Below are 66,791 nucleotides of genomic sequence, written 5' to 3'. Positions count from 1 at the left end.
TTTCTGCCAAAATAGTTCCTGCATGTATTGTGGTGCATGCTCTGCGGGCGAGGCAGCGCGTGCTCAGGGTTGTGTCCCCCGCCGGGCCTCTTGTGGTCTGTGCCGTTGCGTTTTCCGGGAGCTGCGCGGTCGCCCTCCCTTTCCTTTGCAGTCCTGAGCTTGCAGTTCCAGGTTTTGGTTGCTGCGTCCTTGGCTGGCGTGTGAGTACCGCGGGCCCCGCCTCAAGGAGCGCACGTGCGGCGGAGGCTGGAGTGCTCCGGCCCCGGGCCGTTCGGGTTGGCTCCAATGGATCAGTGAGGGCTACGGGCGGGTGTCTGGTCCTGTGTGGGGCCGGGCCGGTGGCCACATGGTTGCCAGCTTCCTGAGCGCTGCTTCAGGCTGGCCGCGCGGCGGCCTGCCACGGCCATGACTGACACCCTTACCGGGCCCGCGTTCGTCTGCCCCAGCTGTTGTCTCCTAGGACCTTGCGGTTAAGCACCGAGGGCATACCGAGCTCTAAGGCGTAGAGGGAACTTGATTCGGGTGCTGCCTTGTGAAACTTAGGAGGCACACGAACACAGGGGTAGAGAAAAGGCATGTGATGCCGGTCGGCTCAAACGTAACGGGGCCACTTACTGATTTGAACAAGATGACCTGGGCAGTTTTCTCGGGAAAGGGTCGTTGAAGGGCACCGGCTGTTCTTTTTCTAATACATGAGCGCTCTCTCTCTCCCAGCATCATGGTTTTCTAGAGTGAAAGGCTACCTCGCAGCAAAAGAACTTGATGAAACTAATGTTGAGATGCCCCCCCCCCCGGGGGGGATGCTTCTGAATTGGCCCTATCACTCAGGGATGATAACTCGGTCTCACCTCAGGCGGATCCTCATGGATGAAGCAAAAGATGGATGCAACAGGACCACCCGGTGCCCCTTGAGCCAATCCCATGGGGCAGCAGAGTCAAGAGGAAGAAGTCCTCAAAGGGATGAGGAGTCCCCTCCCAGGCTCTGGTGCTAGTTCAGCATGAGCCTCCACTTTGACTGCAGAACTCCATAAACATCGGCAGCGTTGGCAGAGGGAGCCGCTTAGACTTACTTAACCTGAGATGCGCGCTGCATGGTTTTCTGTCCTTTCAGGGGGAAGCTGGTACAGGGCTAGTTCTCCAGGCTCAGCTTTTGGATAGCTGAGGCTCCAGGGCTTACTGCAAACGAGGCAGAGGTGCATGAGAGGGTTTGACGGTCAGAAAGAGTGGCCCTTGGGGGGCTGTAGGCAGAAGATACTGGTGTGTACTTGTTGCAGATTGGAGACATTTCCAGGTACTGGGACATGCCTTGGTCTCCAGCTCCACATATCACTTAACTCAGCACATTGGGGTGGTTACACCAGTCAGAGTCTTCATTTTCCTTTCTGGGTCTAAGATGTCACACGATCATTCCCTAAGTATGAGATTTGGCACAGGTGTTATCAAGTGTAAAGGAAGAGCTAAGAGAGCAAGAGCTGTCTGACAAGCCCCAGGACCTGTGTGTCAGGTCAGGGTACCTCAGGTTGGAACAGAAATAGAACCAACAAAACATGGCATTTGAGGCTGCCTGGGTTTAGGCTGGGCACTAGCCTTTGGGGCTCAAGATAGGCAAACAGCACAGGCCAGTGTTTCTGGAAAGGATTGGGACATCCCAGAGCAGAGAAGCAGGGTGGGAACTTGGGAATGTAGAATTCTCATGGGAGAAAAGACCCAGGGCATTATCACCCCTGTGCCTAGATAAACGGCAGTGTGGCTCCCCCACTGCGTGTCTGGTTGTGACTAAAGAGAGAGCCTTTGCTTCGAGTCCTCCACATTCCGAGTGCTACCGGCTGCCCCTTGCGACAACAGCCTCAAGCAGTTCCGATAGGCAGCCCTGGTTCACAGACTCAGGCTAGCTAAGCAAGGGAGTGTTGCTACTGGGGTGCAGGGGTGTGAGTTGGACCTGCTGGCAGACTTTCCCTACCCACCGTGCTCACGAGGACAGTGAGTATTGGAAGCCCATCAGTGATCTGACTGATGGGGTGACATGCCGTTTCAGAACGTCCAGAGGACAGAAAGTGTGGGGCTTAGGGCTCAGAAAGCCAGCCCGGAGGGAAATTTTCTCTGTTCTTACCAGCACGTGGAACCCTTCAGATGTTTGCTGTAGGGCACAGCTGTGACATACCTGTTCTCATCTTCCTCGGGGTCCAGTCCCCTAGCCAGAAGTGTCCCTGGCAGGAGCCCTGATTAGTCCAAATTAGTAGAAGCTATGAGAGTCCTAAACACTTGTGTCCTTCTTTGGAGAGTAGATGTAGGCTGGCCCTCGGAGGCTACAGCTGGCCAGTTAGCTCTTTTGGCAAGTTCCTTGTGAGTGGGGCTAGGTCTGAGTCCTGGTACTTAGGACCTATAAGGTCTTGTCTTACCACATGAGGTGCCTGTATCCAGGACCCTCCAGAGCTCAGAGATTCTCTCTCGTCTCCCACACACAAAGGGTCTTAACTTACCTCTGGTGACCAGTCTTGCTTTCTGGACTCCAGCTTATATCCAGGAGCCAGGGCAAGGGTGTTTGTCTAGGTCCTTTGGCGTGTCTGAGCCTGCTTCTCCGGAAGTTGGCTTTCTGGCATTACTGTCTCTTTAGCATGTTTCTGCTATTGCCTAGATAAAACCTCAGGAGAAAGAAAGGCCGACCCTGTTGTAGGGACACGGATATTGACAGACTTGAACCTGTGGGGGTTTGAGAAATTCACGGCTGCATGTTCCCAGGCTGTTTTTCCTGGACAGCTGCGGGTTTGCATGTGTGTGTCCTCCAGGGAAGCAGTGGAGTTCAGGTATGCCCAGTGTGGGTGCAGACTGACTAAAGTCCTCGAGCCTGTTGTGTGCCTGTGGGTAAAGTAGGATGGGGAAGACCGTGTCCTTTGGGAGCCTTTGCTACTTGTGCTGTCTTGGGTTGGCATCCCTACCTGTTTGGTCTCTATCCCCCCAACCCAGAGATAAGAGACCCAGTATCAGCATGGTCACTGGGGCCTTGGTGGCAGCTGAGCCCACAGTTTAGTGCTGTCTGGACCACTTGGTCCCTTGGAGATAGGGCAGTGGGGGAGTGTCCTTGCTGGTGAAGGGGAGCCTTCTTCCCCAGCAAAGGGAGCCTCTGTAGGTCCTAGCTTGCCTTATTGCAGGCTGTAGACACAGGAAAGGACAGGGTGGGAGCAGGTAGCTTCCATGGTGGTTTTTTGCTTGTCTCCTAGTTATTAGGAACCCAAGAGCTACATATCAGGGGCTAAGGGGAAAGTGCTACCTCTCAATTATGAGGACCAGGTAGCCACCTGGGATTAGATGGTGTGTCTCATTTTATCCTCTGTTGCCATGCCACCTCGACAAGCAGCTTCTAAAAGGCCACCCAGGCTGCCCAAGCTGCTGACTGGCATGGGTGGCCTTTCCCACTGCTCTAACCTTGCTGCTTTTCCTTCATGCTGTCCTAGGAGGCCAAAGCAAAAGTAAGTACACCTGCGAAGTGCCCTGTGTCTCCTCCCTTCACCTGAGCCAAGGAACCCCCAGCCATTACCTTGCCCGAGGGAGGCACACCTAGGCAGAGTTGAGCTTTCTAGGACAGGGCAGTGGTGTGATTACCTGTTCTAGTAGCAAGTAGGTACCCATGTGGCCCTGGCACCAAGCAAGTCAGCATACAGCCCTCTGCCCTATGGAGAAGTGGTGCCCTAAGGAAGTATCCAGTCGTAGTGGCCCTGTCCCTTGGAAGTAGCTACATCTGTTGCCTTCAGGAGGGTTCCAACCAAGTCTAAGTTTGGTAGAGAGCCGGTTTAGTGGGCGTTGCTGAAGGGAATGGAGGATCCACCTAGACCTGTAACGTTCCATGAGAGCAGAGCAGCGCAGCCTGGGGGACTGGAAACCAGGAGTCAGTCAGGTCCTGCTGTGATGGCATGCACTGCCCCTGTAGTGACAGTGGGTGATGTCACAATGCTGTGCCTCCTGGGATCCTGCTCAGTCCCTGTCCCTGTCCCCTGCCCCTGCCCCTGCCACTTGGCCTTGGTAAGTGAGGGGGTGGTCTGGAGACCTCTCTACACTGGGTCTCTGTGGCTCCTGGTCCTGGCTCCTCACAGTGGAGAGAGCTTGGGTGGACTGTATTAAAGAACGATAGCTCTGACTTAGAGGTAGGCTCCAGAACGTGACAATTTGATTCTTCTGAGGTTCTGAGCATGGGTGAGATTTGGATAGCTTAACACTCTTCCAGTCAAGTGTTTTGTCGGGTGTATTAGGAAAAGGACCTAGCCGATGATAGGAAGGTTTGCTGTCCAGCCGAAGGGTTCCCTTCCACTGCTCGAGAGCCTGCCAGATGATCAGGGTGTCATACAGACCCACAGCAGCATGTTAGCGGCATCTGTACCCCAGTCCGCGAATTTTGTTAGTTGAGTCCAGACTACAAAGTCTTAGAATGGCTGCCTTTCTAGGGCAAAGCAGCACTAGGAGTATTTATTTACCTGTGGCCTTCTGGGCTGGCTGGTAGAGCCTGGAGCCTGTCTTTTCCATAGTGCCACATTCAGCTTCAGGAGTAATGGAGGCAAGTCCTCCCTATGGCTGTTGCTGTGTGCTTCGTGCGCTTCAGAACCAAACCCTGCTGAGGCCCCTGAGACAAGAGTCCTGTCTACTGATTACAGTAGCCAGTGGGATATGGTATCCTGAGACTCTGAAGGCCCCATGATGACCCTTCAGTTCAGATGATTAAGGATCCCTGTTGGTGGCAGTCAATCCCTGACCCATCCCTGTGAGGTCAGTCAGGCTCACAGAGACACTCTCACTTTCCCAAGACTCTTGCCCCTGCTCCGGAAAGGCCCATGAGTCTGGACAGGGTTATTGTGTGGCCAGGGTAGGTTTAGGTGTCTTTCAGTGATGGGCTACTTGCTGGGCTCCATCCACCTTGACAAGTCCCTGTCAGTGAACTGGAAACATCAGCCACCACTAGGTGTCAGGCTCAGCATATACAAAAGCACAGCCAGTCTTAAGCTTGATTTCTGCAAGCCATGAGTAATTTACTATACATCTCATGGGATGTGTTTACACTTAAAAAAAGAGAGAGCCTACTGGTTGTTTTTATTAAAGCCTACTGTAAATGAGTACAGCTGTTTGTTTTGTTTGGCACCCTATCTGGGGACCACTTGAGAAAAGGTTCTGCCGAGTTTGGAGGTGTTGTTTAGATCCTTTTCTCAAGCTGTGGGCTTATGGGTTAGCAAAGGCAACAAATGCAATAAGACGTGGGTGTATGCCTATATATGTATGCTATATTGTATTTACCAATGCTCCTGGTATGGATTTGACGTTTGTGCCCTTGCATGTCATCTGGTCAAGCCCCTTTCAGTGGCTTGCCCTCTCATTGGCCCAGGCCTCCCTGCCCACCCTTACCTACCAGACTGTGGAGGGTGAGGGAGGCAGGTGCCTCTGCCGTGTTGCAACTGCCCTTCTTGTGCTTGCTTTTTAACGCTGCGCCCGAAGATGAGGAGTGGGAAGGCCTCTTGTGCGCTGGAGACCGTCTGGGAGGACAAGCACAAGTACGAGGATGCAGAACGGCGCTTCCATGAGCATGAGGCCACGCGAGCCGCCGCCTCAGTCCAGCAGCTCCTGGCCAAGGTGCCAGCTGTGAACGGGCCCAGCCAGGAGGACACAGAGGACCCCGACGAGGCAGAGGCCCCCCCCATCGACAGCAGGAATGATCCTAGGAAGAGCCACGAGTGCAAGAAGCCCCTACAGAAAAAGAGGAAGCGCTCCCCCAAGAGTTGGCTTGGCCAGTCAGACCTGGCCCTCGTGGGCCTCTCAGCTGACCACGTATGGCTGGACAAGCCCCTCTTCGACCAGGCAGAAAGCTCCTACCGCCAGAGGCTGGCAGATGTGGCCGCCCAGGCAGCACAGCCGCCTGCTCTGGTCCCTAGAGCCCCCTGTACGCATGGAAGCCATGTGGCCTGCCACCACGTGACCTGGGGGATCTGGGTCAACAAGTCTTGCTTTGATCAGGCTGAGCGGGCTTTTGTGGAGTGGTCTCAGGCCTTGCTGCTGGCGGTAGAGGGGAGCCGCAGGCAGGGGACTCCTGACACAGGCCAGCAGGCTGCTTCTCCTGACCTGGCTCTGGCCTGCCAGCCTTGCCCACCAGCTAATGGCCAGCCTCCTCTGGGCAGCCTGCAAGCACTGGTGCGGGAGGTGTGGCTGGAGAAGCCCCGGTATGATGCAGCTGAAAGGGGCTTCTATGAGGCCCTATTTGATGGCCACCCCCCAGGGAAAGTACGCCTGCAAGAGCGAGCCAGTCAGGCAGAGGGTGCCCGGAGGGGCCGCAGAGACCGTCGGAGTCGCAATGCAGTAGGAAACAAGCGAGCTGGGTCGAAACGGGCTGATGGGGAGGCCCCCTCCACTCTGCCCTACTGGTACTTCCTCCACAAGGACGCAGAGGCCCCCTGGCTCAGCAAGCCTACCTACGACAGTGCTGAGTGCCGCCACCATGCTGCTGAGGCCTTGCGCATAGCCTGGCGCCTAGAAGCTGCCTCCCTGGCTCACCGACCCACGCCCCGTTCTGGCCCATCCATGTCCAGCCTGAAACCCAAGTAGGAGAAATATGGCTGCAGGTGTCGGGACTGACCTGGGCTATGAGCATACTAGGGACAGCTGTCTCTAGGCTGGTGTCCCTTGTGCCCCCTGTGGACCTGACCAGCTTGAATGTAGGGTGGGGTGGGCACCTATAGTGCTCTGCCCTTGAGGGTTACAGAGTTCTGACTTGCTGGTGTTGGTTGGGGAAGGGGTCTACCTGAGGCAAAGCCCCTTATCACGGAGCCCAGAAGACAGATTGTTGGCAGGGTGGGTGGGAAACCTTGTAGCTGGGTATCTGGCACCTGACAGGTGTTGACACCCACAGCCCAGGCTATAGTGTGTGCTCTTGGAGGCCAGGTGGGCCTTAAACCTGAGAGTTGCACGTGATTGACAGACTCTGAAGGGTGCTTGTCTTTTACCTCCAGTGAGGAAGGAAACCTGCCTTTAGCCCAGAGCCCCCAAGGGGTCTTTCTCCAGTACAAGTGGATGGAGTCCTAACAGTGGAATCTGAAGGCCAGGAAAGGCTTTGGGGTCGTAATGTGTGACCATTGGAGGTGGCCACTAGGCAGATAGGTCTGATGGATAGACATGGAAGAGACACAAGCAAGGGGAGAATGGGAATGGAGCCCAGTTGTCTGCCACCTACCTGCCCCTGTGTCAGGGCTCTATTCTTGTTAGAAGGCACTTGTTTGATGATGGCATGAGGCTTGCTACACAGAAAATTGGCAGGGAGATTGGTTGGTCTGTCATACCTGGTAGGAAGGATGGGCTAGTGAACGGTGGGCTCTGTGGAAACTTTGCAGCCCCTAGCTCCCATACTGCTCCAGGTTTAGGACCTCCATGGTGGGACATGACTTGCATAGGCTTAGTGAGCCAGACCCTGGTCAAGAACAGGGCTTTCATTGTACTCTTGACGGTTTTTTCCATCTTAATCAAAACTTATGTACTAAGAGTACTTACATATTGAAAAAGACAAACATGTTGGATGCTTTAGGTGACAGTGAACTTGTCTCATTGTTACAAACCCATTTGGCTGAACGGTGGGTAGGCGGCTGGCTGCTGATCTTACGGTTGCTTTTGTGGTCTTGCTGCTGGTTTGGGCTATGGTTGGATTGTGTGGTTAGAAGTCAGGGCCTGCGTGCCTGGTGGTCTGGAGGACTGACCTAGGGATACTCCTCACCCAGGTCCTGGTAGGGGAAACCCACTTGGAGGATGGGAGGACTGTTGACCGTCTGTGGACAGGGCTTGGTGTTGAACACTGGTCTTAGCCACAGAGAGGTATTTCGTGAGCCAAGCAGGACTGTGAGCTAGCCCAGCATGCCAAAGCCTTCACGGCACTCCTGTTTGTTAACTCCGCCTGGTCCAAGGTACTCAGGCAGGATAGACCTGGTGCCTGTGGGGAAGGGGAAGCCGGAGGTTGACTGTAACTTTTTCTAGCCACTTACCTGGCCACTTTTTCCCATCTCAGCAGAAAAATGGCTACAAACTTTCTAGTGCACGAGAAGATCTGGTTTGACAAGTTCAAATATGACGATGCGGAGAGGAAATTCTATGAGCAGATGAATGGGCCTGTGGCTGCTGGCTCCCGCCAGGTGAGCACTGTGCTTAGGGCTGGCAGAACCGGGTGGGCCAGAGACATCTTGTTAGGACCAAGGGGCCCTGTTGAAGGGATCTTCAGAAGGGCCTGGCTGAACCCTGGGGTGCTTCTGCCCTTGGCCTCTGATCCTAACATGGGACTCACTCTTGCTGTTCCCAGGCAGCTGGGGCCAGCAAACAGACAGGTGTCTGGGGTGGTGTGTGGCCAGGCCTAAGCTTGTACGGCTGCCTGCAGACTTTGTGGTCCTGGCCTCGATCACTTTCTGCTTTACACTGTCCTGGGAGCTTTCATTCTATGTAATGCATTCATCTCCTTGTAATGCATTCTTGCTTTTTGAGTGAGGGTTCTTAGGGATTTTGTTTTTGTGTGTGGGGTTTGTGTGTGTGTGTTAAAAAAAAAAATTTTTTTTTTAAACCAAAGCAAAAAAGACTAGTTCTTTCTGCACTGTCTGCAGGAGAATGGTGCCAGCGTGATCCTCCGTGACATTGCAAGAGCCAGAGAGAACATCCAGAAATCCCTGGCCGGAGTGAGTACCCGCGACCCATGTACCCATGGGCTCGTGCTCGGCCAAACAGCATGTCTGAGATGTGGTTTTTTTCAGCCCTTCGGCACTGCTGACTATTTTGGCCTTGGAGCAAGTTAGGGCACAGGGTGAAGTGCTGTGCTCTTGTAGTGTGTGAGTGCTGAGGCCTCCGTAACCACACTGCCATGGAAAATGGTCTTGCTCTCTAGACTTTTCCATGTCTCTCATGCATACTGGAGTTACTGTAGCTATTCCTGTGGTGCCTGCCATGGGCTGCCTGGGCTTAAGGGGTGTCATTTTTGTAGGGTGTGAATTGTAGGTACATGCCTTGCAAGACTCTTCCTTCCTGCTTGCTCCCTTGCTGAAGAAGCGCACATCCTGATCCATTAGACTACTCTTGTTCCTCCTGATTTGGTGGGGCCCTTCCTGGAAAGGGGATAATTATTTAGTGAGGTATGCTAGTCAGCATCATCTTGAACTAACGCCTGGAAGGGGGCACTCTGCATGGCTCCTGGGGTCTCAGACCAAGGCTGGGTGTACCCCATCTAGCTCTAGCATACTGGACCAGCTGAGAAAGATGTACCCTTTTGATGGCAGGCAGACTTGCCCTGTTTTCTCACTCCAGAGAAGTCAGGCCCTCAGGCTGTCTGTAATGGGCTTATGTCCTGGAACAGGTTTTCTGATGGCTCTTTAGTGGGTTACCACAGCCATACTTCTTAAGACAATGTGAATTTGTCATCAGATGGCTCTGAAATAGGGCCAGAGGCAATGGAGTTGGGTTCCTTTTGATGTTCTGAGCGTCCTTTCCTACCTGCCCCCTCCTTGGGGCAATGTTTGCTCTTTGGTTTCTTGTCCTGTCAGCCTCCACTCTCTCTGTGGCCCTCCTGCACCCCATCGTCACAGGAGACTTGTGAACCTACACAGGTAGCTCAGATTCTTGTTTTGTCTTTAAGCCCTGAATCTTGTTTGCCATTTTTGAAAGCATGCTGTGTAAAGCAACAGATTTGTAGTCAACAGGCATTCCCATTCGAAACAGGGAAATGTAGAAAGGGTCACTGGTCCCAAACAATCTCAGACTCCTGCCAGGCTTCCTGAGTTGTCCTTTGTGGCTCATGTGGCCCTGGGATACAGTGCTCACAACAGCATTGTTGAAGCTGAAATTTAAACAGCCTTTCTACCTGTGGAAGGTAGAGATCTTCAGCCTTTAAAAAATGTTTTTGTTTTAATATTTCGCCCTGATCCCCTATTTGGTCTAAATTAGTGGTGGTATTGCTAGTAAATTTTCAAGAACTTTGCAGGTGTTCCTCTTGGTTTTTTTTTTTTTTTATTATTATGTATACTGTGTTCTGCCTGCATGTACATCTGCAGGCCAGAAGAGGGTACCAGATCTCATTACAAATGGTTGTGAGCCACCATGTGGTTGCTGGGAATTGAACTCAGGACCTCTGGAAGAGCAGCCAGTGCTCTTAACCACTGAGCCATCTCTCCAGCCCTCCTCTTGGCAGTTTTGATCCCATCACATATCTTAGCATATGGCTGTGGGAATTCACAAGTCACGTGCTGGCCTCTGACCTTTCAGGTCCTTACACTTCCACTCTTCCCAAGGCAGCCACTGCTGCCCTCAGCATTTTGCTCTCTTGACAGTATATTTGTTTTCCTTTGCTCTCTAGAGGTGCAAAAAATTTCCCCAGCCATCTGGCCCTAGCTTTTTTTCTGCTCTGCTTTCCTTTTACTACTTATGGGAGAAAAGAAACTGAGGCCAGCCTGGTTTACAGAGTGAGTTCCAGGACAGGTTCCAGAGAAACCCTGTCTCCCCCCCTCCTCTCCCCACAAAAAAAACCCAAATCTTGTCTGGAATGGGTCTTCCTGGCTAGATGTACAGTGACAGCACTTGGGAAAGCTGAGGCAGGAGGATCACCACAACTTTGAGATCTACACTGTAGAACGAGGTCTTTGAAAAACAAAACAAAAATAACCTCAAGCCTCCAGCTGCAGATGAAGTTTTCTCACTTAAAAGTCCTGGATACAGAGGGCCTAACCTCCCTACTGTGCCTTCAGGCCTGTGCCCACTGCCATCTCTACAGCAGCTTTAGAGGCATCTTGTGGAGCAGAACCAAGGTGTCCATGGGGTCCTTCAGAAGTCTGGAGAAAATCCCCTCTTGTCTGGTCATCCCTGCCTCTATTTCTCTCGTCCCTGCTGCCATGCATAGAGCAATGGTTCTCAGTCCTCCTAATGCTGCAGCCCTTTACCACAGCTCCTTGTGCTGTGGAGCCTTTGGCTGTAAAATTGTCTAATTGCTACTTCATAACTTAAATATCTGTTTTCTGACGGTCTTAGGTGACGCCTATGAAAGGGTCACGACCCAGAGGTTGAGAACCACTGATCCAGGCCCATAGTTCCATCTGTTAAATCTGCTTTGCTGTGTAAACTAATGTGGAGATTCAAGTACAGCCATTCCTAGGGCACTAGTCTACCAGATGGTCAGCAATGCACAGCCTTTCAGAAGGTTGCACACCCCTGAGCCCTTCCTGGTCCTGCCTGACTCCTGTTAAGTTCACATCCTGTCATCCTCAACCAAACTCATGATCCCATGCACACCCAGTGAAGCTCAGTCTCGGTGAACATGGAGTTAGGGAGGGGGATTTTGTGCTTGGTCCGGCACATTGAGCTTCAGCCCAGAAAACTGAGTCGTTCTCAGCAGCCATTTACTGCCCTGGCTCTGGGCTGCCCCTTGCCAGGTCCTTTCCTTGGTACCAGGCCTGCTGTCTAGTGTGGGAGAGCCCTCAGGTGTTGTGGAAACAGTCCCAACATCCCAGCCTAGCATACAGTCACATGTTCTAGTCTTCGGAACTGCCTGGCCTTGCTTACAGGTAGACTGAAGGAATCTTCCCTCCCATGCTAGCTGTGCCAAGAATCCCACCATAGGGCTCTGCTGCCACATGCAAGTTTTTAAAAAGAAAGAAAGTCACATTTGTTAGCCCAACTGCTGCTATGCCATGTGTTTGGCAAGACCTGTGTGTCTGTTGCTCTCGTGTGGAGCAGATTCTGCCTAGCAGATACTGAGAGTGCTCGCCACCCTCCCTCAGAGGACGTCCTACCAGGGCCTGCTCAGATCCGTTTGGGCTAGGACTTGCATGCAACTATTTCTTGGCAGCCAGTAACTCCCACGGTGAATGGAACTAACATGAGAGCATGAAGTTTCCTGCATGGAGAGCCTGCCCTGTGCCCTGCTGGGGCCACCTCAGGAGCATGATCACAGGTGCCGGCACCACCTCCATGCTCCTTCCGTCTGGCCTCTCAATTGCTTTCCCCTCCTATTTCTAGCTCAAGGTGATGCTGCCCAAACCCCCTGAGGCCCTGGGCCAAGCCACCCCTGGGACTGTAAGTCCTGCTACTTTCTCTGTTTGGCTCCCTTGTCCTATCCTCTGCTTGGCTGAGAGTCACAGTGGGCTGTACAGCCATTCCCTGAAGACCACAGTTCTTCCCTGCTCTCCCTAAGCAGAAAGTCTGTTTTGTGGTCCCTTATCTCCCTAGACCTTCCTGTGTCGCTTCTCCAGCAGTTCCTTGACCAAGTACTGTAGGGGATCCTGTAAAACAGCCTTTGCCAGACCTTCAGCTTGGTCTGGGCTCTGCTTCTGAGTGGCTGTAAGGGAATCCAGAAGCAGGCTAAAATACTAAGACCAGTGTTCCCCTCCCTTGCAGAGCTCGGGCCCTGGGGCCTCCAGTGGACCTGCTGGAGATCATAGTGAGCTCATTGTACGGATTGCCAGTCTGGAAGTGGAGAACCAGAACCTTCGAGGCGGTGAGGGCTTGGGCCTGACAGGTGGGGCTCCAGTTTCAGCCTCTGCTATCTGACTGGTGTCTCCCTTGTGCCCACAGTGGTGCAAGATCTGCAGCAGGCTGTTTCCAAGTTGGAGGCCCGGCTGAGCACTCTGGAGAAGAGTTCACCTACTCACAGAGCCACAGCCCCCCAGACCCAGGTGAGTACCCTTCCCGACTTGGGAAGGAGCCTTGGAGTTGTGCTCCTGGCTTCTGCCTCCACCTGCCCACTAACCCAGGCAAGATTGAACCTCAGGGCAGGCTGGCTTCGTCTTCCAGAGGGCTAAATGAGTCTCACCTTCCTCCCTTCCTCTGTGACAGCATGTGTCTCCTATGCGTCAAGTGGAGCCCCCATCCAAGAAGGCCGCCACACCAGCAGAGGACGATGAGGACAATGACATTGACCTGTTCGGCAGTGATGAGGAGGAAGAAGACAAGGAGGCGGCCCGACTACGGGAGGAGAGGCTTCGGCAATACGCAGAGAAGAAAGCCAAGAAGCCCTCACTGGTGGCCAAATCCTCCATCCTCTTGGATGTCAAACCTGTGAGTGGTGGTGGGCCTCTGGGAGGACCAGAAACAGAACCTTATAACTGGATCTGGAGGCTGGGATGTTGTGTGGCCTGATCACAGCCTCCTAGGTCTTGATGGAAGTTTAAAGACCTTAACATAAGAATAGAAATGTGGAGTGGGGCACATGTAATAAGCAAAACTGTATCTTGTATAGTTTGGTGGTGGCGGTGGGGGGGCATTATGGGCATTCCCTGTGGTATTCTAGAAGTTTCTGAGATGCTCACTTAGCCCTCTCCCTCCCCCTCCCCATTCTCACAGTGGGATGATGAGACAGACATGGCCCAGCTGGAGGCTTGTGTGCGTTCCGTCCAGTTGGACGGGTTGGTCTGGGGGGGCTCCAAGCTCGTGCCTGTTGGCTATGGAATCCGGAAGTTGCAGATCCAGTGTGTGGTGGAAGATGACAAAGTGGGCACCGACTTGCTAGAAGAAGAGATCACCAAGTTTGAGGAGCATGTAAGTGGGCATGAGTGCAGGGTGGGAAGACCAAGTGGTTCTGGGACATTGGCTCCATAGGATCAGGTCCCTGTCAAACCCCACTGTGGAGCCTGAGCAGGTAGGCCTCTAGGCAGTCGCAGCAACAGTCTTTGTCTCCGTCCACAGGTGCAGAGTGTTGACATCGCAGCTTTCAACAAGATCTGAAAATCGGAGAGTGTGTGATTCATGTGTGTGAGGACCTGCTGAGATTAAAGACTGAGACCCCGCACTCTGGCTCTGTGGTGTTTGTTACTTGATGTGCAATATCAGTGTGCCAAATGTGCCAGGCTCTAGCCATTCTTGCCCAGCCCAGCCCACTTTTTGCCTCTTCAAGCTGTTTGAGCCAGAAACAAAATCCATTGGGCCCACATTTGTCCACCCTGTGCCTCTTGTCCCTGCTGTTGTGACTGTGTGGAGTCTACCTAGGCCTGATCTAACATCACTCCTCCCTCCTTACCTCTGGAGGGGCAGTGCAGTTAACTGGAGGGAGGCTGTAGCGCCTGCACTATGGGACGGTATGCGAGCCGGGAACTAGGCTGGAGATTTAAACACATACACACACAGACAGAGACACGGGGACAAGGGTCATCCTTGAAACAAGAATTCCAACTTTATTGTGCTCCAGGGAAGCTTATATAGGGATCCTTAACAGATAGCCACGCCCCAGCTCTTGGGATTTCCAGCTGTAAAACCCACCAGAATTTACTCCTCTGCCTTCAGGAACTCATGAGGGTCTCATGCTCAGAGCAGCTGCGGACACAGGAAAACAAGTTGTTTCACTCCAGCAGGCAAAGAAAGTCAAGGGGCCAGGATTCTGCAGCCCCCAATAAGGGGCCATATCTTTCATGTTCTGGGACGGTTAGAATATGGACAGCCAGATGTACTGTGTGGAATTTTCCCTGCCCATTCCACTGTGGTCAGTGCTTGGGTTTTGGATGAAGTAGTGTGGACATCTGGTGAGAGGTGCCAAGTGTGGCTGGTCCCTGCCAGTGCTGTTCATGATCCTTAGCCATGAGGAAGCAATGTGGTCCCTCCCCCCTCAAAAGCTTTCCAGTGGAGCCTGGGATGCAGGGTCCAACAAAAGCTGTAACCTGAGGAAGGATGGGGTTTCAATTCCCAGCTCACAACCAGGTGTAATGAACTTCAGCTCCAGGCAATCTGGTGCCCTCTTCTGGCCTCTGAGCTTTAAGTCTGCCTGTAGTACAGAAGCACCCACACTTTTTTCCTTTCTTTTTGAGAATAAGTTTTGCTATATAGCTTGGCTGACCTGGGAATTGTTAGATTGCCCCGTGTCTGCTTCCCCAGGGCTGGGATTAAAGACATTCGCTACCACTCTGAACATAAAGTATCTTAGGACTTTGATTCACTATGAGCCTGGTAGCTGGGTAGAACAAACGTGCTTGGGTTCCTGACACACCTGAAAGGTAGCTCTGGCCTCGAGGGGGCTACTGGTTTTCCAGGGAGATGCTCACAGTTCTGTAGGTAAGCCTATTTGCCCAGCCCTGCTCCGGGGCAAAAGGCTAGGCTAAAGTACAATCTTATCAAGTACTCTAACCCTGTTAAGTTTGGCGTTGCTGTTTTGCCTTTGCCCCTGCTAGTTAAGTCCACTACCCAGTAAGAACCATTCTCAAGGGCAAACAGCAGAGTCAAGGAGGCTGGGGTAGAGGTAGGCGGGTCGCCTACCTGGCTGGTTTGGGTCCCTGCACTAGCAGTGTTTAGGTGGCTTGCCCCGCCCACTGCTGCCGGGAAAGGCCCGCCTCTGGGTCGGTTAGTTCCCTGGATGAGTGCCCTGGGGGGCGGAGTAGGGCGCCATTAGCCTGGCTTGTCACGCTGCGTTTACGGTACTGAATTGCGATGGAGAAGGACGGCGAGGGGCGCAATGTGGTGCGGCCACTGCTCACCGACCTCTACCAAGCCACCATGGCGCTGGGCTATTGGCGTGCAGGCCGGGCATGCGAGGCAGCAGAGTTCGAGCTCTTCTTCCGCCACTGTCCGTTTGGAGGCTCCTTTGCCCTGGCCGCCGGTCTGCAGGACTGTCTGTGTTTCCTGCGTGCCTTTCGTCTGCGGGACGCAGGTAGCTCCGCAACCCGCACTGATGCTCCTCCGGCTGGGAGAGAATCCCGCTCCCGTGCCCCTGACCTCTGTCTGAGGGGGCCTGCACTTGCCTGGCCAAGTCCTCCCCCAGATCATACGTATTCTCTCTTCCCCCAGACGTGCAATTCCTGGCTTCAGTGCTACCCCCAGACACTGACCCTACGTTCTTTGAGCATCTTCGGAATCTTGACTGCTCTGGGGTGACGGTGCGAGCCCTGCCAGAGGGTTCTCTCGCCTTTCCTGGTGTGAGTGTCCTGCGATCTGGGTGGGTAGATAAAAGGTGGGAGGTGATCCAGGAGGTCCTGCTCTGGAACTAATCACTCGTCCCGCAGGTGCCACTGCTGCAGGTGTCCGGGCCCCTCCTTCTGGTACAGCTGCTGGAGACTCCCCTGCTGTGTCTGGTTAGTTACGCTAGGTGAGCGGAGTTCCTGAGAGATGCAGGCAGTCGGAAGCTTGGCGGGGCTAAGTCGGTACACTGGGGTGACTCTGCAACTCTCACCTGGGCTCTCCTGGCCTGTCACTTTCCACAGCCTCGTAGCCACCAATGCTGCTCGACTTCGCCTAATTGCAGGGCCTGATAAGAGACTGCTAGAGATGGGCTTGCGGCGAGCTCAGGGTCCAGATGGGGGTTTCACAGCCTCCATTTACAGCTACCTGGGCGGTGAGGCCGGGAAAAGGCGTAGGTTGGGGAAGGGAAGGTATCAACATTCCTGGAGTCCCCTAAGCCCGCCTGCGTTTTTACCCAGGATTCAACAGCAGCAGCAACACACTTGCTGGACAACTGAGAGGTGTGCCGGTGGCAGGGACCCTGGCCCATTCCTTTGTCACTTCATTTTCGGGTAGTGAGGTGCCCCCTGACCCGGTTAGTACTGTTTTATGTTGTGTCAGGGTTCTGTGCAGCCCAGATTGGTCTTGAAATCTTGATCCTCCTACCTCTGACTCAGTGTGTACAGTGTGTATCCATGCTGGGCCCTATCAGTCAGTACCTTTCTCAAGCCAGCTCTACTCTAGAGGACAAGATCTCCAAACCAATTCTTACCCCGGCTAGGGTGGGCTGGCCCCTGCTGTATATGCTGGTGGATTGGCATAAGGCTGTACTAGAAAGCTGGCATTACATGGCATCACCTTTGTCCTCAGGCCACGATATATTAGCCACTCCCAGGTTTTACACTGTACTCTAGAACCATCTTTTATCTAATCTCTTTCTGCAGATGTTGGCTCCAGCTTCTAGTGAGGGCCCCACAGTGGACCTGGCTGCCAGTGTAAATTTGTGGCTGAAGCGTGTGTGCACCTACCTGGGACTGGAGGTGCAGGAGCCGCATCCAGGGGAACGGGCAGCATTTGTGGCCTATGCTCTGGCTTTTCCCCGGGCTTTCCAGGGCCTGCTAGATTCCTACAGTGTGCGCAGGTGAGGTATGAGCATTCTCTCAGGGTGACCTCGGTAAAGCGACTGAGCTCCTGATCCTGTTTTTCTACATGCAGGAGTGGTCTTCCCAACTTCCTGGCAGTAGCCCTGGCCTTGGGGGAGCTGGGTTACAGGGCAGTGGGCGTGAGGCTCGACAGCGGTGATCTGCTTCAGCAGGCCCAGGAGATCCGTAGGATCTTTCGAACTGTTGGTGCCGAGTGAGTTCCCCATGAGGGGTGCCGTGTGCCTCCTAGAAACTCCTTGTGGGAGTCCCAATGAGATGGGATTTGGACAAGAGGGATTGTCTCTCCTATGCCAAGACCATGGTCCTATTTCGGGGGCAACTGGAAAAGCTCTGGGAGGGAGGAGTAGGGTAGGACCACCAGGGGTTCCTAAGAAAAGGGTGAATATAGGCATGGCTGATGGGGAGGGAGGGATCAAGGAAAGAGGCCAGGGTGAATCAGGAGCACCTAAGGGGGTGCTGCCTGTGAACCCATCACGTACAGGTTCCAGGTGCCCTGGCTGGAATCCGTTCCCATTGCAGTCAGCAACAACATTGATGAGAAGGAGCTAGCACGGCTGGCCCAAAAGGTAGAGTGGAAGAGGGACAGGTGGAGGGTAGTCTAGAGGGCTCTGGCACTCTGCAGGTGGCAGCTGGGCCCACTGTCACCTCCTCTCCCCACAGGGCAGTGAGGTGAACGTCATTGGCATTGGCACCAGTGTGGTCACCTGTCCCAAACAGCCTTCTATGGGCTGTGTCTACAAGGTAAAGAGAGTGTTTGGCCCCAGGTAGGGCAAGTCTGGAAGAACATGGATGGCAGGGGACAGGGGTCCAGCTATCTGAACACCCTGCCATTGCAGCTGGTGTCTGTGGGAGGCCAACCTCGAATGAAGCTGACAGAGGACCGCGAGAAGCAAACACTGCCAGGGAGCAAGGCTGCCTTCCGGCTCCTAGACTCTGATGGTGACTTCCTCTACTTCCCTTTTGCCCCTTTTCAAGTCTCCATCTCCTAGTTGACATTTTTCTTGCTTTTGCTCAGGGTTTTTCCTAATGGACCTACTGCAGTTGGCAGAAGAGCCCCCACCCAAGGCTGGGCAGGAACTCAGGGTTTGGCCCCGAGGGGCTCAGGAGCCCTGCACTGTAAAGCCAGCCCAGGTGGAACCACTGCTGCGACTCTGCCTGCAGCAGGGACAGGTGACTGCCCCTCATCTGCGTCTTCACTTCAGCTGAGCTCTGATCCCTAGCCAGCATCTCTAACCTTCCCTTTCCCCTCCCCTGCAGCTGTGTGAGCCGCTTCCATCTCTGGACGAGTCCAGAACCTTCGCCCAGCAGTCCCTGAGCCGCCTCAACCCAGCTCATAAGCAGCTGCAGAGCCCCCGAGTGTATCCGGTAGGCCTATAGGTGGCCTCCCTGTGTCCCGTGTGCTCCCTGCCCCACCCCCAGCCCCAGCAGCTCAGATCCCTCTATTTCTCTCTGCAGGTTGCACTGTCAGAGAAGCTTCAGGCTCTAGTGGACAGTCTTGGTGCTGGAGGTCCCTTGTAAAAACCATCGGGGTGGCGAACGGCCAGAAATAACATGACTCGCTGTCCCCACAACTTGTCGTGTGTCATTAGTTCACGAATGTCTACTACTCTCTTGACTTCTAGAGCCTGGAATTGTGTTGAGGTGGTTCAGGAACTGCTGGGTGAAGGTTCTAGACTCATCCGGAGATGGAAGTGGCTCACACAGCTGCAGGGGAGGGAAAAGGGAAGGGAGAGATGCTGGCTCGGGATCAGAGCTAACTGGGCGGGGAGTCAGGCATACGAGGAGGCACAGGTCCACCCAGCATGTGGGAAGGCAGCCATGGGGCTGGACTGTGGAGACCAGGTCTGAGTGGACAGCACGACCCTACGATGCAGAAGGTTTATGTTTACCTCTGTTTTGAGGATGTTTCTGTGAAGGCCCTCACCTACTAGAAGGTTGAGATGAGGTGTCAGAGTCGCATAGCCTCAGGCTCCCACATCTACTAAGGGCAATGTCCCTCATCCATATATCCCCCCATCTCAAGCTTCCCACACCAGCCCTGCATGATCACCTATGATATGTCAATCAGGCCCTGGCTTTGGGGGTGTCAGCTTTTGACCCAATAACCAAGGAAGGAGGAGAAGATGGAAAAAGCTGAGGTGCCGAGGAGCTGACTCTCTGAGAGCTGGCGCACAGCAAGCGAGGCAAGGCTGGAGGAACTGCCTGGGAGGGGTGTCTTAGTCACCGTCCTGTTTCTGTGAAGAGACACCATGAACACTGGCAACTCTTGTAAAAGAAAGCACTTCACTGGGGGCTTGCTTACAGTTTCAGAGGTCAATCCATTGTCATCACACTGAGGAGCGTGGTGACACACAGGCAGACAGTGCTGGAGAAGTAGCTGAGAGTTGTATAGAGAGAGAGACACTGGGCTTGGCACAGGCTTTTGAAATGTCAAAGGCCACCCCCAAGGATGCACTTCCTCTAACAAGGTCACACCCACTAATCCTAATTCTTTCAAATGTGCCACTCCCTGGTCACTAAGCGTGCAAATGTGTGAGCCTCTGGGGGCCGTTCCTACTCATATCTCCACTGGAGATCCATGGCTTGGCAGGAAGCAGAGATGGGGCTTGGGTAGCCTGAGGTACATGGTTCTGAAGAGGGTGAATGCCCGGGTGAATGCCCATTCCATGGAATACTTCCACACGCATTTCCGCCTCTCCAAGCAGATTGTCAGACCAGTTCATCCAGCTCCCCTGGCTTAGTTCTGGGCAGTGCCTACAGTGTACTTGGGTGGAGAGTGGGGATTTAGGACAGAGGTCGGGTCAGCTCTGGGAGCATGAGCTTGGAAAGGGATCCGCCTAGGCCCGCAGTATACATACACACTGCCTTAGCAGCCATGGGGAAACAGTCTCAGCCGAGGAGTGGAGGACATACAGGGCGTAAGACATACCACCTCAGAACTGGCAAGGATACAGAGTGGCCCACACCAACAACAGTGGGCACTTGCAAACATCCTTAGGAGGCTTTGCCTGCCCTCACCCCATTTGCTCACACCCCAAGTACCTTAAGTTCAGAGATGATGACAGTATCCGACCACACCCATTCCCAGGATGTCTGGCTGTGTGACAATACAGGGGCCTAGACCGGCCCCTGACCCTGCTAGAGCCTCCTCAGAACGATCTCAAACTGCTCCGGAGCCCTCCCCAAGATAAGAGGGGCAGGGAGTTGGCTAAAGACCTTCCTCCTCTCTACAGTCCACATCTACACGGGCACTGGTGGGCAGAGCCAGTCTTTTTGCCATTCCACGTAACTCCTGCAGCCTGAGCAGAAACCCCTCACAAGCCCATGCTAGGATACCTCTGTGATTTCCCCAGCCAACCACTGGCACTTGCTCAGACACGCATGCACGTCTATGCCCACGCCACCACGCCTGTCTGTAGGCCCGCCTGTGGGCCCGCCCGGGGCCTGATTCTAGGTCAGATCTAGGCACAACTTCACGGGAAGAGTGGTAGCAGGTGCTGCTGGTAGGAACACCATGGCTGGGGGTGTGTGGGGCCGGGGCCGAGATGGCCCTGTGGGGTCCCTAACTCTGACAGCTCTAGCTGAAGGAATCCGGGCTAACCAGGGGCAGCCTGTGGGACCCTCTTCTACAGGCCCTCAGGCTGAGCCCCTGGAGGTGGTACCTGAGGCTGAGACCTACATTCAAACACTCACCCCTGCCTCTGAGGCCCAGCCTGGGAATGAAGTGCAACCCCCTACAGCGGGCAGTGAGAACTGTTCCCCACAGGATGTCCAGGAGCCAGGCCCCGAGAGACCCTACCAGGTGAGTACTGGGTGATGCAAGGTTTGGCTGTCGTTTGCTTAGGCACTGGAAAGACAAGTGGTACTGGAGCTGGGGAAACTACTGAGGGTAAAAGCAGGGGAAAGACCATAGAGGAAGAGGGTGTGTAGCCATCTGAAGGATGAGGAGACTGGAGGGCTAAGGAAGAAAGCTGAGCTAGGCTTGGGGACTTCATAAACTCCATGTTCCATACCCCCTTCCCTAGGCCTCCCAGTATCCCTGGGAGGAAGGAGCCTTGGCAGACCTTGCCTTGTATACAGCTGCCTGTTTGGAGGAGGCTGGTTATGCCGGGACCCAGGCAACTGCGCTCACTCTGTCCTCAGCCCTGGAAGCCCAGGGACAACGACTGGAGGACCAGGTTAGCATCCCCACTTCAACCTAGAGAATCCTACAAGCCTCCCTTCTGGGTAGGAGGAGAAGGCAGCCTCAAGCACACTCCCCCTAAAGGCTGCTCTGACTAAGTGGTGCCGTGCAGGCAAGAGTTTCCTTTTGGGTTAAAGGGACCCTGACCACTGACATTTGGTCCCTTTTACCCAGGTCCACAGTCTGGTGCGTGGGCTGCTGGCACAGGTACCTAGCCTGGCAGAGGGGAGACCCCGGCGGGCAGCCCTCCGGGTGCTGAGCGCACTGGCTCTGGAGCATGCGCAGGATGTGGTGTGTGCTCTGCTACCCAGTTCACTACCCCCAGACCGGTAACCTGCCCCGCCCTCCCAGCTGTGCGGCCCCACGCGGCTTCCTTCCCCCTTCCCGCTTGATTGCTTGATGGTAGAATCTGGCCCCTGATGCACTGAGCTGTAAGGGAGCAGGGCCTCAGAATCCCCTCCCTTGATCGTCGCTGCCGCCCTAACCCATACCCGGGTTTAGCTTAACGCGCGCGCGCACCCCCCCCCTTCCTGCTTTTTCCTGCAGATGTGGGTGGGATAAGAAATCAGGACGGCTTGAGCTCCTGGAAATCTCTGATTCTTTGTGTCATTTACCCCAGAACTTATCTTAGATTTATTCTCTACAATAATTAAAATAGGAGTAGTCGGTAGGTCTGTTTCCCTGTCCCTGACCTAACAGGGCTCAGTGTGGTCCAGATGGCTACTGGCCTCTGGGACTGGTTCTGTTGCAGTCTGCATTCGTTTTTTCTGGGATGTGGGCCAGTGGGAAGATGGTTTATTTCTGGAGGTTTTTCCTAGAGTCCGAGTGGTAGGCTTCCCCGAGAATTCCACACAGCTCCTCCTCACTCCGAGGCCCTTCACCCCCAGGGCAGCTGCTGAGCTGTGGCGAAGCCTGAGCCGGAACCAGCGTGTAAACGGGCAGGTGCTGGTGCAACTGCTGTGGGCACTGAAGGGCGCGGCGGGTCCTGAGCCTGGGGCACTGGCAGTAAGTGGCTCCAGGAGATGCCATAGGGGGTGTGGCCCAGCCACAAGCAACTAAAGAGTCGCTTTGTGCTGGTGGGACTCAAGTCACACTTGTGGGGGATGTCCTGCACACATTCACATTTGGCAGAGTTCCAAGGGTGGGCTCACTCGATCTGCAGGCCACACGCGCTCTTGGGGAGATGTTGGCAGTCTCTGGCTGCGTGGGAGCCACTCGAGGCTTCTACCCTCACCTGCTGTTAGCACTGGTCACACAGCTGCACGAGCTGGCTCAAGGTGTTCATTCCCCTGAGAGCCCTAAAGTTTGGGAGGCTTCTCACCGAGGGCCACCTCACAGCCACGCCAGGTGAGAAGGTACACTTGGGTGAGTGGGGGATGGGACAGGCCCTTCTTGCCCTCACTGCCCACCGCTCTACTGTTTCCACCTCCAGCTGCACAGTGGAGGCCTTGAAGGCCCTGCTCACAGGGGATGGTGGCCGAATGGTGGTCACGTGTATGGAGCAAGCAGGAGGCTGGAGGAGACTGGTAGGAGCCCACACGCACCTGGAGGGTGTCCTGCTGCTGGCCAGGTGAGGAGACACCCCAGGACAACACAACAGGAGGAGGCTCCCAGCTGGCAAGGTGCGGTGGTGGCATAGATGAGGTGGTGGGGATGAGCTCTTCCAAGCGAAGGAAGAGCTCCCTTTTATCCTTCTCCAGTGCCATGGTGGCGCATGCCGATCACCATCTCCGAGGCCTTTTTGCAGACTTGCTTCCTCGGCTACGAAGCACCAACGAACCGCATCGCCTTACAGCTATGGCCTTCTTTACGGGGGTGAGCCTGCTTCCCTGGAGTGTAGTGAGGGGTGACTGCCTGCCCAGACGCACAGATGCACTGACTATGCCTCTTGCCTAGCTGTTGCAGAGCCGGCCCACTGCACGGCTCTTACGGGAGGATGTCATCCTGGAGCGGCTTCGAACTTGGCAGTGCGACCCAGAGCCCACCGTGCGCTGGCTGGGCCTACTTGGTCTTGGCCACCTTGCAATGAATCGTGGGAAGGTGCCATTCTGGTAGTGCCGGGCCAGGCGGGTCCTAGGCTGTGTCTGGAAGGGTCCGGCCACAAGTCCTGTCTTTACAGATAAGGCACGTGAACACGCTGCTGCCGGTACTCCTTAGAGCGCTGGGCGAAGGCGACGCGCGGCTCGTGGGTGCTGCACTGGGCGCGCTGCGGAGGCTGCTACTGCAGCCGGGAGCACCCGTGAGGCTCCTCAGCTCTGAGCTGCGACCACGCCTCCCGCCGCTACTGGACGACGTGAGCAAAATCCTGCCCTGTGGTCCTACCGCGTCCCGCTTGGAACTGTCTATAGTTGCGCAGTCCCAACCACAGGCTCCCCCTAGGGTGCCCGCCCAGTTGCCTGTGGTCCTACCATCATATCGAAGTTTAATCTGAAGCCCTCTGATTCGGCCCCCGGCCCCTCCTTACTCTGCACTAATCTCCTCTCCCACGGTTTCTGCCTTGAGTTCTGACTGTATTTCTTCATGAAGGCTCGAGACTCAGTCCGTGCTTCGGCAGTGGGACTCCTTGGAACGCTGGTGCGGCGAGGTCAGAGAGGGCTCCGGTTGGGGCTTCGGGGACCCCTGAGGAAATTGGTGCTGCAGAGTCTGGTACCGCTGTTGCTGCGCCTACATGACTCCAGCCAGGATGCTGCTGAGGTCAGTGTTCTGTCTCATCCAGGACTTCCGCTCCAATCTTGTGGCCTCTCTGAAGGTTTTAAAGAAAAAAAGCCCTGGACCTAAAAGTCCTCGAGGTCCTTGTCTTTTTTCCCGTGGGCTGCTATACTAAGCGCCTCACCCTGGACTTTGCCACCCTTTTCTGGCCACAGTTCATTTTCTTCCGCCACTTTCCATCTTCTGGACCGCTAACCCTGCTTGTTTCCTCCATTCTAGAGCTCAGAGTGGACGTTAGCTCGCTGTGACCAGGCCCTTCGATGGGGCCTGCTAGAGGAGATGGTCACTGTGGCTCACTACGACAGCCCTGAGGCTCTAAGCCGTGTCTGCCACCGCCTGGTTAGTAGAGGAAGCACCCTGATGGGGAGAGGGTACGGTCTGCCTCTGCTCTCTCAGGATTCTATAGGTCACTCCCCCTCAAAACAATCTGCACCTGAGCTAAACATGACCACCGGGCTCCTGAGGCCTGTCATTCCGTAGCTTTTGTTCATGTGCCTGCTCCAGCCTCTTTCCCAGGAAGGACTGATCCTTCTGTGCTGTCATGAGCATTTGTGTTCCTAGGTTCAGCGATATCCAAGCCATGTCAAACACTTCCTGAGTCAGACCCAGGGTTACCTGCGGAGCCCACAGGACCCCTTGCGCCGGGCCGCCACTGTGCTCATAGGTGAGGCGGTCTTACCCACGTTGTTAGGGCTCCCAGAGCTGAGCCAGCCTCTTCTAGGGTTGGGCCAGACCTTACTGGTTTGCTTTGGTACAGGCTTCCTCGTCTATCACGCTAGTCCCAGCGGAGTCAGTCAGGACCTGTTGGACTCTCTGTTCCAGGGTGAGGACCGGATGTGCCATGGGGGAGAGTGCTGGAGAGATGGAGGGTGCTGGAGAGGAGCGGACAAGATAAAATGGGTGCGGGCCGGCCCCAGGCTCCTCTCGCAGGCATCCTAAACGCCCGTTTATACAGACCTAGGACAGCTGCAGGGCGACCCGGAGTCTGCGGTTTCTGCGGCAGCGCACGTGTCTGCCCAGCAGGTGGCGTTGCTTGCTCGGGCGCAGGTCCGACCACATCGCCCCAGCCTCTTACGCTTCATCCGCCAGCACTCATACCCTGCAAGGCCCCATCCACTCTATGACGATAGTCCATTCCTACGCCGGAGCCGTGCAAGCCAGTGGAACTGCCCTGAACCTCGGTGAACCGGGCCTGGTTTCCAGATGCATGGGCACACACTATCCATGTTGTCACCAATCCCTGCTCCAGCAGATCCGCAGAAGTCTATTCAAGCGTCACCCTGGGCCTGGTGCTGGACACTGGTGCTCACTGCGCTGTAACTACTTTCTATGGGCCCACCATGTGACAACTGTGTCGCCGATGGCATGTTCCATCTCAAGTCCCCTCTGTAGTCTTGGTTCATCTATTTATTCTCTGCCAGGTCAGTTCTGTCAGCTCCCTAGAGTGTGCCCTCTGCTCTAATTTGGACTTGGTACCTGTCCTGGACAGCATCCGCTTCCCAAGCAAGGGTCTAATGGAGGCACTGAAGTTGACGCCACCGTAGGCTGTCCTGCCCCCTTCCTAGGGTTCAGTATGCCTCGTCGTGCCTGTCATGGCTCTAGCCTGTCACCTCCGTTTCTTCTTCCACTCTCTATTCCTTACAACTGACCTGGCTTATGTCCCTTATGTCCTTGAGGTTATGTTGTCTAGAGGCATTGACCTGCTCTCCTGTCCATACGTGCTGTCCCTACTCCTTTGGATAACCAATCCATTTCCTACCCACCTGGACAATGGTGTTCTCTAGAAGGTATTTCTAACATCCCTTTGTGCTGGAGAGCCCAAGCCAGGATTGCACCCGTGGGTTGAAACATGGGAAGCAGGCACTCTGCACCCACCAGACTGTGAATGGGTATGTCATTACCCAATATCCTCCTGTACAGGACTCAAATGGGTGGGAAGGCATAGCTGGATAGACAGGAAGAGCCAGCCATAGTTGTGACCTCACCCCTCCAGGCGCTTGGCATAGGCAGCTTCCTCCTCTTAGAATGCCTACCCTGGAATGTCCTCAGGCTGCAGGAAGGCCTCCTCACAAACACAGGATATGCACAGGGTGATAATGAGGGGGGAGCTCTTTCCCCACCCTGGAGTCCCTTTGGGACCCTCTTTACTTAGCATCTACATGGAAAGTGTTCAAAATAAACATGAGTGGCTGGCAGGGGTTGGCCAACTTTCTTAGAAAGTGGTGGGAAGAGCTGGACCCTGCACAGGATCCAGCTTGGCTCAAGGTGAGCAAGGCAGTATGCAGCAAGACTCATGGCAGGGGCCGGGGAGCTGACTCAGTGGTAAAGGGCACTTTGGATGCTATAGTTCCAGCCCCAGGACTACCAACTTCTCCTGCAGAAAACCCTCCCACTGCAACTCTGGCAGCTAGGGGCTAGAGTCTGACCTATGCTCTCTCTCCCTTTCTTTTCTTGTTTTGTTTTGTTGTTTTTGAGATAAGGTTTCTCTGTGTTGCCCTGGCTGGCCTGGAACTTGCTAGGTAGACCAGGCTAGCCTCAAACTCATAGAGATCCACCTGCCGCTGCCTTTTCTAGTGCTGGGGTTAAAGGTGTACAACACTATTCTTTGTTTTGGTGCCCTCCCTTTCCACAGAGGCCTCATTGCAGGCCCAGTCGATCTCCTGTTTCAGATGCTCTCCTGTGGATCCTTTCACTGGTGATCTCACTGGGTCTCCCACCTGGGCTTTGGGTGTAGTTGGCAAGATCTACCTATGCTCTGCCCTCCAGGACCTAAGGGTGCCGGAAGCCTTGCAGTTGTACAAGGCTTTCTAGGGTCTGGGTTGCTTCCGTACTATTTATTCACCCGGGCTTGCCTTCCAGGAGTTTTTCAAGGACTTCTGGGTAAGAAGGCTATTCTGCCTAGTTTTATGTCAACTTGACATAAGCTAGAGTCATTTGAAAGGAGGGAACTTCAATTGAGAAAATGCCTCCATCAGATCCAGCTGAAGGGCATTTTCTTAGTTAGCAATTGATGGGGAAGGGCCCAGCCCATTGTGGGTGGGGCCATCCCTGGGCGTGTGGTCCTGGGTTCTATGAGAAAGCAGGCTAGGCAAGCTGTGATGAGCGAGTCAGTAAGCAGCACCCCTCCATGGTCTCGGCATCAGCTCCTGCCTCCAGCCTCCTGCCCTGTTTGAGTTGCTGCCAGCCCTGACTAAAGACTGTCACCTGGAAGTGTGATCTGAAATAAACCCTGTCCTCCCCAAGTTGCTTTGGTCATGGTGTTTTATCTTATCAATAGAAACCCTAATTAAGACAATGGCAGAATGGGGACTGCCTCTGAGAGCTGATGAAGAAGAGTCAGAATAAGGAGGAAAAAAAAGATTGGCAGAAATAGAGAAAAAGCTTCGGAAACCCACAAAGGGAGTGACATGGTGGCAGAGAACACGCATGTCCCACAGAGGAAGATACCTAACGCGGGTTCAGCTGCTGGGGTCCTGGCTGGGGGAGGAGGGTACTAAGAAACTACTTCCTAAACATAAAGCAGATAAAAGCGTGGCAGGCCAACCACTAGGACAAGGCCACCGTGCTCGGGAGCCTCCAATCTGCTTGCAGTGTTTGGTGACAGAACTGATTTCCCCGGCGGATGGTCTGCAGCTGAATGAAATCTTTTGTTGTGCTACTGACTCTGAATGCAGCCATCTTGAGGATCTGGAGTTAAAAGCAGAGCTACCTCCACACTTAAGGGAGCACTATACACTGAGAAGGAAGAGAGCAAGCCCCGATTACAAGAGCACAAGGGAGAATGCATTTCACAGTAGAACAAAGGACCCTACCAATCCAGTCCAGCAAGCCAGCAATACCCTGATATCAATAGGGAAGAAAAGAACAACAATCAGTCGATCACAAAACAATAATTTTGATCACAAAGGATCAAATTAAAGGGGTTGGCACACATGTCTCAAAAGCAACCATAAATGTACACAGGTAAAGATTACCAGTAAGGAAAGCGACTAGCCAACTGGACTAAAAAACTAGCTCCAGCCATGTATTTTCTCTAAGAAGCACACATATTGTTCAAGATGCCCAAGGATGATAGTCAAATTGGGGAGGCAAACCATCAAATGAACCTGAGCACAAGCTGGTGTGGCTAATCCCATAACAGAAGCTTCCAAAAAAAATTACATGAAAGGCTGCTGGATATTAGTAAGGGGAAACAGCCGTCAAGAAGATATTGTAAATATGAATGAAGCAAATGTTGGGTTCCATAGGACAAACACTAGTGGGCATATCAGGTCAGATAGGGCCAGATATATTTCTTAATAGTGGGTGGTTCCATCATCCCACTCTAATCTCTAGAAAGGGCATCCAAACTGATAATCAAAGAAACCTCACAAACTGATAAGAAACCTTGCACACTGATTATCAAGGAAGCCTCAGTGTTGCCTCAGCTCTAGCACAGAGCAAACGGACTGCACAAATGTTTCCCAGAATGACAGACTAGTCCACCCAACAGAAACAGAGCACACACTTGCCTCGGTGCACCAGGGAAACTTCCAGACACAAAAGGATCAAATAGCCTCTTGTATAGTACAGAGTATAGTGAAATTAATTAGCAATTAGTAATAGGAAAAACTACAGAAACTGCACAAATACATGGAGACTGAATAGCACCTTTAAGTGGCCAGTGGGTCAAATCAGGGAAGAAATTGTGCAAGTTATCAGAATCTTTGGGATGCAGTTACAATAAATAAATAAATAAATAAATAAATAAATAGTGTATATTTTTTTCAAGATAGGGTTTCTCAGTGTAACTGTCCTAGCTGTCCTGGAACTTGCTTTGTAGACTAGGCTGGCCTTGAACTCGCAGAGATCCGCCTGTCTCTGCCTCCCAAGTGCTGGAATTAAAGGCTTGTGCTAGCACCACCCAGCGTATGTAATTTTTAAAGATGATTTATTTATTATGTTTATAGGATCTGTCTGCATGTATGCCTGCAGGCCAGAAGAGGACAATAGACCTCATTACAGATGGTTGTGAGCCACCATGCGGTTACTGGAAATTGAACTCAGGACCTCTGGAAGAACAGCCAGTGCTCTTAACCTCTGAACCATTTCTCTAGGCCCCAAGCCATCTCTTCAGCCCCCAGCCATCTTTCCAGCCCCCTTATGTAATTTTAAAATAAAAAAATCCAATCTCAAATACAAAATAAAAACAAACAAACAAAAATCAGTGAAAAATCCCATTTCCTTTAGCTCCAAAACCAAAAAATTTCTTGGTGAAGAAGACACAAGAAGCTGGAAAGATCTCCCATGCTCATTGGTGGGCAGAATTAACATGGTGGAAATGCCTACAATACCAAAAGCAATCTAAGCTATAGATTCAACACAGTCCCCAGCAATATGCTGTGACATTCTCCTAAATACAGTAATTCTAGAATTCATATGGAAGCACAAGAGAGCCCAAATAGCTGGAGGAATTCTTAGCAGCACTGGAGGTATCGCAGGACTGGATCCTAAATTTTCCTACAGAGTCTCTGAAACAAACAGACTCATAGACCGATGGAGTAGAATGGAGGGCCCAGCAGTAAACACACACAGTTACAGGCACCTAAATTTTGATACAACTTTCAGAAACATATTGGGGGAAAATGACAGCCCCTTTAAGAAATGATTCTGAACAACCTGGACTTCTCCACGTTAAAGAAGAAAATTAAGCCTTGCATGGTGGTGCACATCTTTAATTCCAGCACTCGGGAGGCAGAGGCAGGTGAATCTCTGTGAGTTTAAAGCCAGCCCAGTCTACAGAGTGAGTTTCAGGACAGCCAGGGCTACACAGAGAAACTGTCTTGAAAAACAAAACAAGCAAAGAAAAAGAAGGAAAATGACTCTCATTCTAAAAAAAAAAAAATCAAAAAAACAACCACAATTAAAATTGGCTCAAAGATCACATTGTAAGGCCTGAACCTTTGAAAGCCTGAGATGAAGACATTTCAAGATGCAGGCACAGACAAAGATGTTCTGAACAGTTCTCCCACAGCACAGGAGACAATTCCAAGACTTGACAGCAAAAGAAACAATCAGGAGAGAGAAGAGACAGTCTACACAATGGGAAACATACCCGCCAACTACACATCTAACAGCAGATTAATAGCCAGCACATAGAAAGAACTGCAAATTTTAAGATACAAAATATCAAATCATCCAGTCAATAAATGAGCTACTGGGTCTGGAGAGATGGCTCAGAGGTTAAGAGCTCTTCATGCTCTTCCAGAAGATTAGAATTCAGCTCCCAGCACCCATATCAGGGGGCTCACAATTGTCTCTAACTACAGGAGATCCAAACACCCCCTTTTGGCAAGCGCACACATGGCATTCACATAAATAAAATATAATTAACCAAATAATTCTTAAATAAAATAATACAAATGGCAAATAAGTGCTTAAAAAAGTGTTCAACAAGCTGGGCAGTGGTGGCACATGCATTCAAGAGGCAGAAGCAGGCAGATCTGTAAGTTTGAGGCCAGTCTGGTCTACAAAGGGAGTTCCAGGACAGCTAGAAGTGTTACACAGAGAAACCCTGTCTGGAAAAACAAAAACCAAACAACAACAACAAAAAAGTGTTTGGCTTTCTTAGGTAGCAGAGAAAGACAAATTAAAACTTCTTTGAGAGTCTTTCTTTTCCCAGTCAGAATGACAAACATCCAAGAAGCAAATGATGTCCCGGAGAGACGGCTCAGTGCTTCAGATTGCTGACTGCTCTTCCAGAGGACCCAGTTCCGTTCTCAGCATCCACGCCAGCTCACAACTGTCTGTAACTCCAGTTCCAGGGGATCTGACAGCCTCACACAGACACACATGTGGGCAAAACACCAATGCACATAATAAATAAACCTAAATCATTAAAAAAAAACTGAAACAAAACTACTGTACAATTCCACTAAACCACTCCAGTAAATACTGAAATACTATAGGTCATACAGACATACTTGCACGTACATGTTTACCACTGCACTGTTCAATGGCCAGGGAGTGGACTCTACCTGGATGCCCATCAACAGATGAATAAAGAAAATATGGGCGGGAGGTGGTGGTGTATGACTACCATCTCAGCTCTTGGGAGGCAGAGGCAAGCAGATCTCTGTATTCAAGGTCAGCCTGGTTTACAGAGCTAGTTCCAGGACAGCCAGAGCTGAAACCCTACTTCAAGAAGCAAAAAACAAACAAAGCAATAGCAACAAAAGAAAGAAAGAGTGAATTAAAAGAGGGAGAGATAAATAGATGGGGGGGCAAATATATACAATGGAATTTTATTCAGCCATACAGAACAATGAACTCATGGCACTTGCTGGAAAGATGCAATTGGAAAGCGTTATGTTAAGTGAGATAAGCCAAATAAGCCAGATTCAAAAGACCAATAGATATTTCTCTCATATGCAGAATAATGTCTGTTTAGAGACAAGTCATATGATTAGCCCCCATTGACTTGGAACTCAATACAAAGCTGGCCTCAAACTCACAGAGATCTGCCTGTTTGCCTCCTAAATTCTAGGATTAAAGACATGAGTCACAAGCTTTTTATTTTTATTTTCTATTTATGAGTGTGTTCTTTAAAAATTTTTGTTCGTTTGTTTCATTTTTTTGTTTTCTTAGAGACAGGGTTTCCCTGTGCAGGTCTGGCTGTCCTGGAACTCACTCTGTAGACCAGGCTGGCCTTGAACTCAAAAAGATCCACCGGCTTCTGCCTCCTGAGTGCACCACCACTGCCCAGCCAGTATATGACTGTTCTATTTACATGTATGTGTATGCATGAATGCTGCCGGTGGAGGTCAGAGGAGGGTGTCAGGTTCCCTGAAACTGGAGTTATAGATAGTTCTAAGTTACAACATGGGTGCTGGGAATCACCTGGATACTCTTAAAAGAAGGAAGTACTCTTAAGCACTGAGCCATCTCTCCAGCCTGTGTGGAATTTGTGTGTGTGCCGCATGAGTGTTGCGTGAGTATGTGTCCCATGAGTGTGTGTGTGTGGTGTGTGAGTATGTGAGTACAGGTAGTAGAAGACAGCTAGAAAGAAGACCATGAGAAGGGAGGAAGGGGATCTGAAGGAGGTATGAAACAAGATAGGACAGTGGTTCTCAACCATCCTAACGCTGCAACCCTTCAAAGCAGTTCCTCATGTTGCTACTTCCTAACTGTTATGAATCATAGTGTAAGTATCTGTGTTTTCTTAGATGACCCGTGACCCAAAGGTTGAGAACCACTGGGAGAGTCGAAAGCAGAAGTGAGGATTTATTATTATTATTTGCTTTTTTGAGACAGGGTTTCTCTGTAGCTTTGGAGTCTGTCCTGGAACTAGCTCTTGTAGACCAGTCTGATCTCGAACTCAAAGAGATCCGCCTGCCTCTGCTTTCTGAGTGCTGGGATTAAAGGATTGTGCCACCACTGCCTGGCCGGATTATTATGAAGAAGAAAGGAACCAGTAGGAGGGTGCAGAATGGAAGTGGAGCTGGAGAACAACTGGAAACAATGTGTAATGATACACACGCATGAAGATGCCATGATGAAACCCATGACCCTGTGTGCTAACCTGAGAAATTACAAAGTTTTCAAAGGAGAACAGTGGTTGAGAGGGTTGAACTTCTTTACCATATGTTCAGGCTAATGGGAGAGGCTTTTCTGCAACATGGACCTCAGATATTTGAGGTTACTCTGTTTCTCTATAATTAATATTTATTTTGCTCTTGGTTCTCTTGATGGTTGTGGTGGTTTGAATAGACTGGTCCCATAGGCTCATATATTTAAAGCTTAGTTGACAGGCAGTGACACTGTTTGAAAGGATTAAAAGGATTAGGAGGTGTGGCCTTGCTGGGGTAGGTTTGGCTTCATTAGAGGAAGTGTGTCAGTGGGGGGTGGGCTTTGAGGTTTCAAAAGCCCAAGCCAGGCTCAGTGTCCTTCTACCCTCTCTCTGCCTGTGGACCAAGATAGAGCTCTCAGCTACTTCTCCAGCAGCATGCCTGCCTATCTGCGGCCATACTCCGTGCCATGATAATGGACTTCTCAGCAAGCTAAGGCTGTGTAGATACTGTGGCCTCCACCAAGTACAACACACTTCTCCAGGCTGTACATGCTCCCATAACACCTTGGCAACATCACTTAGGAACATCTCTCCCTAGAGAGAGCATTGATTGGCTATGGAACCTTGTGAGGAATGGACTCCTGCGTGCCACGAGATCTGCTGAATTCCCAGGATCTGCCTGTCTGTAGGTCACATTTGTATGCCTGTGGCACTGTTGCAAAGCATGGCTCTACTACTTTACCCATGTGCTGCTGTGGATGGTCTTTCTGTACACTGTGAATGTGTGTGTGTGTGTGTGTGTGTGTGTAAATATAAGTGTAAAGAGTACCTGGAGTCATAAACCATATTTTGTTAATTCTCTGGGATTATTCAATTCTTTATCACCATCTAAGGTTTTGTTTAAATAAATTATTAGATCAGGTGTTATCTCCAACATATATTGTCATCAGTGTTTTAGTACTTAGCAATTCTTACAGGTGTAAGATGAAATCTCAGAGTTGTTTTAATTTGCATTTCTCTGATGGCTAAGGATGTTGAGCATTTTCTTAAGTGTCTTTCAGTCTTATTAGATTTCTCTTCTGAGAGTTCTCTGTTTAGGTCAGTATCCCGTTTTTTTTTTTTTTTTTGGTTTTTCGAGACAGGGTTTCTCTGTGGTTTTGGAGCCTGTCCTGGAACTAGCTCTTGTAGACCAGGCTGGTCTCGAACTCACAGAGATCCGCCTGCCTCTGCCTCCCGAGTGGGTATCCCGTTTTTTAAAATTGGATTATTTGTTCCTTTGATGACTGATTACTTGAGTTCTTTGTATATTTTGGAGATCAGCCTTCTATTTGATGTGGGGTTGGTGAAGATCTTTTCCCATTATGTAGGTTGCCATTTTGTCTTGTTGACCATGTCCTTTGCGTTACAGAGGCTTCTCAATTTCAGGAGGTCCCATTTATTAATTGTTTCTCTTGGTGTTTGTGCTACTGGGGTTATATTTAGGAAGTAGTCTCCTGTGCCAATGCATTCAAGTGTACTTTCTTTTCCACTTTCTCTTCTATGAGGTTCAGTATGGTTGGCTTCATGTTGAGGTCTTTGATACATTTCGACTTGATTTTTTACATGGTGATAGATATGGATCTATTTTCATTCTTCTACATGTTGATATCCAGCTATGGCAGCACCATTTGTTGAATATGCTTTCTTTTTCCATTTGGTAGATTTTTAAATTTTTTGTCAAAAATCAGCCAGGCGATGGTGGCGCACGCCTTTAATCCCAGCACTCGGGAGGCAGAGGCAGGCGGATCTCTGTGAGTTCGAGACCAGCCTGGTCTACAGAGCTAGTTCCAGGACAGGCTCCAAAGCCACAGAGAAACCCTGTCTCGAAAAAACCAAAAAAAAAAAAATTTGTCAAAAATCAAGAGTTCATTAACATGTGGATTGATATCCAGGTCTTCAATTAAGTTTCATTGGTCCTTCTGTCTGTTTTTATGCAATACCAGGCTCTTTTTGTACTGTAGCTCTGTAGTAGTAGAGTTTGAAGTCAGGGATTGTGTTGCCCCCAGAAACTGCTTTATTGTACAATTTATTGATTTTTTGGCTATTCTGAGTTTTTTTATTTTTCTATATGTGTGGTGGACTTCTAGACCGGTGACGGAGAACGACCACCACATCAGGATTCTACTCAGATCACGCTTTACTGGAGTGCCCTTGATTGATGGGGAGCAGGGAACGAGAGGGCGGGAAAACGAGGGACAGGGAGCGAAGGGGAGAGGCAGCAGGAAGCGAAGGGAAGGGGCTCACTTAGGCAGCTGCTTAAATAGGGAACTGGCACACGGGTCGCCCTGTGATTGGCTGCCACCAACAGCTGACACCAGACCACATTGGGATAGGCTGAAGAATCTACATCCACCGCGCATGCGGGAAGTGGGGACGCGCAGCTCTCAAAGGAATAGCCAAATATGGAGTTGTTTATAACCAACAAGACAGGATGTCGGCGCCATCTTGTAATGGCGATCCTGTCCGGCTCACTACATATATGAAGTTGAGTATTGTTCTTTTGAGGTCTGTGAAGAATTTTGTTGGGATTTTGATGGGCATTGCATTGAATCTGTAGATTTCTTTTGGTAAGATTGCCATTTTTACTATGTTAATTCTGCCTACCTAAGAGCATGGGAGATATTTCCACGTTCTGGAATCTTCTTCAATTTCTTTCTTCAAATATTTAAAGTTCTTGTCATACAGGTCTTCCACTTGTTTGGTTGAAGTTACTCCGAGATATTTTGTATCATTTGTGGCTATTGTAAAGGATGATGTTTCTCTGGTTTCTTTCTCAGCCCATTTATCATGTATGTACAGGAGGGCTACTGATTTTTTTGAGTTAATCTTGTATCCTGCTACAATACTGAAGATATTTATGAATGGTAGAAGTTCCTTGGTAGAATTTTTGGAGTTGCTTATATAAACTATCATATCATCAGCAAATAGTAAGAGTTTGACTTCTTCTTTTCCGATTTGTATCATCTTGATCTCCTTTTGTTGTCTTATTGCTTTAGCTATGACCTCAAGAACTATATTGAATAAATATGAATAGAGTGAACAACCTTTTCTTGTTCCTGATTTCAGGGATTGCTTTGACTTTCTCTCCATTTAGTTTGATGTTGGTTATTGGCTTTCTGTGTGTTGCCTTAATTATGTTTAGGTGTGTTCCTTGTATTCCTGCTCTCTGCAAGATCTTTAACACCAAGGATGTTTTATTTTCCTGAAGGCTTTTCGGCATCTAATGAGATGATAATGTGGGTTTTTTTTGTTTGTTTGTTTATATGGTGGATTACTTTGACCGATTTTCGTATGTTGAACCATCCCTGCAACTCTGGGATGAAACCTACTTGATCATGGTGGATGATTTTTCTGATGTGTTCTTGGATTTGGTTTGTCAGCATTTTATTGAGTACTTTTGCATCAAAGTTTATGAGTGAGATTGGTGTGTAATTCTCTTTCTTAGTAATGTCTTTATGTGGTTTTGGTATCAAGGTAATTATAGCCTCATAAAAATAGTTTGGCAATGTTCCTTCTGTTTCTATTGTGTGGAAAAATTTGAGGAGTATTGCTATTAGTTCTTTTAAAATCTTGTAGAATTCTGCACTGAAACCATCTGGTCCTGGCCTTTTTTGGTTGGGAGACTTTTGATGACTGATTTCTATTTCTTCAGAAGTTATAGGTCTATTTAATTTGTTTATCTGGTCTTGATTTGGTTTTGGTAAGTGATATTTATCCAAAATATTGTCCATTTCCTTTAAGTTTTCCAATTTTTTGGAATAGAGGTTTTCAAAATATGACCCAATGATCCTCTGGATTTTCTCAATGTCTGTTGTTATGTCCCCATTTTCTTTTTCTGATTTTGTTAAGTTGAAATTCTCTCTCTGACTTTTGGTTAGCTTGGATTAAAATTTATCTATTTTGTTGATTTTCTTGAGGAACCAACTCTTTGTCTCATTGATTCTTTGTATTGTCTTCTTTGTTTCTATTTTGTTGATTTCAGCTCCTAATTTGATTATTCCCTGACATCTAGTCCTCCTGAGTGTTACTTCTTTTTGTTCTAGAGTTTTCAAATGTTCTGTTAGCTTACTAGTGTGGGATTTTTCCAGATTCTTTATATGGGCATTTAGTGCTACGAACTTTCCTCTTAACACTGCTCTCATTGTGTCCCATAAATTTGGGTATGTTGTGTGGTCATTTTCACTGCATTTTAGGAAGTCTTTAATTTCTCCCTTTATTTCTTCCTTGACCCATTGATGATTCAGGTGAGCCTTGTTTAATTTCTATGTTTTTGTGGACTTCCTGGAGTTAGTGTTGCTGTTGAATTCTAATTATAAGCCATGGTGATCTGAGAAGATACATGGGGTTACCAGCAACACAGACACTGAGAGAAACAATTAATAAATGGGACCTCCTGAAACTAAAAAGCTTCTGTAAAGCAAAGGACACAGTCAACAAGGCAAAACAACAGCCTACAGAATGGGAATAGATCTTCACTAACCCCACTACAGACAGAGGGCTGATCTCCAAAATATACAAAAAACTTAAGAAATTGGACACCAAAAGATCACATTATTCAATAAATAAAATTGGAGTACAGACCTAAACAGAGAACTCTCAACAGAGGAATCTAAAATGGCTGAAAGACACTTATGGAAATGTTCAACATCCTTAGTCATTAGAGAAATGCAAATCAAAACAACTCTGAGATTCCATCTAACACCTGTAAGAATGGTCAAAATCAAAAACACTGATGACAACTTATGCTGGAGAGGTTGTGGGGAAAAGGAACACTCCTGCATTGCTGGTGGGAATGCAAGCTGGTACAGCCCCTTTGGAGGTCAGTGTGGCGATTTCTTAGAAAAGTAGGAAACAACCTTCCTCAAGACCCAGTAACACCACTTTTGGGTATATATCCAAAGGATGCTCAATTGTACCACAAGGACATGTGCTCAAGAATGTTCATAGCAGCTTTGTTTGTCATAGCCAATATCTGGAAACAACCTAAATGCCCCTCAATCGAAGAATGGATAAGAAAAATGTGGTACATTTACACAATGGAGTACTACACAGCAGAAAAAAATAATGACAGCTTGAATTTTGTAGGAAAATGGATGGAGCTTCTTATTTTGAGTGAGATAACCCAGACCCAGAAAGACAATTATCACATGTCCTCACTCATAGGTGGTTTTTACACATAAAGCAAAGAAAGCCAGCCTACAAACCACAATCCCAGAGAACTTAGACAACAATGTGGATACTAAGAGAAACTTACATAGAACTATTCTACATGGAAAGCAGAAAGTAGAAAAAGGCACGATCTCCTGAGTAAATTGGGAGCATGGGGACCTTGGGGAAGGATTGAAGGGAGGAGGGGAGAGGCAGGGAGGAGAGCAGAGAAAAATGTAGAGCTTAATAAATATCAAGAAAATAAAAAAAAGATAAATGGGATTATTCCCATTTTTTTTTGTGTGTGTGTCTGTTGAGGTTTGCTTTGTTACCGAGTATGTGGTCAGTTTTTGAGAAGGTTTCTTAAGGTGCTGAGAAGAAGGTATATTCTATTCTGTTTGGATGGAATGTTCTATAGATGTCTGTGAAGTCCATTTGAGTCATAACATCTGTTAGTTCCCTTATTTCTCTATTAATTTTCTGTCTGACAGACCTGTCCAGTGGTGAGAGTGGAGTGTTGAAGTCTCCCACTACTAGTGTGTGGGGTTTAATGTGATTTAAGCTTTAGAAATGTTTCTTCTGCATTTGAGGGTGCCCTTGTATTTGGGGCATAGATAGATGTTCAGTATTGAGATTTCCTCTTGATGGATTTTTCCTGTGACTAATATGAAATGTCCTTCTTTGTCTTTTTGATTGATTTTCGTTTGAAGTCTATTTTGTTAGATATCAGGATAGCTACAGCTGTGGGCTGAATCCAGCATGAGCATAGCAGAGGCTGGAGTGGCCAAGTTCGCGCCAAAGAAGTGACCGTTAGAAAAAGGCGCAGTTGGCGCGCCAAAGGCATAAGAGCTACGTTAGAAAAAGGCGCAAAATTCAAAAGAGGTGACATGGCAAAGCCCCTGAAGACTGCTCCCAGCCAAGATGGAACTGAAGGGGAGAAAGAGGGGAGGAGCTCTGACTTAGCCACAAGAAGATGATTCGAGTTATTGATGGGGTAAGATGACATAAAGTCCTTGATGCCCTTGTGATCCCCCTTAGGGGCTAAAAGAACCGAGACTCATGGAGAGGTGACTTCTTTTTTTTTTAATATTTATTTATTATGTATACAATATTCTGTCTGTGTGTATGCCTGCAGGCCAGAAGAGGGCACCAGACCTCATTACAGATGGTTGTGAGCCACCATGTGGTTGCCGGGAATTGAACTCAGGACCTTTGGAAGAGCAGGCAATGCTCTTAACCTCTGAGCCATCTCTCCAGCCGGAGAGGTGACTTCTGACGTGATTGGTTAATTTCTCTTCCTCTTCTTCTGGGATTCGTGGGGGTTTGCGTTAAAAGTTGCATGTTATAAGAGAATAAATGAGTTCCTGCTTGACTCGACTCCCTGCTGTATCTGATTGTCTCCAGGATCAGCCAGGGCCAGTCTCAGGCCATTGGTTCAATACTTTGGCAGGGTCTACAGAGGGACCCCGAATACACCCACTTGTTTCTTAGGTCCATTTGACTGGAAAATATTTCCCAACCCTTTACTCTGAAGCGGTATCTGTCTTTGAGGTTGAGGAGTATTTCTTGCATGCAGTAGAAGGATGGATTCTGTTTTCATATCCAATCTGTTAGCCTGTGTCTTTTTATAGGTGAGTTGAGATCGTTTATATTATGGGATATTAATGACCAGTGATTGCTAGCTCCTGTTATTTTAGTTTTCGTTGTTGGTGATGTTATTGTGTGTGTTTTTCCCATTTAGGGGATTTTCTGCTGTGAGATCATCTGTTGTCTGTGTTTTTGTGGATGTAGCCAACTTCCTTGGGTTGGAGTTTTTACTTCTAGTACTTTATGTTGGGTTGGGTTTGTGGTTAGGTATTGGCTAAATCTGGTTCTTTCATGGAATATCTTGTTTTGTTCGTCTATGGTGATTGAAAGTTTTGCTGGGTATAGTAGTCTGGGCTGGCATCTGTGGTCTCTTAATGTCTGCATAACGCTTGACCAGGACCTTCTGACTTTCATTGTTTCCATTGAGAAGTCAGGTGTAATTCTGATAGGTCTGCCTTTATATGTTACTTGTCTTTTTTTCTTTTGCAGCTCTTAATATTTTTTATCCAGTATGCTTAGTGTTTTGATTATTATGTGGCAAGGGGACTTTTTATTTGATCCAGTCTATTAGGTGTTCTGTGAGCTTCTTATATCTTCATGTGCATATCTTTCTTTACATTGGGAAAGTTTTCTGCTATGATTTTGTTGAATATATTTTCTGTGCCTTTAAGTTGGACTTCTTCTCCTTCTATCCCTATTATTCTTAGGTTTCATCTTTTCATGGTGTCCCAGATTTCCTGGATTTTTTTGTGTCAAGCTTTTGTTAGATTTAATGCTTTCTTTGACCAATGAGTCTATTTCCTCTATTGTATCTTTAGCACTTGAGATTCTCTCTTCCATCCCTTGTATTCTGATGCTTATGCTTGCTTTTGTGGTCCCTGACTTGTGCTTGGTCCCACAGAGGTCTCTGGCTCAGGCCTCATCCTCCACCTCAGACCAAAATGGCAATCCTGCCTCCATGAATCTCAGAGTGAGACTCACAAAGTTTTTCTTTCTTTCTTTCTTTCTTTCTTTCTTTCTTTCTTTCTTTCTTTCTTTCTTTCTTTCTTTCTTTCTTTCTTGTTTGTTTAAGGCAGGGTTTCTCTGTAGTTTTTGGAGCCTGTACTCACATTACCTCATTTTCTACATGTCTTCAACGGTTGGTGTCTGCTTCTCAGATTCCTCCCTTCTTCTCCTGTATCTCTCCTTGCATTTCCTGCCTGGCTCTATCCAGCCTTGCTATAGCCAAAGCAGCTTTTATTTATCAACCAATGAGAAAGACACACATTCACAGTGTACAGAAAGACCATCCACAGCAGCACATGGGTAAAGTAGTAGAGCCATGCTTTGCAACAGTGCCACAGGCATACAAATGTGACCTACAGACAGGCAGATCCTGGGAATTCAGCAGATCTCGTGGCACGCAGGAGTCCATTCCTCACAAGGTTCCATAGCCAATCAATGCTCTCTCTAGGGAGAGATGTTCCTAAGTGATGTTGCCAAGGTGTTATGGGAGCATGTACAGCCTGGAGAAGTGTGTTGTACTTGGTGGAGGCCACAGTATCTACACAGCCTTAGCTTGCTGAGAAGTCCATTATCATGGCACGGAGTATGGCCGCAGATAGGCAGGCATGCTGCTGGAGAAGTAGCTGAGAGCTCTATCTTGGTCCACAGGCAGAGAGAGGGTAGAAGGACACTGAGCCTGGCTTGGGCTTTTGAAACCTCAAAGCCCACCCCCCACTGACACACCTCCTCTAATGAAGCCAAACCTACCCCAGCAAGGCCACACCTCCTAATCCTTTTAATCCTTTCAAACAGTGTCACTGCCTGTCAACTAAGCTTTAAATATATGAGCCTATGGGACCAGTCTATTCAAACCACCACAACCATCAAGAGAACCAAGAGCAAAATAAATATTAATTATAGAGAAACAGAGTAACCTCAAATATCTGAGGTCCATGTTGCAGAAAAGCCTCTCCCATTAGCCTGAACATACGGTAAAGAAGTTCAACCCTCTCTAGACCACTGTTCCCTTTGAAAACTTTGTAATTTCTCAGGCTAGCACACAGGGTCATGGGTTTCATCATGGCATCTTCATGCGTGTGTATCATTACACATTGTTTCCTGTTGTTCTCCAGCTCCACTTCCATTCTGCACCCTCCTACTGGTTCCTTTCTTCTTCATAATAATCCGGCCAGGTGGTGGTGGCACACGCCTTTAATCCCAGTACTCAGAAGGCAGAGGCAGTCAGGTCTCTCTGTGTATGAGGCCAGCCTGGTGTACAGAGCATTCTCTAGGACAGGCTCCACAGCTACACAGACAAATCATGTTTCGGGGGGGAGGGGGAGGAAAGCAGAGTTCATCACATCCTGCTGAAAACCCCAAGATAAAGACTGCTTTGCACTCAAAAAATCACTTCCAGCTGGGTGTGGTAGCTCACTTATTTAATCCCAGTACTCAGGCAATAGAGGCAGGAGGATCTAGTTTGAGGCCAACCTGATCTACATAGTGAGTTCTAGGACAGCCAGGACTACACAAAAAGACCCTGTCTCAAAGAGCACAAACAGAGACCACTTCCCACTGTCCCTGGGGTAGATGGAAATAGAGAGCAAGGCTGGGCAGGGCTCATGAGGGCTGGGGTTGCTTGGAAGAGGACCAGGGGGAGACTGAAGACCTGGCAGGTCAGATGAAGTCCCTTCCTGCAGTGGGCAGCCCTGGCCTGACACAAGTCCCACTCAAACACATGCACTATGCAACTGTGTACCCATAAACACAAATGCATCTATACTTACAGATGTACACGTGTGCACATGCTTATATGGAAGCATGAACACATAAACTAACACATAAACCACACGAGCAAGTGAACATGTACACGCTCATATAACACACAGAGATATAAACGCATATACATACAACATACACAGACTGCTTGAGTTTGCTTCCTGTTGCTGAATAAAGCACTCTAACCAGGGGAAAGAAAGGGATTCTTTTTTTATTGATATATATTGAGCTCTACTCTTTTCTCTGCTCCCCTTCCTGTGTCTCCCCTCCCCCTTCAACCCTCCCCCAAGGTCCCCATGCTCCCAATTTACTCAGGAGATCTTGACTTTTTATACTTTCTACTTCCCTTGTAGATTAGATCTATGTAAGTCTCTCAACTGTCCGCATTGTTGCCTAAGTTCTCTGGGATTGTGGTTTGCAGGCTGGCTTTCTTTGCTTTATGTGTAAAAACCACCTTTGAGTGAGTACATGTGATAATTGTCTTTCTGTGTCTGGGTTACCTCACTCAAAATAATGTTTTCTAGCTCCATCCATTTTCCTACAAAATTCAAGCTGTCATTATTTTTTTCTGCTGTGTAGTACTCCATTGTGTAAATGCATCACATTTTTCTTATCCCTTGATCGAGGGGCATTTAGGTTGTTTTCAAATTCTGGCTATGACAAACAATGCTACTATGAACATAGTTGAGCACATGTCCTTGTGGCACGATTGGGCATCCTTTGGATATATACCCAAAAGTGTTATTATTGGGTCTTGAGGAAGGTTGTTTTCTAATTTTCTGAGAAATCGCAACACTGACATCCAAAGGGGCTAAACCAGCTTGCATTCCCACTAGCAGTGCAGAAGTGTTCCCTTTTCCCCACAACCTCCCCAGCATAAGTTGTCATCAGTGTTTTTGATTTTGACCATTCTTACAGGTGTAAGATGGAATCTCAGAGTTGTTTTGATTTGCATTTCTCTGATGACTAAGGATGTTGAACATTTCCTTAAGTGTCTTTCAGCCATTTTAGATTCCTCTGTTGAGAGTTCTCTGGTTAGCTCTATACTCCATTTTTTTATATTATGTGATCTTTTGCTGTCCAATTTCTTGAGTTCTTTGTATATTTTGGAGATCAGTTCTCTGTCTGCTGTGGGGTTAGTGAAGATCTTTTACCCTTCTGTAGGCTGTCGTTTTGGCTTTGTGGACCGTGTCCTTTGCTTTACAGAAGCTTTTCAGTTTCAGGAAGTCTCATATATTAATTGTTTCTCTCAGTGTCTGTGCTACTGAGGTTATATTTAGCAAGTGGTTCCCTGTGCCAATGCGTTCAAGTATACTTCCCACTTTCTTTTCTATAAGGCTGGCTTCTTTGATCCATTGGGACTTGAGTTTTGTGCATGGTGATAGATATGGGTCTATTTTCATTTTTCTACATGTTGATATCCAGTTATACCAGCACCACTTGTTAAATATTGTTTTTTTCTATTTGATATTTTTTGCTTCTTTTTCAGAGATCAGGTGTTCGAAAATGTGTGGATTTATATCCGGGTCTTCTTTCGGTTCCATTGGTCCTCATATGCCAGTACCAGGCTGTTTTCAGTACTGTAGCTCTGTAGTAGATTTTGAAGTCAGGAATTGTGATTGCACAGGATTGTTTTGGCTAGCCTGAGTTTTTTGCTTTTCCATATGAAGTTTAGGACAGTTCTTTTGAGGTCTTTGAAGAATTTTGCTTATTTTGATGGGCAGGAAAGGCTTTCTTTGGCTGCTATTTGACAGTTCATCTTGTGGGAAGTCAGCACAAGAACTCAGACAGGAACCTGTAGCAAATACCATGGAGGAACGCTGCTTGCTGGATTGTTCCCTGGCTCACTCCCTGGCCCATATTCCCACAGCTTTCTTATACAGTCCAAGCACACCTATGGATGCCTAGGGATGATACCACCCACAGAGGGCTGGGTCTTCCCACATCAGTCATCACTGAATGAGAGGCAGGTGGATCTCAGTGAGTTCAGAGCCAGTCTGGTCTATAGAGTGAGTCAGGCCAGTGGGAGCTATATAATGAGACCCTGTCTCAAAAAAACAAAAAAAACCCAAAAAACAAAAAAAAACCCAAAAAACAAAAATCAAAACAAAAGACAAAACAAAACAAAAAACCAAAAAAAAAAAAAAACCCCAAAAAACATGTTATTATTGCTCTGCTCACATCTCTGCCCCTGCCTGATAAAACCTCCAAAACCATTAGGAGTTACTCTCCTTTCCCCCATCCCTTAGACCTAACAGTCACTAACAGGTTTGCTCATTGTGTGGGTTTCATATAAAATAACTTGTACAATAATATGTGGGGTTTTGTGTGTTTGTTTGGCTTGGTTTTGGTCTGGTTTCATTTGAAAGGTATTCACTCCTCCCAGTTATACTGGCATCCAATGTGGGAAGGTGGGGGTGATGGAGTTTAGCCAGAAAGCACTTCCTTGCTGAGTGTGTGCAGGGCCCAACTGGAGAAGACACTCTACAGAATTACTACTTTTCTTATCTCTGTGTGAGTTGCTGGACAGTTAGATTATTTAAGGGTTATCTGTTTGACCCTTTAAAACGCTGCCCTGGGGACTGGAGAGACGATTCAGTGGTTAAGAACACTTGCTGCTCTTGTAGGAGACTGGGGCTCAGTTCCCAGCACCCACATACGGTGCACGTGCATCCAGTCAGACAAAACACACACATAAAATAAAAATTTTAAATCTAAAGCAAAGATTTGAAAAGCTCCCATGAACATTGGTGTATACATATCTGTTCAACCTCTTGTTTGCTCTTCAGGCAAATGCTTCAGCTACTGACAACCACAGGCAAAGACTGCAGCCCTCTTCACTAACGTCTTAGTTTTGATGTGCACCTAAAAGTCTAATCGCTAGGTCACCTGTAACTAAGCATACACCTGTTTAAAAAACCTGCCAATGTATTTTAAAGCAGCCCCGCTGCCCTTTGCATCCTCTGCCTGCCAGAGCCCCAGCTTAGTTTTACTACATTCTCAATACTAGTTACTTAGGACGAAAGCCAACCCAGTGGCTTCGCTGCTATCTAGGCTTTATTTGCATTTCCCTGATAACTAATGAAGTGCCACCCGGGCGATCTGTGCTGTTGCGTTCCTCTACAGATTTGTTCGGATCTTTTACGAAGACACAGATGTTTAACAAAGAAAAAGTGTTGCGCGGTTTTAGGTGCCAGGACCAGATGAAACCAAAGCTCCCAGTTACTGAGAATGAAGGCGTTTCCCGCACCCCGGGTGGGCTCCCGGGCTGAGGAGGAGGCTGGGCCAGACTGCTGTTCCGCAGTTCAGGGAGGGAGAGTTCCTGCTGAGTTGGGGCTGTGGCTTCACAGTTTCACTTTTGCCTCTGGGCGCCTCTTAGCTGGAGTTCGCCTGGGTTCCCAAGCTGAGCCGGCCCGAGACTCCTCCCTGATCCCCAGCGCGTCCTCGCTGCCCTTGGTGGGACCAGACACTTCAGTGGAGGTAAAGATCTGAAGATCAGAGGTGAGCCACCCTGCTACTCAGCCTCCTAGAGTTCGGCTGCCCCTTCTCTGCTTTTTCGGCTCTACTGCCTCGAAGTCTGTTTGTTGGGTCGGGGATGAAGCCCTTCCCAGAAGCCCCACAATACCAGGCAGCCTGAGCGCACCCTCCCCTCCAGGGCCTAGCCTCTATGAAAGCCACCCACTAGCCCTTAGAGTGGGACCAGCATGGTTTGAGCTTGAAGCTGGCAAAAACTCTCCAGGCTTCTGGGACTCATGCTGATCCCCTGGCCAACAAGACCGTCCCTGCCCCCTCAAGTGCCTTCTTGGCTCACTCTCCACCATCAGCAGGCCCCGGGAACCCAGTTTTCTAGGGTAGGACTGACCCTCCACACTGCACAGGTTGTCTGTCTGTCCGGGCCTGTTTTGACCTCTGACCAGGAAGGTTCCTCCAGGACAGTTGGCTCATGAAGTTGTGCATAAAAGAGAGGAAACCACTGAGGTCTGGAACACTGACTTTGCTGTGGGCTCCTGTGCCCCAAGTATTCCAGAAGTGGAGGCTTGTGTTCTCTCGCCAGCCTTGGTCCTCAGTCAAGGAGGGCAACAAGGTGCCCTAGACCTTAACAGGTAGCTGAGGGCTACACACAGGAATTGATAGTGTGGATACTGTAGGGCCTGCTGTAGGCTGCCTCCTCTTCTCTCCCTTGCTCCTGGCTCCAGGGAGAGACAGACAAGTGGGCCACAAACTGAACGCTGTGTCTGTGTTGGTATAGTGGTGAGCCAGAACGACCAAGGACCAGTAAGGCAAGGCCACTTTGAAGGGATGGCATTGCCAAGTGCTAGAGGCAGCTAAGTATGGACCCATCTCTCTGCCCTCAGGATCATGCCATCGGTCTTTGTGGAAGTGGTTAGGAGCGTGCTCAAAGAGATGTACCACAGAGGAGAGCTCATCCCAGTGGACAGCCTTGGCAACTCTACCAGCTTCAGGCCCTACTGCCTCTTGACCAAGAAACTCTCAAGCTCGTGGTTCTGGAAACCCCGTTATAGATGTGTCAACCTGTCAATCAAGGACATCCTGGAACCCAGTGCTCCAGAACCAGGTATCTCTCTCCCTGCTCCCTTCTTCACCATCCTCAGCCTTAGAAGGGAGTGGGCTAAGCCCAGCCTGCCCTCTTACTGGGATCTACAGTTCTGCTCTTCTGGCCCTGTGTCCAGAGGACAGAGTTCTTTTTATTTATTTATTTATTTTGTGTGTGATTACATAGAGATACTTGGTTTTATGCTAAAATTTTGACTTTGGTTCTATTTTCATCCTTTATTTCGAATACAGGGCAACATTCGCTTTAGATTTTTAACTGACAAACATGGTGATAAAAGCACTCAGAATAAGTACGGCCTGTATTTGGAGAGTATGTGACTTTCCAGTTTGGGGGCAGGAGAGAAACAGGTGTAAGACCATCTCCAAAGGAGAAGAGAACACAAACTCAGTGAGCCACCAAAGGGTTTGGCTTCCACTCACTAAGGGCACACAGTGCAGTCCAGGCTAACCATCCATGGTCTTTGTCAGAGCAAAGCAGAGTCTCCAGTTGTTTCAAGTAATTGTAGTACAAGAGAGAACGCTACTCCAGACTGACTTATTAGTCTGTCTGGATGACTGTGAAATGTCCCCCATCCTGAGGTGACCAAGGTCTTCAGAGTGATTGTGGGAGCAGGGAGCCTTTCATGTGCTCCCAGTTGTGCTACAGCACATAGAGATTGGTCTGTCCTGCAAGGCCACTTGGTGCCATTCCTGGAAGACCTCCTGTACATGTATACAACATTCCTGTCATGGTTCCGGCTGCTATTGTGTTGAGGTCATCTTGTGCACCCGGTGTTTTCTCAATGATAACACCAAATGCACCACAGAGCAAAGCCAGGGCACCTAGAGTATTAGCCCAAAGTGCCCCTTGACGAGTCACCATATTCAAAAGTTGTACATTTCTTGGCTGGACCAGGACATGCTCTGGGTTTCCTTCAATCCTAGCTGAAGACCGTTCATTGCCCCAAATGCAGCCCCTGTCATGCAACATCCTCCAATGTTAAAGAAAGCTAGCTCAAGTCTGCCTTGGGTTTTGTTAGTGCCAGTTGGCATAATGAACTCATCAGTATACTGAACAAGATAGCCTGGATCCACATTTAAGTACAGAGAGAAGGGGTTCATACCAGTTAGCAGAACACCGGCCAAATCAGCACGCTAGTCACCCATTCCTGCCCTGAAGAAGCCAGCCAACCCACCAGTGGTTTTGTTGCCACTTCCCCTGCCACCGTCCATGATTTGGCAGCAAACTGCAGTGGACTTCCAACAACCACCGCCTCAGGTCGGGGTTGTGTGCTTGGCCTTGGTCCCCACAGCAACAGGGGGAAGACCCGCATTGCTACTGCCACCGTCACAGGCTGAGAGGACCAACTGCTGCAGAGGAGGCAAGACAGAGGCTAGTGTGATCTAACCTTGTAGCCGGTCTTCCTTCAGAACCAGAATGCTGTGACTGCTTCGGGATCTCTGTTAACGTTGATGGGAACATACAGGGCCAGGTGACACTGACAGACACGGGACACGGGGAGATTTCTGGTGCAGCTGCAGTGTCTAACAGTTGCAATGTCTCCATGAACGTGCGAATACTGCGTGTGGCTCAGAACACCTGGGAGGTCCTGCAGAATGAGAGGTGAGTCCCTTGAAGTAATGGGGGCTCTCTGACCTCGAGCAGCATATTCTTGCCCAGTCTGTTGGGTACTGGGCATCAGGAAGGTTCTGTTCTGAAGCCGTATCTCTTGGCACTGAGCAAGGAAAGTCCCAGGATGGGAGCAATATAAACAAAGGCATGTTGGGAAGGAGGTCACTTGAGCCAGTAAGCTTCAGTTGCCAGGACTGTCCCCGGAGGATCATGATATCCAGGCAAGGCCCAAACCGTTGGAATCAGGCTGAGCTACTATGGGAGAAAAGTGAACTTGGATTTATGAATTGGAAAGAACAGAGTCTCTCCACAGGCACATGGGTCCCCTGCCCCCTGTTTGACTTTGTCATACTCCCGCAACCTTCTAGACACTGTTGGGAACATCCTGGGAAAGTGCCCAAGTCTGGTATCCACAGACTCCTGGACTCTGCAGCCTTTCCATCACACCTGTCATCAGGGTGGTAGGAAGGATGCTATCTATGGTGGGCAAGCCCCAGCAATCTCTCTGTAGGTGCCTGCGGCAGCCTGAACACAGAATCCTGCAACAGCTTCGGAGCCGTGGAGACGATGTATTTGTGGTGACAGAGGTGCTGCAGACAGAGGAGGAGGTGCAGGTCACCCAGACCAACAGCAAAAAGGGCTTAGGCAAGTTTGCTGTGCCTGGAGCTTTCTTGAAGGTGTGTGCTAGCCTTAGCCCTTCTCTGGCCTCACTTGAGCACATAGAAATGGCAGGAATCTAAGAACCAGGGAGCAGGATCCCATGCAGAAGCTGGTCTAGGCTCTTCTAAGACCCTTCTAGAAGCAACCTATAGCCTCACTTGCCCAGTGAGCTACAAAAGCTAAAGCCTGCAGTGGCCACCACCAGTGGTGATCTGTCACCAGCACTCAGCCACAGTCATTGATTTACTCTACATCCCTGAGCCTATGTCCATCCTTCAGGGTGAAGGCGGGGGCCAGCTAAGTCGGAAGAAGATGGTGACCATTCCTGCAGGCAGCGTCCTTGCATTCCGGGTCACCAAGTTGCTCATTGACCCGACATGGGGTGAGTTTTGAGGCCTGTCTTTAGAACCCAGACTGTGTATCAGAAAAGCAGGAAATCTGGGAGGCTTCAGCCAGCCAGGGCATGCTGTGTCATCTGACCGCATGATGTCCCAGACAGGGTGGTCAAGTATGCCAGGCCTGTGGATGAGGGAGTTGGTGATGTGTTTGTTTTTTTCCTGCTTCCAGACATCCTTCTCTTCCCTGATGAAAAGAAGAGGACCTTTGAGCTGCCCCCATCAAGTGAGGCCCCAGACGCGCTGGCCCCACATGTCTCTTAGCTATGAGGTGGTCAGTCTCCTATGGAGATGGACAGTCTCCAATTCCCCACAACTCACATACACAATGGGTAATGTTGCTGGGCCTGTTTAGCCTTTCATCTGCCTTGAGCATTCAACAGTAGGGAAAGGATACAATTGGGAGGGCCCAGGGAAAATCTCAGCTTTCTGGCATTTGTCAATGGGACCCTACACCAAACAGTCTTCTCCCTTCTACCATCCTCATGCCTTGCAGAGAATGACCAGAGGCGGCATTCTTTTAGCCTGCTTGCCACACTACGATCTATTGGTGAGCAACACAAGTTCCTTGAAGGTCAGTATCCACTTGTCCACACTGAGACTCCACGGGTTCTGCCTCTGCTCCCTGGATATGACCCTCCTACCCATGTTCCACACGACCTCATAGGCATTGGATGGTGCGGCCTTCTGTCCCTCCAGATGGAATCCATGTGGAACAGGTGGTCAGAAAAGACTTCCAAGGCCTGCGTGCAGAGGTGAAGGCCGGATGCACACAACTGGGGGACTTAGAAATGGAGTTAAGACAACAGCTGCTAATGGACATTGGGAGGATTTTACATGACCAGCCCAGCATGGAAGCCCTGGAGGCCTCAGTGAGTGACAGGGTTGGAGGTGGGCAGGGCCTGCCCAAGCCTGCACAGCCTCACTCACCTCACCTGTGCCTCAGCTGGAACAGGCCCTGTGCTGTGGTGGACAGGTAGAACCTCTGGATGGCCCAGCAGGTAGCATTCTCGAGAGTCTGATGCTTTCCTCTGGAGAACTGGTTCTGGAACTTGCTGCCACAATCTTCTACCTGATGGGAGCATTGACTGGTGAGCAGTCAACTGGGGGACAGGAAGGGATGATGGGTGCCATATTGGGCATTCCAGAGCCCTCTCAGCGGCCCCCATCTCTCCCCAGTGCTGAGTGAAACCCAGCAACAGCTGCTGGCTAACGCTCTGGAGACAACGGTGCTGTCCAAACAGCTGGAGTTGGTGAGAGGCCATGGCATGGGGGATGCCATGGGGCCCTGGGGACATCCTGAAAGGTTGACAGGATCCAGTCCTGCATCCCAGGGGCTCAGGCTGCAGTTCCTCCATCTACAACCTCTTTCCTTCCCCTGCCGATAGGTGGAGCATATCCTGGAATGGAGCTCCCCATGGCAGAAGCAGAACTCTGTGGCCCTACCCCCCAGACTCCTTGGGAACAGCTGGCATGAGGAGGCTCCCATCTGGATCTTGCTAGAAGAATGTGGCCTAACGCTGCAGGTGGACACCCCCCAGGTGCACTGGGAACCAACATCTCAGGGCCCCACCTGTGCGCTCTATGCCTCCCTGGCCCTACTGTCGAGTCTCAGCCAGGGACCTTAGTAGTCTGCAAGCCTCCCTTCCCCCAGCATTCTCATGTCCTGTTTCAAGCCAGGGCAGAATTAAACCAAAGGGCTAAAATTCAAGGAGGCGGACCTAGGAGTTGGGAAAACTCAATAAATATACAAAGGAAAGAATAAGCGGCTGAGTTTGGTTTTTATTGTTGTCTCGTTGGTTTGCTTTGGTTTTTCTTTTTTGTTTGTTTGTTTTTCTTTTTCTTTTTTCTTTTTTCGAGACAGGGTTTCTCTGTAGCTTTGGTGCCTGTCCCGAAACTAGCTCTTGTGGACCAGGCTGGCCTCGAACTCCCAGAGATCTGTCTGCCTCTGCCTCCCTAGTGCTGGGATTAAAGGCGTGCGCCACCACTGCCCGGCTTGCTTTGGTTTTTCAAGACAGGGTTTCTCTGTGACACCATGGCTATCCTGGAATTTTTTTCTGTAGACCAGGCTGGCCTCAAACTCACAGATCTGCCTGCCTCTGCCTCACAAATGCTGGACTAAAAGACATGTGCCACCACTGCCCGGATGTGACTGAGTTATTGAGGGGCCCTGATCATTGGCATGATGGGTAGGGGTGGTTGTGCCCACACAGAAGCAGGATGCATGTGAGTGCCTTCCCCTCACTCCTGCCAACCTGCGAGGCTGAAGTGCGCCTGCCCTGTAGTGGAACAGACTTTCCCAGGAAGACGTGGGCAAATGTCTACTCACCCAGCTAGGGAATCAACAGCAGACCAAACAGGAATGTGATCAAAGTTCAACCTGGAGAACCAATTAATTTTATTGGGATCACTCACGGGACTAGAGGTAAGAGATTATCTGCAGGAGGAAAAGTCACTCCAAGACAGCTGAAATACCAAAAGGCTCCTCCAGCATGGGTGACAGCTCATAAAAGCTGGAAAGCTGGAGCCCACTGCACAGCCTGCAGGCAGCTCAGCAGGTCAGGGAGGGACCTTTCTAGGTGGGTCCATTGGGACATTTTCCAGGCAGCTCAACTTCCTTTCTTCCAGGCAGTTTCCTTGGTCTCTGCTTCAGCTGGGCAACTGGGCTTGTCTGGGAGTGGCTGTTTGCAGTCTTAATTGTTCCTATTCTCTTGGGAAAGGAGGGACCCAGTGAATCTGTCCTACTTCCTGTCTTAAGGAACTTCCTCCAAGGATGGAAACTGCTACACAGCCGCAGTGTGTGGACGTGTTCACACCCTAGCATGCCCACACGTACTTCCCTAGAGAAGATGCACAGAACATTTTAGGAGAAAGTCTGTACTTGGGTCAGGATGACCCTCTGCTTCAGGGGACTTGGGGTACACTGTAAATGGAGGTTTCTCTCTTGCTTCTCAGTTCCTGAATAACCACTCAGAGACTTAGATTAATTATTAATGTTTAGACAATGGCTCAGGCTTATTCCTAGCTAGTTCTTACATTTAAATTAACTCTAGTAATTTATGTATTGCCACGTGGCCATAGCGTTACCTCATGTTCTTTCTTTTTTTGTTGTTTTTATTTAGCTTTTTCTTTTTCTCTGCTCCCCTCCATTCTCTCCTCTCTATTTCTATTCTCTTCCATGGTCCCCACGCTTTACTCAGAAGATCTTGTCTTTTTCTACTTCCCACGTAGATTAGATCCATGTTTGTCTCTCTTAGGGTCCTCTTTGTTGTCTAGGTTCTCTGGGTGTTGGGAAGGGCCTGCTTGTTTGTCCCTGCCGCCCTGCTAGTTTAGCTCTGAAGTAATGATACCGAAACTGTATTAATGAAATCACTGCTTGGCCCATTAACTCTAACTTCTTATTGGCTAAGTCTTATATCTTAGTTTAACCCATTTCTAGTAATCTGTACATTTCCACGAGTTTGTGGCCTACCAGCAAAGTTTCAGCGCTTTTGTCTCTGGTGGTGGAGACTCCATGATGTCTCTCTGATGCCACCCTGTACTATATATGGGATTCTGAATTGTAGGCTGGTTTTTCTTTGATTTTTGTCTAAAAGCCCCTTATGAGTGAGTACATATCATACTTGTCTTTCTGGGTCTGGGTTACCTCACTCAATATGATGTTTTCCAGATCCATACATTTGACCTAAAATTTCAGGATGTCATTATTTTTCCACTTTGTAGTACTTCATTGTGCAAATGTACCACATTCTCCTTATCCATTCTTCAGTCAAGGGGCTTTTATGTTGTTTCCAGGTTCTGGCTATGACAAACAATGCTGCTATGAACATAGATGAGGACATGATTTTGTGGTACGATTGAGCATCTTTCGGATATGTTCCCAAAAGGAAGATTACTGGTATATTCTGAGAAATCAACACACTGATATCCAAAGGAGATGCTACTGTGTGCACTCCCACCAGGATGGAGGAGAGTTCCCTTTACCACACATCCTCTCTGGCATAAGTTGTCATCAGTGTTTTAGTACTTAGCCATTCTTACAGGTGTAAGATGAAATCCCAGAGTTGTTTTAATTTGCATTTCTCTGATGGCTAAGGATGTTGAGCATTTCCTTAAGTGTCTTTCAGTCTTATTAGATTTCTCTTCTGAGAGTTCTCTGTTTAGGTCAGTATTCTGTTTTTTTAAATTGAATTATTTGTTCCTTTGATGACTGATTTCATGAGTTCTTTGTATATTTTGGAGATCATCCCTCTGTCCGATGAGGGGGGTTGGTGAAGATCTTTTCCCATTCTGTAGGCTGTATATTTGTCTTGTTGACCACGTCCTTTGATATACAGAAGCTTCTCAATTTCAGGAGGTCCCGTATATTAATTGTTTCTCTCAGTGTCTGTGCTACTGGGGTTATATTTACGAAGGTCTCCTGTGCCAATGCATTCAAGTGTACTTCCCACTTTCTCTTCTATGAAGTTCAGTGAGGTTGGCTTCATGTTGAGGTCTTTTATTCATTTGGTCTTGATTTTTGTACATGGTGATAGATATGGGTCTATTTTCATTCCTCTACGTGTTGATATCTAGCTATGCCAGCACCATTTGTTGAATATGCTTTCTTTTTCGATTTTACAGACTTTTTAAATTTTGTCAAAAATCAAGAATTCATTGAGGTGTGGATTGATATCCAGCCCTTCGACTCAGTTCCATTGGTCCTTCTGTCCGTTTTTATGCTAATACCAGGCTGTTTTCATTACTGTAGCTCTGTAGTAGTAGAGTTTGAAGTCAGGGATTGTGATGCCTCCAAAAGTTGCTTTATTGTACAGGATTGTTTTGGCTATTCTGAGTTGGGTATTTTTTTTCTATATGAAGTTGAGTATTGTTCTTTTGATGTCTGTGAAGAATTTTGTTGGGATTTTGATGGGCATTGCATTGAATCTGTTGTTTGCTTTTGGTAAGATTGCCTTTTTTACTATGTTAATTCTACCTACCCAAGAGCATGGGAGATCCCTCCACTTTCTGTTACCTTCTTCAATTTCTTTCTTCAAAGATTTAAAGTTCTTGTCATACAGGTCTTCCACTTGTTTGGTAAGAGTTACTCTAGGATATTTTGTATTATTTGTGGCTTTTGTAAAGGGTGATGCTTCTCTGGTTTCTTTCTCAGCCCATTTATCATGTATGTACAGGAGGGCTACTGATTTTTTTGAGTTAATCTTGTATCCTACTACAATACTGAAGATATTTATGAATGGTAGAAGTTCCTTGGTAGAATTTTTGGAGTCGCTTATATAAACTATCATATCATCAGCAAATAGTAAGAGTTTGACTTCTTTTCTGATTTGTATCTTCTTTATCTCATTTTGTTGTCTTATTGCTTTAGCTAGGACCTCAAGAACTCTGTTGAATCAATATCAATATAGTGGACAACCTTGTCTTGTTCCTGATTTCAGTGGGATTGCTTTGACTTTCTCTATTTAGTTTGATATGGCTGTTGGCTTGCTGTATATTGCCTTCATTATGTTTAGGTATGTTCCTTGTATCCCTGCAGTCTCCAAGACCTTTATCATCAAGGGATGATGTATATTCTCAAAGGCTTTTTCCACATCTAATGAGATGATCATGTGGGTGTTTTTTTTCAGTTTGTTTATATGGTGGATTACATTGACAGACTTTCATATGTTGAACCATCCCTGCATCTCTGAGTTAAAACCTACTTGATCATGGTGGATGACTTTCCTGATGTGTTCTTGGATTCCATTTGTCAGTATTTTATTGTGTACATTTGCATCAAAGTTTATGAGTGAGATTGGTGTATATCCTTTGGATATCAGCATGGTGATTTCTCAGAAAATTAGGAAAAAACCTACCTCAAGACCCAGCAATACCACTTTTGGGTACATACCCTAAGGATGGTCTATCATACCACAAAAACATGTCCTCATCTATGTTCATAGCAGCATTGTTTGTCATAGTCAGAACCTGGAAACAACCTAAAAGCCCCTTGACTGAAGAATGGATAAGGAGAATGTAGTACATTTGCACAATGAAGTACTACAAAGTGGAAAAATAATGACATCCTGAAATTTTAGGTCAAATGTATGGATCTGGAAAACATCATATTGAGTGAGGTAACCCAGACCCAGAAAGACAAATATATGTACTCATTCATAAGTGGCTTTTAGACATAAATCAAAGAAAAACCAGCCTACAATTCACAATCCTATATATAGCATCAGGGTGGCATCAGAGAGACATCATGGAGTCTCCACCACCAGAGACAGAAGCGCTGAAACTTTGCTGGTAGGTCACAAATTCGTGGAAATGTACAGAATGCTAGTAATGGGTTAAACTAAGATATAAGACTTAGCCAATAAGAAGTTAGAGTTAATGGGCCAAGCAGTGATTTAATTAATACATTTTCTGTGTGATTACTTCAGGGCTAAACTAGCCGGGCGGCAGGGACAAACAAGCAGGCCCTTCCCAACACCCAGAGAACCTAGACAACAAAGAGGATCCTAAGAGAGACACACATAAATCTAATCTACAGGGGAAGTAGAAAAAGACAAGATCTTCTGAGTAAAGCGTGGGGACCATGGAAGAGAACAGAAGTAGAGAGGAGAGAAATGGAGGGGAGCAGAGATAAGAAAAAGCTAAATAAAAACAACAAAAAAAAGAAAGAACATGAGGTAACACTGTGGCCACGTGGCAATACATAAATTACAAGAGTTAATTTAAATGTAAGAACTAGCTAGGAATAAGCCTGAGCCATTGTCTAAACATTAATAATTAATCTAAGTCTCTGAGTGGTTATTCAGGAACTGAGAAGCAAGAGAGAAACCTCCATTTACAGTGTACCCCAAGTCCCCTGAAGCAGAGGGTCATCCTGACCCAAGTACAGACTTTCTCCTAAAATGTTCTGTGCATCTTCTCTAGGGAAGTATCTGTGGGCATGTTGGGGTATGGAACACGTCACACAGAGTGGCTCTGTAGCAGTTTCCATCCTTGGAGGAAGTTCCTTAAGACAGGAAGTAGGACAGATTCACTGGGTCCCTCCTTTCCCAAGAGAATAGGAACAATTAAGACTGCAAACAGCCACTCCCAGACAAGCCCAGTTGCCCAGCTGAAGCAGAGACCAAGGAAACTGCCTGGAAGAAAGGAAGTTGAGCTGCCTGGAAAATGTCCCAATGGACCCACCTAGAAAGGTCCCTCCCTGACCTGCTGAGCTGCCTGCAGGCTGTGCAGTGGGCTCCAGCTTTCCAGCTTTTATGAGCTGTCACCCATGCTGGAGGAGCCTTTTGGTATTTCAGCTGTCTTGGAGTGACTTTTCCTCCTGCAGATAATCTCTTACCTCTAGTCCCGTGAGTGATCCCAATAAAATTAATTGGTTCTCCAGGTTGAACTTTGATCACATTCCTGTTTGGTCTGCTGTTGATTCCCTAGCTGGGTGAGTAGACATTTGCCCACGTCTTCCTGATTCCCTAGCTGGGTGAGTAGACATTTGCCCACGTCTTCCTGATTCCCTAGCTGGGTGAGTAGACATTTGCCCACGTCTTCCTGGGAAAGTCTGTCCCACCACAGGGCAGGCGCACTTCAGCCTCGCAGGTTGGCAGGAGTGAGGGGAAGGCACTCACATGCATCCTGCTTCTGTGTGGGCACAACCACCCCTACCCATCATGCCAATGATCAGGGCCCCTCAATAACTCAGTCACATCCGGGCAGTGGTGGCACATGTCTTTTAGTCCAGCATTTGTGAGGCAGAGGCAGGCAGATCTGTGAGTTTGAGGCCAGCCTGGTCTACAGAAAAATTCTAGGATAGCCAGAGTGTAACAGAGAAATCCTGTCTTGAAAAACCAAAGCAAACCAACGAGACAACAGTAAAAACCAAACTCAGCCGCTTATTCTTTCCTTTGTATATTTATTGAGTTTTCCCAACTCCTAGTCCTGCCTCCTTGCATTGTATTAACTCCCTGTGGTTAATATCTGCCCTGGCTGGAGGGCAGGACATGAGGATGCTGGGGGAAGGGAGGCTTGCAGACTACTAAGGTCCCTGGCTGAGACTCGACAGTAGGGCCAGGGAGGCATAGAGCGCACAGGTGGGGCCCTGAGATGTTGGTTCCCAGTGCACCTGGGGGGTGTCCACCTGCAGCGTTAGGCCACATTCTTCTAGCAAGATCCAGATGGGAGCCTCCTCATGCCAGCTATTCCCAAGGAGTCTGGGGGGTAGGGCCACAGAGTTCTGCTTCTGCCATGGGGAGCTCCATTCCAGGATATGCTCCACCTATCGGCAGGGGAAGGAAAGAGGTTGTAGATGGAGGAACTGCAGCCTGAGCCCCTGGGATGCAGGACTGGATCCTGTCAACCTTTCAGGATGTCCCCAGGGCCCCATGGCATCCCCCATGCCATGGCCTCTCACCAACTCCAGCTGTTTGGACAGCACCGTTGTCTCCAGAGCGTTAGCCAGCAGCTGTTGCTGGGTTTCACTCAGCACTGGGGAGAGATGGGGGCCGCTGAGAGGGCTCTGGAATGCCCAATGTGGCACCCATCATCCCTTCCTGTCCCCCAGTTGACTGCTCACCAGTCAATGCTCCCATCAGGTAGAAGATTGTGGCAGCAAGTTCCAGAACCAGTTCTCCAGAGGAAAGCATCAGACTCTCGAGAATGCTACCTGCTGGGCCATCCAGAGGTTCTACCTGTCCACCACGGCACAGGGCCTGTTCCAGCTGAGGCACAGGTGAGGTGAGTGAGGCTGTGCAGGCTTGGGCAGGCCCTGCCCACCTCCAACCCTGTCACTCACTGAGGCCTCCAGGGCTTCCATGCTGGGCTGGTCATGTAAAATCCTCCCAATGTCCATTAGCAGCTGTTGTCTTAACTCCATTTCTAAGTCCCCCAGTTGTGTGCATCCGGCCTTCACCTCTGCATGCAGGCCTTGGAAGTCTTTTCTGGCCAACTGTTCCCCATGGATTCTATCTGGAGGGATAGAGCGCTGTGCCCTCCGAATCTTAGATTGTCTTGCAGGCCACTGGGTAGGTGGGTCAGTTCCAGAGATCAGATTCGCAAACTGTGAAGCCTTAGGGTCGACAAGTGGATACTGTCTTTCTTGGGCCCTAAGTTCCAAGAGCTTAGGTTGTAGTATAGCAAGCAGGCTAAAGGAATGCTGCCTCTGGTCATTCTCTGTAAGGCATTAAATAGGAGAAAGGGGAAGCACTCTTTTATGTTGGGTCCCAGTGATCACTGACAAATGCTAGAAGGCAGAGATTTTTCCTGGGCTCTCCCAACTTTATCCTTTTCCTACTATTTGCAGCCCAGGGCAGATGAAAGGGAAAACAGGTCCAGCCATATTACCCATTATGTATGTGAGTCGGGGAGAATGGGGGACTGTTTATCTCCATAGGAGACTGAGCACCTCATGCACTGAGCATAGAACACCTCATAGCTAAGGGTAGTGTAGGGCCAGAGCGTCTGGGGTCTCACTTAATGGGGGCAGCTCAAAGGTCCTCTTCTTTTCATCAGGGAAGAGAAGGATGTCTGGCAGCAAGAAAGAACAAACACATCACCAACTCCTCATCCACAGGGCTCCTCGGACCTTGAGGGGGACTGCCCCTATCACCCACATATCAGTGCCTGGCACGCTTGACCACCCTGTCTGGGACATCATGCGGCCAGATGACACAGCATCCCCTAGCTGGCTGAAGCCTCCCAGATTTCCTGCTTCTCTGATAAATATTCTGGGTTCTGGAGACAAGCCCTCAACACTCACCCCATGTCGGGTCAATGAGCAACTTGGTGACCCGGAATGCAAGGACGCTGCCTGCAGGAATGGTCACCATCTTTCTCTGGCTTAGCTGGCCCCTGCCTTCACCCTGAAGGATGGACATAGGCTCAGGGATGTAGAGTAAATCAATGACTGTGGCTGAGTGCTGGTGACAGATCACCACTGGTGGTGGCCACTCCAGGCTTTAGCTTTTGTAGCTCACCGGGCAAGTGAGGCTATAGGTTTCTTCTAGAAGGGTCTTAGAAGAGCCTAGACCAGCTTCTGCATGGGATCCTGCTCCCTGGTTCTTAGATTCCTGCCATATCTATGTGCTCAAGTGAGGCCAGGAAAGGGCTAAGGCTAGCACACACCTTCAAGAAAGCTCCAGGCACTGCAAACTGGCTTAAGCCCTTTCTGCTGTGGCTCTGGGTGACCTGCACCTCCTCCTCTGTCTGCAGCACCTCTGTCACCACAAATACATCGTCTCCACGGCTCCGAAGCTGTTGCAGGATTCTGTGTTCAGGCTGCCGCAGGCACCTACAGAGAGATTGCTGGGGCTTGCCCACCATAGATAGCATCCTTCCTACCACCCTGATGACAGGTGTGATGGAAAGGCTGCAGAGTCCAGGAGTCTGTGGATACCAGACTTGGGCACTTTCCCAGGATGTTCCCAACAGTGTCTAGAAGGTTGCGGGAGTATGACAAAGTCAAACAGGGGGCAGGGGACCCATGTGCCTGTGGAGAGACTCTGTTCTTTACAATTCATAAATCCTAGTTCACTTTTCTCCCATAGCAGCTTAGCCTGATTCCAAGGGTTTGGGCCCTGCCTGGATATCATGATCCTCCGGGGACAGTCCTGGCAACTGAAGCTTACTGGCTCAAGTGACCTCCTTCCCAACCTGCCATTGTTTATAGTGCTCCCATCTGGGACTTCCTGTGCTCAGTGCTGAGAGATACTGCTTCAGAACAGAACCCTCCTGATGTCCAGTAGCCAACAGACTGGTCGAACAGCCTGGTGCTCAAGGTCAGAGAGCCCCCATTACTTCAAGGGGCTCACCTCTCATTCTGCAGGAACTCCCAGGTGTTCTGAGCCACACGCAGTATTTGCACGTTCAGGGAGACATTGCAACTGTTAGACACTGCAGCTGCACCAGAAAGCTCTCCGTATCCTTTGCCCGCCAGTGCCATCCGGGCCTGGATGTTCCCATCAACGACAATAGAGACCGTGACGTGACCACAGCATTCTGGTTCTGAAGGAAGACCGGCTACAAGGTTAGATCACCCCCTCTGCAGAAGTGGGTCCTTTTAAGGACTCCCTCCTCTTCAAATATGGCCAGAGGAGCAGAATTATAGATCCCAGTAAGAGGGCAAGCTGGGCTTAGCCCACTCCCTTCTATTCAACCTGGAGGCTCAGGATGGTGAAGAAGGGGGCAGGGAGAGAGATACCTGGTTCTGGAGCACTGGGTTCCAGGATGTCCTTGATTGACAGGTTGACACACCTATAACGGGGTTTCCAGAACCACGAGCTTGAGAGTTTCTTGGTCAAGAGGCAGTAGGGCCTGAAGCTGGTAGAGTTGCCAAGGCTGTCCACTGGGATGAGCTCTCCTCTGTGGTACATCTCTTTGAGCACGCTCCTAACCACTTCCACAAAGACCGATGGCATGATCCTGAGGGCAGAGAGATGGGTCCATACTTAGCTGCCTCTAGCACTTGGCAAGGCCATCCCTTCAAAGTGGCCTTGCCTTACTGGTCCTTGGTCGTTCTGGCTCACCACTATACCAACACAGACACAGCGTTCAGTTTGTGGCCCACTTGTCTGTCTCTCCCTGGAGCCAGGAGCAAGGGAGAGAAGAGGAGGCAGCCTACAGCAGGCCCTACAGTATCCACACTATCAATTCCTGTGTGTAGCCCTCAGCTCCCTGTTAAGGTCTAGGGCACCTTGTTGCCCTCCTTGACTGAGGACCAAGGCTGGCGAGAGAACACAAGCCTCCACTTCTGGAATACTTGGGGCACAGGAGCCCACAGCAAAGTCAGTGTTCCAGACCTCAGTGGTTTCCTCTCTTTTATGCACAACTTCATGAGCCAACTGTACTGGAGGAACCTTCCTGGTCAGAGGTCAAAACAGGCCCGGACAGACAGACAACCTGTGCAGTGTGGAGCGTCAGTCCTACCCTAGAAAACTGGGTTCCCGGGGCCTGCTGATGGTGGAGAGTGAGCCAAGAAGGCACTTGAGGGGGCAGGGAGGGTCTTGTTGGCCAGGGGATCAGCATGAGTCCCAGAAGCCTGGAGAGTTTTTGCCAGCTTTAAGCCCAAACCAGGCTGGTCCCACTCTAAGGGCTAGTGGGTCCCTTTCATAGAGGCTAGGCCCTGGAAGGGAGGGTACCCTCAGGCTGCCTGGTATAGTGGGGCTTCTGGGAAGGGCTTCATCCCCTACCCAACAAACAGACTTCGAGGCCATAGAGCCAACAAAGCAGAGAAGGGGCAGCTGAACTCTAGGAAGCTGAGTAGCAGGGTGGCTCACCTCTGATCTTCAGATCTTCACCTCCACTGAAGCGTCTGGTTCCACCAAGGACAGCGAGGACGCGCTGGGGATCAGGGTGGGATCTTGGGCCAGCTAAGCTCAGGTACCCAGGCGATCTAGAGCTAAGAGGCGCCCAGAGGTAAAAGGAAACTGTGAAGCCACAGCCCCAACTCAGCAGGAACTCTCCCTCCCTGTACTGCGGAACAGCAGTCTGGCCCAGCCTCCTCTGAAGCCCTGGAGCCCACCCGGGGTGCGGGAAATGCCTCCTTTCTCAGTAACTGGGAGCTTTAGTTTCTTCTGGTCCTGGCACCTAAAACCACGCAGCACTTTTTCTTTGTTAAACATCTGTGCCTTTGTAAAAAATCTGAACAGGTCTACAGCGGTTGGCAACTGCACAGATTGCCCCGGAGCTTCAGTATTTATCAGGTAAATGCAAATCAAGCCTAGATAGCATCAAGGCCACTGGGCTGGCTTTCGTCCTAAGTAACTAGTAGTGATTACGTGGTAAAACTAAGCTGGGGCTCTGGTGTGCAAAGGGCAGCGGGCTGGTTTGGAATACATTGGCATGTTTTTCAAACAGGTGTATGCTCAGTTACCAGGTGACCTAGTGATTAGACTCTTAGGTGCACATCAAAACCAAGACGTTAGTGAAGAAGGCTGTGTGAGACCCTCACCCCTTATTCTCAAAGTGGCAAGAAGAAATTTCCTAGCAGAATGCTTTCCCAGGGAGATAGTGACCTTACCCTCTCCCACCCAGGATATTCCAGCACAAGGTCACTTAGCTCAGCCAGTTAGCCACCTGGTACAGGCTGGTAAAGATGGTCTAACTCAAGAACAGTGGCCTTGCTCTAAGAACAAGGAAAAAGCTAACTTGACAGAATGGGAGGGAGCAAAAGTCCTTGTATCCCTGCCAAAGCATCTTCAAAGATTCTCTTTGTAGTTATGCCTTTAAAAGCTTACGCCACAGAGGAGATACAACTCCTCTCTACCTTCTTGTAACAGGGATGGAGATGACTTCCAAACATGTTTGTATTATGCTGATTAAACCTTGCTTATTACAGTCTGGGCCTCTCTGGTGGTCTCTCTCTGGGGTTCGTAATCTGGGCACAACAGGCTGCAGTCTTTGGCTATGGTTGTCAGTACTCAAAGCATTTGCCCGAAGAGCAAACAAGAGGTTGAACAGATATGTATACACCAATGTTCATGGGAGCTTTTCAAATCTTTGCTTTAGATTTAAATTTTTTTTATTTTATGTGTGTGAGTGTTTTCTCTGACTGGATGCACGTGCACCGTATGTGGGTGCTAGGAACTGAGCCCCAGAGCCCTAAAAGAGCTGCAAGTGCTCTTAACCACTGAATCATCTTTCCAGTCCCCAGGGAAGCATTTTAAAGTGTCAAACAGATAACCCTTAAATAACTTGAATGTCCATTAACTCACACAGAGATAAGAAAAGTAGTAATTCTGTAGAGTATCTTGTCCAGTTGGGCCCTGTGCACACACTCGGCAAGGAAGTGTTTTCTGGCTAAACTCCATCACCCCCACCTTCCCACACTGGGTGCCAGTATAACTGGGAGGAGTGAATACCTTTCAAATGAAACCAGGCCAAAACCAAGCCAAACAAACACACAAAAACCCCACACATTATTGTGCAAGTTATTTTGTAGGAAACCCACAGAATGAGCAAATCTGTTAGTGACTGTTAGGTCTAAGGGATGGGGGAAAGGAGAGTACTCCTAATGGTTTTGGAGGTTTTATCTGGCAGGGGCGGAGATGAGCAATAATAACATGCTTTTTTTTTCTTGATACAGGGTCTCATTATATAGCTCCCACTGGCCTGACTCACTCTATAGACCAGACTGGCTCTGAACTCACTGAGATCCACCTGTCTCTCATTGAGTGATGACTGATGTGGGAAGGCCCAGCCCTCTGTGGGTGGTATCATCCCTAGGCATCCATAGGTGTGCTTGAGCTGTATAAGAAAACTGTGGGACACGGAACCACAATTCTTAGTTAAGGGACCCACTTTAGGGTGGTCAGGAGACTTGACCCTAGAGGGGCTCCCAGGGGCCCAAGCTGAGGTCCTCAGTTAGTTCCTTGGGTAGCTGAGGATAGGGAACCTGAAATGACCCTATCCTAGAGCAATACTGACGAATATCTTGCATATCATCCTAGAACCTTCATCTGGTAATGGATAGAGATAGAGACAGAGACCCACACTGGAGCACTGGACTGAGCTCCCAAGGTCCCAATGAGGAGGGAGAACATGAGCAAAGAAGTCGGGACCACGAGGGTGAGACAGTGGAGCTGATCTACTGGGAGCTCACCAAGGCCAGCTGGACTGTTACCGAAAAAGCATGGGATAAAACTGGACTCTCTGAACATGGCGAACAATGAGGGCTGATGAGTGATGAGACGCCAAGGACAATGGCACGGGGTTTTGATCCTACTTAATGTGCTGGCTTGGTGGGAGCCTAGCCAGTTTGAATGTTCACCTTCCTAGATATGGACGGAGGGGGGAGGACCTAGGACTTACCACAGGGCAGGGAACCCTGACTGCTCTTTGGACTGGAGAGGGAGGGGGAGAGGAGTGGGGGGAAGGGGAGAGGGGTGGGAGGAGGGGGAGAAGAGTGGGAGGAGGGGGAGAAGAGTGGGAGGAGGTGGAAGTTTGTTTTTTTTTTTTACTCTCCTTTTATCAATAAAAAAAATTATTCATTGAAAAAAAAAGAAAACTGTGGGAGTCTGGACTAGGGAGTGAGCCAGGGGACAGGCCAGCGAGCAGCGTTCCTCCATGGTATTTGCTACAGGTTCCTTCCTGAGTTCCTGTGCTGACTTCCCACAAGATGAACTGTCAAATAGCAGCCAAAGAATCCTTTCCTGCCCATCAAAATACCAGCAAAATTCTCCAAAGACCTCAAAAGAACGGTCCTAAACTTCATATGGAAAAGCGAAAAACTCAGGCTAGCCAAAACAATCCTACGCAATCACAATCCCTGACTTCAAAATCTACTACAGAACTACAGTACTGAAAACAGCCTGGTACTGGCAGAGAACAGACATGAGGACCAATGGAACCGAAAGAAGACCCGGATATAAATCCACACATTTTCGAACACCTGATCTCTGAAAAAGAAACAAAAATATCAAATGGAAAAAAAGAAAGCATATTTAACAAGTGGTGCTGGTATAACTGGATATCAACATGTAGAAAAATGAAAATAGATCCATATCTATCACCATGCACAAAACTCAAGTCCAAATGGATCAAAGAAGCCAGCCACACTGAACCTTATAGAAGAGAAAGTGGAAAGTACACTTGAACACCTTGGCACAGGGAAACACTTGATAAATATAACTCCAGTAGCACAGACGCTGAGAGAAACAATTAATATATAGGACTTCCTGAAACTGAAAAGCTTCTGTAAAGTACATGACAACAAGAAAAAAACGACAGCCTACAGAAGGGGAAAAGATCTTCACTCACCACATCAGACAGAGGGCTGATCTCCAAAATATACAAAGAACTCAAGAAATTGGACACCAAAAGATCACTTAATCCAATAAAAAAAAAGGAGTACAGACCTAAACTGAGAACTCTCAACCGAGGAATCTAAAATGGTTGAAAGACAGTTAAGAAAATGTTCAACATCCTTAGTCATCAGAGAAATGCAAATCAAAACAACTCTGAGATTCCGTCTTACACCTGTAAGAATGACCAAGATAAAAAACACTGATGACAACTTATCCTGGAGAGGTTGTGGGGAAAAGGGAACACTTCTGCATTGCTGGTGGGAATACAAGCTGGCACAACCCCTTTGGGTGTCAGTGTGGAAATTTCTCAGAAAATTAGAAAACAACCTTCCTCAAGACCCAATAATACCACTTTTGGATATATATCCAAAGGATGTCCAATCGTGCCACAAGGACATGTGATCAACTATGTTTATAGCAGCTTTGTTTGTCATAGCCAATATCTGGAAACAACCTAAATGCCCCTCAATAGAGGAATAGATAAGAAAAATTTACACAATGGAGTACTACAAAGCAGAAAAAAAAATAACGACAGCTTGAATTTTGCAGCAAAATGGATGGAGCTAGAAAAGATTATTTTGAGTGAGGTAGTCCAGACCCAGAAAGACAATTATCACATGTACTCACTCACAGGTGGTTTTAAACATAAAGCAAAGAGAAAGCCAGCCTACAAACCACCATCCTAGAGAACTTAGACAACAATGCGGACAGTAAGAGAGACATAAATGGATATAATCTACATGGGAAGTAGAAAGTATAAAAAGTCAAGATGTCCTGAGTAAATTGAGTTCCCAGTCTTCCTCATTGTCCGCTATGTTCAGCTAGTCCGGATTTATCCCATGCTTTTTCAGACCCAGGCCAGCTGGCCTTGGTGAGTTCCCGATAGAACATCCCCATTGTCTCAGTGTGTGGGTGCACCCCTCGCGGTCCTGAGTTCCTTGCTCGTGCTTCGTCTCCTTCTGCTCCTGATTTGGACCTTGAGATTTATGTCCGGTGCTCCAATGTGGGTCTCTGTCTCTGTCTCCTTTCATCGCCTGATGAAGGTTAATATTCAGGAGGATGTCTATGTGTTTGTCTTTGGATTCACCTTCTTATTTAGCTTCTCTAGGAACATGAGTTATAAGCTCAATGTCCTTTATTTATGGCTAGAAACCAAATATGAGTGAGTACATCCCATGTTCCTCTTTTTGGGTCTGGCTTACCTCACTCAGGATAGTATTTTCTATTTCCATTCATTTGTATGCAAAATTCAAGAAGCCCTTGTTTTTTACTGCTGAGTAATACTCTAATATGTATATATTCCATACTTTCTTCATCCATTCTTCCGTTGAAGGGCATCTAGGTTGTTTCCAGGTTCTGGCTATTACAAACAATGCTGCTATGAACATAGTTGAGCATATACTTTTGTTGTATGATAGGGCCTCTTTTGGGTATATTCCCAAGAGTGGTATTGCTGGATCCAGGGGTAGGTTGATCCCGAATTTCCTGAGAAACCGAAACACTGCTTTCCAGAGTGGTTGCACAAGTTTGCATTCCCACCAGCAATGGGTGAGTGTACCCCTTTCTCCACAACCTCTCCAGCAGAGGCTATCATTGGTGTTTTTTATTTTAGCCATTCTGACAGGTGTAAGATGGTATCTTAAAGTTGTCTTGATTTGCATTTCCCTGATCGCTAGGGAAGTTGAGCATGACCTTAAGTGTCTTTTGGCCATTTGAAGTTC

At 49.0% G+C, this 66,791-nt stretch overlaps 5 protein-coding genes and 1 pseudogene across 20 annotated transcripts in view; 4 read left to right on the top strand and 2 right to left on the bottom strand.

Moving 5' to 3' along the window:
- The window catches only part of Eef1d (eukaryotic translation elongation factor 1 delta), a 14,656-nt gene extending 888 nt beyond the window's left edge, over positions 1–13,768 (top strand). For 2 of the 14 annotated variants that reach the window (XM_075959563.1, XM_075959564.1), the window contains exons 2-9: positions 8,024–8,147; positions 8,607–8,678; positions 12,001–12,057; positions 12,379–12,478; positions 12,556–12,656; positions 12,817–13,038; positions 13,324–13,518; positions 13,666–13,768. In XM_075959563.1, coding sequence (XP_075815678.1) covers positions 8,031–8,147; positions 8,607–8,678; positions 12,001–12,057; positions 12,379–12,478; positions 12,556–12,656; positions 12,817–13,038; positions 13,324–13,518; positions 13,666–13,704 — 903 coding nt within the window. In that variant the 5' untranslated portion in view covers positions 8,024–8,030 and the 3' untranslated portion in view covers positions 13,705–13,768. Of the gene's footprint in view, positions 1–105; positions 3,468–5,460; positions 6,573–8,023; positions 8,148–8,606; positions 8,679–12,000; positions 12,058–12,378; positions 12,479–12,555; positions 12,657–12,816; positions 13,039–13,323; positions 13,519–13,665 lie in introns of those variants that run through there. The other 12 variants (XM_075959559.1, XM_075959558.1, XM_075959562.1 and 9 more) reach the window with 12 other exon arrangements.
- A 1,525-nt stretch (positions 13,769–15,293) lies between these two features.
- On the top strand, positions 15,294–18,633 carry Naprt (nicotinate phosphoribosyltransferase). Its single transcript, XM_075963498.1, has 13 exons — positions 15,294–15,613; positions 15,751–15,878; positions 15,966–16,048; positions 16,164–16,294; positions 16,380–16,495; positions 16,845–17,041; positions 17,116–17,256; positions 17,545–17,629; positions 17,724–17,804; positions 17,900–18,002; positions 18,079–18,233; positions 18,321–18,428; positions 18,519–18,633. Exons 1-13 carry the CDS (start codon positions 15,394–15,396, stop codon positions 18,579–18,581), a joined length of 1,611 nt encoding a protein of 536 aa, XP_075819613.1. The 5' UTR covers positions 15,294–15,393; the 3' UTR covers positions 18,582–18,633.
- Positions 18,634–20,577: 1,944 nt separating this feature from the next.
- Mroh6 (maestro heat like repeat family member 6) lies at positions 20,578–25,234 on the top strand. The gene is made up of 14 exons (XM_075963497.1): positions 20,578–20,865; positions 21,089–21,241; positions 21,421–21,575; positions 22,134–22,251; positions 22,409–22,593; positions 22,679–22,816; positions 22,947–23,061; positions 23,143–23,286; positions 23,366–23,539; positions 23,773–23,940; positions 24,175–24,294; positions 24,517–24,619; positions 24,713–24,778; positions 24,911–25,234. The coding sequence occupies exons 1-14, from the start codon at positions 20,578–20,580 to the stop codon at positions 25,138–25,140; spliced, it is 2,157 nt and encodes a 718-aa protein (XP_075819612.1). The 3' UTR covers positions 25,141–25,234.
- A 20,016-nt stretch (positions 25,235–45,250) lies between these two features.
- LOC142842956 (gasdermin-D-like) lies at positions 45,251–51,041 on the top strand. Of its 2 annotated transcripts, none has more exons than XM_075959554.1 (11): positions 45,251–45,520; positions 46,396–46,616; positions 48,026–48,218; positions 48,739–48,904; positions 49,167–49,269; positions 49,455–49,508; positions 49,779–49,856; positions 49,982–50,154; positions 50,229–50,373; positions 50,462–50,535; positions 50,671–51,041. In XM_075959554.1, the coding sequence occupies exons 2-11, from the start codon at positions 46,400–46,402 to the stop codon at positions 50,908–50,910; spliced, it is 1,443 nt and encodes a 480-aa protein (XP_075815669.1). In that variant the 5' UTR covers positions 45,251–45,520; positions 46,396–46,399; the 3' UTR covers positions 50,911–51,041. The 2 variants fall into 2 exon arrangements, with proteins under 2 accessions (XP_075815669.1, XP_075815668.1); XM_075959553.1 differs by having other exon boundaries at positions 45,252–45,541.
- On the bottom strand, positions 47,208–47,827 carry LOC142842957 (mitochondrial import inner membrane translocase subunit Tim23 pseudogene; annotated as a pseudogene).
- A 6,124-nt stretch (positions 51,042–57,165) lies between the features above and the next one.
- On the bottom strand, positions 57,166–61,669 carry LOC142844680 (gasdermin-D-like). Of its 2 annotated transcripts, XM_075963496.1 has the most exons (11): positions 61,543–61,669; positions 60,468–60,688; positions 60,079–60,271; positions 59,393–59,558; positions 59,028–59,130; positions 58,742–58,795; positions 58,360–58,441; positions 58,065–58,233; positions 57,846–57,990; positions 57,684–57,757; positions 57,166–57,548 (listed from the first exon to the last, which is right to left on the bottom strand). In XM_075963496.1, the coding sequence occupies exons 2-11, from the start codon at positions 60,682–60,684 to the stop codon at positions 57,309–57,311; spliced, it is 1,443 nt and encodes a 480-aa protein (XP_075819611.1). In that variant the 5' UTR covers positions 60,685–60,688; positions 61,543–61,669; the 3' UTR covers positions 57,166–57,308. The 2 variants fall into 2 exon arrangements, with proteins under 2 accessions (XP_075819611.1, XP_075819610.1); XM_075963495.1 differs by having other exon boundaries at positions 58,065–58,441.
- Between the last annotated feature and the right edge of the window lie 5,122 nt (positions 61,670–66,791).

This window comes from Microtus pennsylvanicus, chromosome 2, assembly GCF_037038515.1.
Source record: "Microtus pennsylvanicus isolate mMicPen1 chromosome 2, mMicPen1.hap1, whole genome shotgun sequence".
Taxonomy (NCBI): domain Eukaryota; kingdom Metazoa; phylum Chordata; class Mammalia; order Rodentia; family Cricetidae; genus Microtus; species Microtus pennsylvanicus.
The sequence above is the reverse complement of the archived record's forward strand: the minus strand, read 5'-3'. Positions and strand labels throughout refer to the sequence as shown.

What these genes read in the sequence shown, in the direction of transcription:
- Naprt (XM_075963498.1), top strand. Translation starts at nt 15,394, where the DNA reads ATGGAGAAGGACGGCGAGGGGCGCAATGTGGTGCGGCCACTGCTCACC. An exon ending in TGTCTGGTTAGTTACGCTAG is followed by an intron (nt 16,049 to 16,163) that starts GTGAGCGGAGTT and finishes CACTTTCCACAG; the next exon opens with CCTCGTAGCCACCAATGCTG. An exon ending in AGAGCCCCCGAGTGTATCCG is followed by an intron (nt 18,429 to 18,518) that starts GTAGGCCTATAG and finishes TTCTCTCTGCAG; the next exon opens with GTTGCACTGTCAGAGAAGCT.
- Mroh6 (XM_075963497.1), top strand. Translation starts at nt 20,578, where the DNA reads ATGGCTGGGGGTGTGTGGGGCCGGGGCCGAGATGGCCCTGTGGGGTCC. An exon ending in CCACCTCACAGCCACGCCAG is followed by an intron (nt 22,594 to 22,678) that starts GTGAGAAGGTAC and finishes TTCCACCTCCAG; the next exon opens with CTGCACAGTGGAGGCCTTGA. An exon ending in GGCCGCCACTGTGCTCATAG is followed by an intron (nt 24,620 to 24,712) that starts GTGAGGCGGTCT and finishes GCTTTGGTACAG; the next exon opens with GCTTCCTCGTCTATCACGCT.
- LOC142842956 (XM_075959554.1), top strand. Translation starts at nt 46,400, where the DNA reads ATGCCATCGGTCTTTGTGGAAGTGGTTAGGAGCGTGCTCAAAGAGATG. An exon ending in ACCCAGTGCTCCAGAACCAG is followed by an intron (nt 46,617 to 48,025) that starts GTATCTCTCTCC and finishes GTCTTCCTTCAG; the next exon opens with AACCAGAATGCTGTGACTGC. An exon ending in TGTCCAAACAGCTGGAGTTG is followed by an intron (nt 50,536 to 50,670) that starts GTGAGAGGCCAT and finishes CCCTGCCGATAG; the next exon opens with GTGGAGCATATCCTGGAATG.
- LOC142844680 (XM_075963495.1), bottom strand. Translation starts at nt 60,684, where the DNA reads ATGCCATCGGTCTTTGTGGAAGTGGTTAGGAGCGTGCTCAAAGAGATG. An exon ending in ACCCAGTGCTCCAGAACCAG is followed by an intron (nt 60,272 to 60,467) that starts GTATCTCTCTCC and finishes GTCTTCCTTCAG; the next exon opens with AACCAGAATGCTGTGGTCAC. An exon ending in TGCCTGGAGCTTTCTTGAAG is followed by an intron (nt 59,131 to 59,392) that starts GTGTGTGCTAGC and finishes TCCATCCTTCAG; the next exon opens with GGTGAAGGCAGGGGCCAGCT.